This window comes from Trichosurus vulpecula, chromosome 8 (assembly GCF_011100635.1).
Source record: "Trichosurus vulpecula isolate mTriVul1 chromosome 8, mTriVul1.pri, whole genome shotgun sequence".
Lineage (NCBI taxonomy): Eukaryota > Metazoa > Chordata > Mammalia > Diprotodontia > Phalangeridae > Trichosurus > Trichosurus vulpecula.
In genome coordinates, this window is record NC_050580.1 from 33,712,572 (window position 1) to 33,782,895 (window position 70,324).

General features: G+C 47.1%; 2 protein-coding genes across 6 annotated transcripts in view; one reads left to right on the forward strand and one right to left on the reverse strand.

The window, feature by feature from the left end:
- Positions 1-7,135, forward strand: part of ADAMTS14 (ADAM metallopeptidase with thrombospondin type 1 motif 14) — a 107,399-nt gene extending 100,264 nt beyond the window's left edge. The window contains exons 18-22 of the mRNA XM_036736469.1: positions 912-1,044; positions 4,263-4,470; positions 5,432-5,561; positions 5,705-5,815; positions 6,576-7,135. Coding sequence (XP_036592364.1) covers positions 912-1,044; positions 4,263-4,470; positions 5,432-5,561; positions 5,705-5,815; positions 6,576-7,135 — 1,142 coding nt within the window. The remainder of the gene's footprint in view (positions 1-911; positions 1,045-4,262; positions 4,471-5,431; positions 5,562-5,704; positions 5,816-6,575) is intronic.
- An 11,558-nt stretch (positions 7,136-18,693) lies between these two features.
- TBATA (thymus, brain and testes associated) lies at positions 18,694-39,304 on the reverse strand. Of its 5 annotated transcripts, none has more exons than XM_036769600.1 (11): positions 39,140-39,234; positions 37,693-37,748; positions 37,512-37,590; positions 34,427-34,656; positions 31,269-31,433; positions 27,218-27,309; positions 25,477-25,635; positions 24,321-24,402; positions 22,964-23,129; positions 20,801-20,853; positions 18,719-18,934 (listed from the first exon to the last, which is right to left on the reverse strand). In XM_036769600.1, the coding sequence occupies exons 3-11, from the start codon at positions 37,559-37,561 to the stop codon at positions 18,867-18,869; spliced, it is 1,065 nt and encodes a 354-aa protein (XP_036625495.1). In that variant the 5' UTR covers positions 37,562-37,590; positions 37,693-37,748; positions 39,140-39,234; the 3' UTR covers positions 18,719-18,866. The 5 variants fall into 5 exon arrangements, with proteins under 5 accessions (XP_036625493.1, XP_036625494.1, XP_036625497.1 ...); XM_036769601.1 differs by lacking the exon at positions 39,140-39,234 and adding an exon at positions 39,243-39,267 and having other exon boundaries at positions 18,867-18,934; XM_036769599.1 differs by lacking the exons at positions 37,512-37,590; positions 39,140-39,234 and adding an exon at positions 39,243-39,304 and having other exon boundaries at positions 18,707-18,934.
- Between the last annotated feature and the right edge of the window lie 31,020 nt (positions 39,305-70,324).

Sequence of the window (70,324 nt, forward strand, 5' to 3'; positions counted from 1 at the left end):
AGGTTTGAGTGTCAGAGAATCGATGGGGATGAGAGAAATATGAGATGAGGTTGGATTCAACAATGTGCCTACTGTGTGCAAGATATGAGAGATAGAGGGCTGACTTTAAAGTCAGGAAGACCCGGGGTCAAGCCCTGCCTTGCACATATCTCATGGTGTGAGGCTGTGTGACCCTGGGCCAGTCACTTAGAGTTGAGACAGAGTTTTCTATATCAGTGGTACCACAAGTACAAGCTCCCTGCCCCACCCACCCAAAAAGGAGTCGGAGCAGGCAGCTCTACCTCAACTCCTCCCTTCCAGAGATCTTTGAGAAGCAGCCCAGGATGGTGGGAAAGAAAACAGGAAGTTAGCAGGAATGCACAAACATGCAGGATGCCGTTTTTGGCCTTCAGTGGGGCATGGTGCCTGCCCTCAAGGTTCTTACATTACAGAAAGGCAGATAAGGGAGGAATCTGTTGAGGTCTCATGTACCAGGGGGCATCTGAGCTGTACTCTGAAAGAAGCCAAGGATTCTAGGAAGGGAGGGTGAAGACAGTGCACTCCAGGCACAGGGCACAACCTGGGCAAAGACCAGGGGGATGGAATGTTGCATATAAGATTAGTCTGAGATAAGGCTAGTGGGAGAGAGGGTGGTTGGGCTTCCTGAAGGAAGTGAGCAAGGACCAAGCCTTTCAGGGAGGCAAGGCTGAGAGCAGGAAGTGCATGAATAAGGAGGGAAGGAATGGGGCAGGAATTAGTTAATTGTGCCAGGCCCTGTGCTAAGCGCTGAATTACAAGAGGCTTGTGCTCATCAGCCTGGGAATAGGGGAGAGACTGACCTGCTTCCTCCTGGACATGGCCTACCCCATGGGAACTGGCCCCTCTGTTCCATCTGAAGCCCCTTCCCCTGGCCATGTCTCTGCCTGCTCCAGGTGTCCAATACACCAAGTACGGCTGCCGGCAGCGGAGCGGCCATCGCATGGTACACCGCCACTTCTGTGACCACCAGAAGAAGCCAAAGCCCATCCGGAGACGCTGCAGCCAGCAAGGGTGTACCCAGCCCTCGTGAGTGCTAGCCCCAAGGTGGGGCTTTCCCTGTTCTGTCTCTCCTTTCCACCCAGCCTGATCCATCCACCAAGATGATGGGTTTCTAAAAAGCTGGCATGGGAGGAAGGTCTAGCTAGACTACACTTAATGTGAAAAAAGGCCTGGGGCCTTAGTGGACCACAAGCTCAGTTAAAGCCAACAATTGTAGCATCGAGATAAGGGGCTGCCTAGGCCACAGAATACTGGAGTTGGAGTCAGGAAGACTTGGGGGCAAATCCCATTGCAGACACCAGCTGCATGACCCTGGATGACATATTTAATTTCTATGGGACTCAGTTTCCTCATATGTAAAATGAGAGAGTTGGGCTAGAGAGCTCTGAAGGCCCCTTAATCTACAACCCTATGGTCTTATGAGCAGCTGGCGGGTGGAGAGATTACCCTGGAACTACAGCTGAAAGACTAGAGAGCACTTTCACACCTTGAGGAAGCAGCACAGCTTCCAGACAAAAGGCATCCTCACGCATCTGTGGGGGCTCTCCTCTCTAGGCCCGCTCAAGAAAGTCTCCGTTTTCTGTTCATTCCACTGACCAATCAATGAACGTTTGTTTAAAAACCCTTCCTCAATGCCAGGCACCGTGGTAGGCATCAGGGTTACAAAGGTCGAAATGCAAGAATCCCTCCCTTCAGAGAGTTTATGTTCTAGACAGGAAGACAAAGAGCAAAATCAAAATAGACACAGTAGACTTTTATGGAGAAGGGACAATCAACTGGGGATACTGGACAAGACCTCATGCAGGAGTTGATGTGTGGGCAGAGAGCTTCGAAGGAAGGTCAGGATTCCAAGAGGCTGAGGTGAGCTGCTTAAGGGCAGCTTTCTTTCTTTCTTTCTTTCTTTCTTTCTTTCTTTCTTTCTTTCTTTCTTTCTTTCTTTCTTTCTTTCTTTCTTTCTTTCTTTCTTTCTTTCTTTCCTTTCTTTCTTTCCTTCTTTCTTTCTTCCTTCTTTCCTTCCTTTCCTTTCTTCCTTCCTTCCTTCCTTGCTTCCTTGCTTCCTTCCTTCCTTCTTTCCTTCCTTTCCTTTCTTCCTTCCTTCCTTCCTTTCCTTTCCTATCCTTCCTTCCTTCCTTCCTTCCTTCCTTCCTTCCTTCCTTCCTTCCTTCCTTCCTTCCTTCCTTCCTTCCTTCCTTCCTTCCTTCCTTCCTCTGTTTCTTTCTTTCTGAGGTTAAGTGATTTGTCCAGGATCAAACAGCTAGGAAGTGTCAAGTGTCTGAGGCTGGATTTAAACTTAGGTCCTCCTGACTTCAGGGTCAGTGCTCCACTGGGCTACCTGCTGCCTTGCATTTGTATTTTTCACTGAGTTTTGGGGTTCCAAAAGGAACTCCTGCCCTCTTCCTGTTTCCTTTTCTATTTTTCATCTTCCTCTACAACAACTGGGCTAGGTTATTCAAATTGACTTGGGCTGTTTCTAAAAAATCTCCAAAAGGGAGGGTGGTGGTGGGGAGGGGTAGATCTCTCAGCTCCAGACACTTGAGATTTAGAGGGAGAGGGAGTAGCCCCATTTTGACACTTAGGACCAGAGGTGTTCTGGGGCAGGCTCTCACTGGCACAAGGTGATTGTTAAATTTTCAGTGTATTTACTCCTCAAAAATCAGCAAATGCCACAAAATACAGACTTGATTTATTGTTTTGTTGATTTAAGGGGTGGGAACCTGTGGCCTTGAGGCCACATGTGGCCCTCTAGGTCCTCAAGTGTGACCCTTAGACGGAATCAAGACTTCATAGAACAAAGGGTTAGGGTTACAGTTGAATTTATTCTGTGAAGTTCTCAGAGGGTTGTACTTGAGGACCAGGTTCCCCACCCTCTTCCAAGAAGGTGGTAGAGAAGATGTTGATAATGCAAATTAAGCTTGAAAGCATGTTGTTTATTTTTGGAGAGCTGGTTGTTAAATATTTACAAGCATACCCCTGCTCAAAACCTTGGATGTCAATGATAGAACATAGATCATATCATGTCAGGTCTGGACGAGACCTTAGAGGCCACCTGATCTAAATTCTCGTTTTATAGATAATGAAACTACTTCACCATCTTTCTCTTTTGGGCCTGGGCTGTGGTTCCATTGGGATGAGGAAATCCTGGTAAGGAAACTCCCTCCACCAATGCAGATAGCCACCTGCTCTTCCACCTTATAATCTTACTTACCTGGGGGCCTGTCTAGAAGACAGTGACTTGTCCAGGGTCGCACTGACAGTACATCTCAGAGGTGGAAACTTAACCTTGGCTTTTATAATTCCAAGGCTGGCACGCTCTCTCTCTCTCTCTCTCTCTCTCTCTCTCTCTCTCTCTCTCTCTCCTCTCTCCTCTCTGTCTCTGTCTCTTCTCTCTATCTCTGTCTCAGTCTCTCTCTCCGTCTCTCCTCTCTGTCTCTGTCTCTCCTTTCTCTCTCCTCTCTGTCTCTGTCTCAGTCTCTCTCTCCGTCTCTCCTCTCTGTCTCTGTCTCTCCTCTCTCACTCTGTCTCTCCTCTCTGTCTCTGTCTCTCCTCTCTCTCTGTCTCTGTCTCTGTCTCTCTCTCTCTGTCTGTCTTTCCTCTCTCCTCTCTCTCTCCTCTCTCTTTCTGTCTCTCCTCTCTCTCTCTGTCTCTCCTCTCTTTCTCTCTCTCTCTCTCTCTCTCTCTCTCTCTCTCTCTCTCTGTCTTTCCTCTCTCCTCTCTGTCTCTGTCTCTCCTCTCTCTCTCTCTCTCTCTCTCTCTCTCTGTCTCTGTCTCTCCTCTCTGTCTCTGTCTCTGTCTCTGTCTCTCTCTCCCCCCCCCTCTCTCCTCTCTCTGTCTCTCTGCATCTCTGTCTGTCTCTTTCTGTCTGTCTCTTCTGTGTCTCTGTCTCTCTGAATCTCCCATCATCTTCCAGATGAGGCCGCTTAGGCATAGAGAGACTGAACAGGGTCAGTATAGCTTCCTGTCAGTGACAAAGCGCTAAGTAGATCCCAGACCTTCAGGTATTTCTTCTGCTGTATCTTATAATTCTTTGGAATAGAAGTGAAAAGTGTGATCAGTCAGTCATTCAACCAGTCAGCATTTATGAAGCAACTACTGTGTTCCTGGTACTGCGCTAGGCCCTGGGGATATGAGGATGAAAGTTGGAATGATCTCTACTCTGGGATAAAACCTTGCACCTTGTCCCAGCACATCCCAGCTTGTGATTTCTTCCTGTCCGGGGTTATCCCACTTTGCCTCTCATCCCTCAGGTGGGTAGCCGACGAGTGGGGTCCCTGTAGCAAGAGCTGTGGAAAGCTGGGGGTGCAGACTCGGGCCGTCCAGTGCCTCCAGAACCTGCACAATGGCACCAGCCGGGTCGTGCATATCAAGTACTGCCCTGGTGATCGGCCCGAGGCCCGGAGGCCCTGCCACCGAGTGCCCTGCCCAGCCCAGTGGAGGACGGGGGCCTGGTCTCAGGTGAGTCTCTTTTCAGGGACTGGGGAAGACTTGGGTCTTCAAGGCCATGGTGAAGTGGGGGGAGGAATATTGCTGTGAAGCCCATTGTTTCCTCCTGGCTGAATCTTCCCAAGGCCAGGGCTCTTTCTCATCTTTACTCTCCCTCCACTGGACCCTGCTTCACTAACAAGAAGGAAACCCAGCCAGGGTCTCCCAATGAGCATGATCAGGATCAGAAAAAGTTCCTCTTCAGGTGGTTTTGGATGCTGTGCTTTTGCAGTCTTCTCATGTACCTGCCTTGGCTGTCATCCTTTGTATGTGTGTTTCATATTCCAAGATGGCCACCGAGGAGCACCCTGTGCAGCCACATGCTTTCTTCAGGCTGCTCCCTCTTCTCCTTCCCAAAGGAATCATTCTTCAGAATTTCTTTCTTGGGAGCTTCCTATCCCTCTTGAGCTGACTTCCTCTGAAGGGGCTCAGACTGGAGCCTGCCAGCTTTTCTCCAAACCCTTTGGAGTCTGTCCTATTAAAACCCAGGGTGCACATCATATGGTACAGGGGAAAGGGAACTGGGTCTGGAGTTAGGGGGTGAATCGGAGTCTAGAGTGAGATGTAATCAGTAAATTGGAGTCAGATTGTGGATGGTTAAATGCCAGACAGAGAAGTTGATGTGTTCCGGAAGCCATCAAGCTTTTGGAGCAAGAAAAGGCACAAGCAGTTCCTGCCCTCAAGGTGCTGACAGTCTGTTGGGGGAGACAGTATGTAAGTAACTAGCTATGCACAGGGTGGGTCTGGGGCAGATAGGAGACAGTCTGAAAGGGAAGGAAGGCACATTGTGTTCCAAAGTTACCATCATTTTTCAAACTCGGACCCTCATTGCCCTCATGGCTGGCACTTATTCTCTCACTCCTTCCCTCTCCTTCTCCTTCTCTCTTCCTTCGTTGTCCTCATGTGTGACCACTCCTTCCTGGCTTGGGGACAGTGCTCAGTCAGCTGTGGGGAAGGCATCCAGCAGCGCCAAGTGGTCTGCAAGACCAATGATAACAGCGTGGGCCAGTGTGAGGGTGACAAGCCAGAGACCGTCCAAGTCTGCAGCCTACCCGCCTGCCCTGGTAAGTCAGGGTCTGAGTCAGGGCCTGGGAGGTGGGTTGTTGGGAAAGGGTGCCTGGTCGCAGGGTCAAATCCCCTCCCCCCATGGACAGCCCCAAGAATGGCTCTTAAAGATGACCTAGTCCGTATCTCCACCTATCAATAGGGAAGCTCCCGAGCATCACGGCAAAGATGGAGACCAGTGAGCGTGTGACCCCCAAAGGCCAGTGGGCACCCCGGACTGGGCCCCCCAATCCTGTCAACAAGATTTCATCAAGTAAGCTGATGTCTTTTCCCTCGGCACAAGAGGCAGCCTGCTGTAGTGCAGCCGATATGGGTCTTTGAGCCAGGAAGAGCTTGATTTCAATCCAAACTTCTGAGGACAGCGGCTATCTTTTCCCTTTCTTTGTATCCTGGGATGAATGTAGTAGGAGCTTACTAAATTCTTGTTGACCGACTCAGCTCCTTATTAGCTAAGTGACCCTAGGCGAGTCACTTACCCTCTTCTTCATTATCTGTACAGAGTGTGTGTATGTGCATGTGTGTCTCCAGCTCAGGTCTATGAGCAGGTTTGTTGGGTTCCCAGGTTGCCATGTCTCGGGTTATTCCAAACCTGGAACTCTGGTGCCATCTAGTGGCTACTGGTCTTCATTGCTATTTGTTAACATTCACCAGATCACAGATTTTATAATCAAAAGGGATCTCGGGGTCGTCTAATCCACCGGCCCCTCGCTTTACAGATGTGGAAACTGAGGTTCTGAGAGGTCAAGTATTTTGCCCATGATAGGGCGTCTGGGATCTGGGCCCTTTAGGGAACGTCCAGGAACAGCGTGTGCCCAGCTGTGTGCCTTGAGGACATCACTTCTTCTTTATGGGTCTCAGTTTCCTCATCTGTAAAACCAGGGGCTTAGACTCGATGGCTTCTGAGGTCCCTCCCAGCTCCAGCTCTAAGAGCTTTCTGCTATCCTAGTTGTAGGCAGTGAGATCCACTGGGACCTGGGGTCTGTCATGACCCATCCTTGTGATTGTGATTTCAGAGGATCCCTGCTTGGGGGACAAGTCTATTTTCTGCCAGATGGAAGTCCTGGCTCGTTACTGCTCCATCCCTGGCTACAACAGGCTGTGCTGTGAGTCCTGCAGCAAGAAGGAGGCTGCCCCCAGCCCCAGCGCGGCCCCCAGCCCGACCTCACTGCTGCCCTTCCTCTCCACACCAGGAGCCTTCCCCCAGAGTCCTGAGACCGGTGTGGTATCTCCAGGAATGAACGAGACCCTCCTTACGGCTCCCAGCTCACCATCCCCAATGGAAGGGGCAGCCAATCAACATCCAGATGCCAGTGATCCTGCCCCTGAGCCCCCAGCTCCAACAGACACCAGCCTGTCAGTGACTCAGGACAGGCTTGCTCCACAAAAGCAAACTTGGGGTGCCCTATGGGCCAGGGCCCCAGGCCCCTGGTGGCTCCCTGCTTCTTGGATTGAGGTGCCCACCCCCTCTTCCAGTGACCACAGCACTCTGGCCTCTGCCTCTTGGCAGAAGAGGGACAGCAGAAGACCGGAACCCCAAGGCCAGGGCCTCCCAGCGACATCTCCCATCACATGAGCTCCCACATCCGGCTGTCTCTCTCACTCAACCCAGGTTTACATAGTCTTTGAGCTGCCCGTGGGAACTCAGGAGAATATGGGGGAGGGGCTGAGCGAAGGCTCTGTTTTTAATGATTTATGTAATTGTTATCATTGTCACTATTATTTGGGACTGTGGCACTTTGTAGCTCTCTGGAGTGTTGGGGGGTGGGGTCAAGAGAGAAATGCCCATTGAGTCAAAGCAGAATGGATGAAAGGGAACACAGGCCACCAGAGAAGGTGAAGGTGCATTGGTGAGTCCCCTTGGCCAGATACCTCAGAGCTCAGATGGCCCAAGTCATGGGGATTCACCCTCTCAGGTGCTAATGGGGCCTTTCTGGAAGTCGGTCCAGGGACAGACATGGTGCTGGAGACCCACAGTCCTTTCTCCTTGCTGCTGCCATTGGTCCCAAGGCAGCTCTGAAGACCCCCACCCTCCCCAGGAAGCCATGGCCATGAGCCACTTTCAGGGTCCCTGCCTGGGAAAGATGTGGAGCTGGGGGTCAGACCAAGGGGACCCTTGCCCATCAGCACTGGGGAGGACAGGGAGACAGTCGGGTTTGCTAGCAGACCCATCTCGTGGTGCTCATCATCTCTTCCTCAGTTGCCTTGGAAACCCTGAGAAGAGATGCCCCAGGGTACCATCCCAGGTATCCTGACTCCCCAGCCCCAAAGACCCAGCCTCCTCTGTTCATTGCAGTGCTATGGGTTGGTCAGTCCCTCACCAGTCCCCGAGGCTGGACTCCAGGAGATCCCTATGTGTGGCTGAGGCATGGGGGCTCACCTTGGAGTGAATGGTGCTTGAGGGTCCAAAGACCCACCTTGGGGAAGAGACCTCCCTTGGGAAAAGAAACACCTGGGGGAGTGAGATCTCCTTTGCCCTCCCTGTCCAGTCTCAGACTGAGGGTCGACCTTGAATCATTCCTGTGACATCTCCTGGCCCAGAGTTATGGTGTATAAAGTGTTGTATATAGCAGCCCCAAAGCTTTTAAATGTGATGTATTTATTAATTTTGTCCCAAGCTTGTGAATTTTCTCCCTTTTTCTTTGTTTTTTTTTTTCTTTCAGCGGCTCCAGAAATGTACCAAAGCACACATACACACAAAATTGTTCCTGTTGGTTTATTTTTGAGGAAAGGAAAACACAAAACACCATCTTTGAGGGGAGCTAGGATGGGCTTCTTTGCAGGGGATCTGCAGTCATGACTGACTGACAAGCCTCTTCCCCTCTTTGTGACTCAGTCTCCCCATCGGGAAAACAAGGGGGAGTTTTGATGCTAGGTCCCTTTCAGTTCTTACGTTCGGTGTCTAAGGTCCTCTCTGCTCTGACACTTGGTGTTCCATGTTCTCAGGTCCCTCCCAGCTCGGGCACGTTGGGATTCTCCATCCTGCCTTCTCATGGCTACCTTCCATCCCCTTGGGAAGCCTGACTCTTTTCTCCTCCAGGTGCATCAAGTTCATAGCATCATAGAGAGAATAACAGCCGGCATTTTGTAGCACTTTAGGGCTGCTAGGGGGCCCTGGAATCAGGAAGACTCATCTTACCTGAGTTCAAATCCAGCCTCAGGCACTTACTAGCTGGGTGACCTTGGCAAGTCGCTTAACTCTGTTTGCCTCAGTTTCCTCATCTGTAAAATGAGCTGGAGAAGGAAATGTCAAACTGCTCCAGTGTCTCTGCCAAGAAAACCCCAAATGGGGTCAGGAAGAGTCGGACATGACTGCAAATGACCGAACAGCAACAAAAATAGACCGCTGTAAGGTTTGCGAGGTCTGACCCTCACAACAACCCTGTGACGTAGGTGCCGGGATTTCTATTTTACAGGCGAGGAAGCGTGCCAGAGTTCAGTAACTTGTCCGGGGTCGTACAGCTAGTAAGTGTCTGGGATAGGATTTGAACTCAGTTCTTCCTGACTCCCAAGTTCAATGCTGTATCTACTGGACCATCTAGACTTCTCCATTGTTGGGGCGCCCCTCACGGATCATCTGCACCCACTTGTGTCAGTGTCGTATCTAGTCTGGGGGGGGGGGGCGGCGTGGCTGGGGATGATGGAAGGCTGGCCAGAAGGCAGCGTCATTGACAAAGGGTGGCGATTAATTCTTTGTCAATGGCCCAGTCCATTCACGGCGTAGAACAGAGACGCCATGGGCGCTTTCCTTTTAATTACTTTTTCTCGTCTTTCACGGGGAAGCTGGGATGGTATAGTGGGAAAGGTGAAGGATTATCACTCCGAAGACCTGGGTTTTTATCTGGGCTCTGCCCCTAGTGGGCTATGTGACCGTGAGTTAGTCTCTTAACCTCTCTGGGCGCCTGCTGCCTCACCGATTATAAAACAAGAGGGTTGGTCTAGGTTAACTCTCCCAGCTCTGACATTCTGTAATTCTAGACCTGCCCCCACCTCCCCAGAGGTGAAGGGCCTTGCCCAGGGTCACCTGGCCAGTTTGTAACCTGCTGGTACTTAGCCCCAGGGGGAGCCGCCTCTTCTGCCCAGGACCCATGGATGGAAGAGGGACAGGGGAGGTATGGAGCTGATTGGGAATTAGGAGGGGCGGTCAGGGATCCTGCATCTTCTGACCCCGCTCAGCATCCCTTGGCATATGTCAGTTTGGGGAGCAGGAGCAGCTGACTCTGAATCGGAGCCTTCTTCCCTTGGTGCTGAGAGGAGCCTTGCCCCCGAGAGATCTCCCCGGACCCAGAGACAAGACCAGGCTGGGCTCATGCAGACACAGGAGCGACTTTACGGGTCTTCTCATCCCACCCTTTTATCTTGTAGGAGACTGAGTCTCAGAGAGGGGACGTGACTTGGAGCTGACATCTCTATAGCACAAAGCACTTTTCCTATTTTATCTAACTGGATTTGGTCCTCCCAACAACCCTGTGAGGTTGGTGCTGTTATCATCCCGGTTTTACAGATGAGGAAACTGAGTCTGAGTGAGATTCATTGCCTTGCCCGGGGTCGCACAGCTGGTGTCTGAAATAGGATTCAAACAGGTCTTCCTCGCTCCGTTCCTTCGCTGGGAGGTAACCCGCCCGATGTCACCCAGCAAACAGTAGCACGACTGGGGTGCAAGCCCTGTGTTTTCCTTTGCTCCGTGCAAGGAGAGGAAGGAGCCGAGATCGGCATGGCCAGGGAGGGGCTGCCAACAGATCCAGGGCCCCACAGAAAGGAGGTGGAATGAAAAGACACCAGGCTTCGGGGTGACCAGGCTCCCTGCAGCATTCACAGAGCTCTTTGAGGTTTACAAGGCACTTTGCAGATACGATGTCACCGATCCCCACGACAACCCTGAGAGCAGGCGCTATCATTACCCCCATTTAACAGGTGCAGAAACTGAGGCAAACAGAGGCTAAGTGACTTGCCCAGGGTCACACAGCTAGTATCTGAGGCTGGATTTGAACTCAGCTCTTCCTCACTCTAGGCCCAGTGCTCTAACCATGGTGCCACCCAGCTGTCCCATAAGGATGACTTTGAAGGGAGAAAGCATTGAACTCGGTCTCATGAATGAGGCTGACCCTCAGTTCTACCCCTTCCTATCTGGGTGACCTTGGACAAGTCTCTTCCCTTTACTAGGCCACAGAAGGGACTAGATAGCCTCTGTGAGCATTGTATGATCCCATTTTACAGATGAGTAAATGAAACTTCAGGTTGTCAAGGCAGTGATACCATCACTAGGAAGAAGACGGATCAGGTTTTGGGAGCAGGGGCACGAGACGTCACCGGGAAGCTGTGAGTCACTTCATCTGCTCAGCTGGGCCCAAGTCTCTCCATCTGAAGCTGAGATCTGAAGGGCCTTCCACCTCTGAAAGGCTCCCAGCTCTGAGGTTCTGTGTTACATGTTCTAAGGCCTTTCCAGAGTTGACATTTTATTTTTATTTTTTTTAAGTTCAATTTACTTTTTATTTTTAGTTTACAACATTCAATTCTACAAGTTTTGGAGTTCCAGATTTTCTCTCCCTCCCTCTCCTCCTCCATAAGATGGCATGTAATCCAACGTAGGTTCTACATAGACCTTCACATTGAGCTTATCTACATAGTAATCCGGTTGTAAAGAAGAGAATGAATCATGAGAAGAAACGAAACCAAAAAAGAAAAAAGAGAGAGCAAAAAGTTTGCCTCCATCTGCATTCAGATTCCATAATTCTTTCTCTGGCTGTGTGTAGCTTTTTCCAGCGTGAGTCTTTTGGAGCGGTCTTTGAACCTTGCATTGATGAGAGGAATAAAGTCTATCAAAGTTAGTCCTTACAGATACCATGTGTCTGTCATTGTGTATAATGAGCTCCTGGTTCTTCCCCCCTTACTCAGCATCAGTTCCTGTAAACAGAGTTGACCTTTTATATCCCAAGATCCCTCCCAGGTTGGACATGGTCCGATTCTCTGATCCCCTGGCCAGGGCTCTATAGGAAACTGCGGGTTTCTCATCTTTGTCAAGGGGCGTGCCATTGTGCCCCGAGCCTCAGTTTACCCTCTGGGAAGTGGAAGAAAAGCATCTTCCTTCTGCCCACCGTCCCAGAGGACTGACTGAAGGGATAATAGAAAAATGTTCACTGACTGCCTCCAAAGGGCTCTCCTGATGAGGACAGATCAGCTTTGTTCTGTTTGGCCTCCAAGGGCAGAGTGGAGATCAGTGGGTGGGAGCGATAGAATGGAAGTCTTCAGCTTAATAGAAAGAAAACCCCCCTGCTCAGGAGATCCAAAGGTAGTGAGTTCCCCATCAGTGGAGGTCCTTCGAGCAGAGGATAGACATCTGGAGTCTTGTCAGGGGTGTTGTTAGAGGTCCAGGACCTCAGAAGGCCATTTAGTCCAAGATGAGGAAGATGAGGCTGATGGGAGAGGGCTGGCTTGTGGAAGGGAGTGACTTGTCCAAGGTCATGTGGGTCATAAATGTCAGAGTCAAGATCTGAGCCCGGGTCACAGTCTTAAGGGATCATAACTTTAAACCTGGAACCCACTCATTTTATATACATGAGTTATTGAGGCCTAGAGCTCTAAGTTAAGTGACTTGCCCAAGGTCTTACAAGTAACAGAACAGAGATTCAAACCCCACTCCTCTGACTTCAAATAGTTCTATATGTACTTGTGTCCCTTATTAGAATATCAGCTCTTTGTAAGTGGGGGTGGCTTCATTCATTCTATTAGCATTTCCAGCACCTACATGGTGCCTGGCGCATAGTAGGTGCTCAATGAATACTAGATTGATTGGTTGGTTCAAACCCAGTGTACTCTCCACCAAATCCAATGCTCTTTCTGCTGGAGGGTTCCTGTCCAGGTAAGTATTGGACTTGATGACACTTAGGTCCCTCTTCTAATTCTGAGATTCTGACTCTTGCATGTGGTAGAATTTTCTTTGGAGTTCAGGGTTAGGTACTTAGCCAGTCAAAAATCATTTATCAGGAGCTCATTATGTGCCAAGCACTGTGCTAAGAGCTGGGGATGTAATGAAATAGTCTCAGCCCCTGAGGAATTCATATTCTGATGGGGAAAGACAAAATGCAAATAATCATCTACATACAAGCTGCAGGAGGGTCTCTCAGAGGGAAGGCACCAGCACTGGCCATCCTGGTGGGGTTAAACCCCAATAGAAATGGGGGCCTCTAAACTGGACTTCAGGATTCCCAAGAGCTGCAGATTAACGTAGAAATTCATATATTAACATTACCTACATTCTATGTATCTATCTATTATATTTTTATTTATTTTGTTAAATATTTCCCAATGACATTTTAACCTGGTTTGGGCCCACTCGGGAGCAGTCCTTAGGCAGTGGGCTTGATACCTGTGCTTGGGAATTTTGAGGGTGGGAAGATAATCCTCCTCCTGCAGTGTCTCTCCAGCTCACCCTTAGCTGTCCTCTAGAAACAGAGACCCATTGTAGGTAGGAAGAGAGGCAGGAGCCCCCTTACCTGGAAAGTGTCCTTTTGGCCATGCTGTGGTTTTCCCACTGAGAAAGAAAGAGTGCTATACAACCTCTCTCTGCCTCAGTTCCTTCATCTGTAAAATGGGGGTCATAATCACACCAACCTCCCAGAGATACTTTAAGGATAAAGTAATGCAATATTTGTTAAGTGCATTGCAAACCTTAAAGCCACATATAAATGCTATCATTTGCAAGTATTCAAACATACACACAAGAACAAAACAAAACAAGAGAGAGAAAACATAACAAGCAAAGAAAAAACCAATTGTGATGATGAACAACCAACAAGGATTTCTTAAATGCTTTTTGTGTGCCTGATGCTGGGGATATGAAGACAGAAATGAGAGTCTCCGTCTTCTAGGAGGTTACAGTCAGAAGTTCAGACTTGATGGTCCTGGTTACACAGCTGGTAAATGGCAGGGGCAACCTGGAGACAGTTCCATAAACCTCAGGGTCAGATTATTCAGTTTTTAGGGTGAGCATTTACACCTTGGAAATCAGTAAACACTACAAACCAAGGCTTGATTTATTATTTTGTTGATTGTCTTGACTTGAGAAAGTGATGGAGAAAGCCTTAACAATGTAGATCAAATTGAAAAGTATGCCATGGGTACAGGATTTTTTTTGGGGGGTGGGTGGGTGGGGTTGGGGAAAGCCAGATGTTAAACATTTACCAGCACACCCTTGATTCCAACCCATGTCTTTCTCACTCCCAGCCCAGTTCTTTTTACATTGTACCACACTGTAAATAAATGTAAATCGAATTGTAAACTTTTGTTTTATAGTATAGAGATGATTTGTTTTTAAATTTATGATAGAATTTGCTTGTGAATCCTTCTAGTCCCGAGTGTTTTATTACAATGCAGCTCATTAACGGTCTTTTCAATTACTCTTTCTGATGTTCCTTTATTTAATCTATTTCTTGTTTTGTGAATTGGGGAATTTTTATAGTTTTGTGAATATTCATCCGTGTCTTTTTTAGTCTCAATTTGTTGGTATATGACGATGTGAAATAGTCACTGAGAATTTTCTTTATTTCTTCTGCATTCTTGTGATTTCTCTCATTTTGTTTTTTATTTTGGTAGTTTGTTTTTTGTTTTCATTTTAATTAAATTTGTTAATGGTTTATTAATTTTATTGGTCTTTTTAGGAACCCAACTTTGTTTTATATATGTATTAATTCCATTGTTCACTTGCTCTCAGTTTTGTTAATTTCTCCTTTAATTTGGTTGATTTTTTATTGTGTGCTTGGTATGAGGATATTAATTTGTTCATTTTCCTCATTTTAGCTGCAAAGCCAACTCACTAATCTTCCTTTTTTTGTCTTTTGCTAATATAAATGCTCAGGGATACAATTTTTCCTCTGAGAACTACTTGAGCAGCATCCCATAAAATTTGATATGTTGTATTCATATTGTCATTATCTTTACCATAGTTAAAAAATTAATTTGTTCTTGGACCCAAACATTATCTAGCAATTCATTTTTTGGTCCCAGTCTAAAAAAATTCATCTCTTAACCATAGTTTCCTTCTTGATAACTATTTTTCTTGTAATATGGTCTGTAAAAGAAGGACTTCAAATTTATGCCTTTTGGGAATAGAATTCACCCTGTCAGTCACTCATAGTAATAAAATTTTGAAGGATTTTTCTAGTTGAAGTTCTATTTCTAGGTTGATTTGCATATCAAATGTCCTGCCAAGGCTTATTTTCTTCATAAAATAAAAATAAAACCTCCTAGAATTGTTAAGGCATGCCAAACGTTCTTTTCTTATTCTCAAAAAGTATTTAACTTAGCTGAGTGAAACTCAATTTCCCTCAGTCATATTCCAACTCTTTCTATGGTTCCTGTAAAGTAAAAGTAAAGTCTTGTGCAATTCAGATTGTTTTTTTTTCCTGACAGGTAATATTTTTCTTCATGACTACCAGTAAAATAATTTGTCATTGTAGCTTTGGAATCTGGTGACAGTATGTCTGAGTGAGTTGCATCTGGGGTTTGTCGCTAATGGTGTCTTGTAGGTTCTGTCAACTACACTATTGGGTCTTTGCTCCAAAGAAGTCAAATGCAGAGGGCAAGTTCCCATGTATATTAAAAACAATTCCTCTTTTCCTTGATTTCAATAGTTCTGGGACCTTTTCTTGCATGATTCCCTGAAATATGATGGTCAGATTTTTTCTTCATTATTTTTGGATTGAAAATTTATGTTTTCATTCTAAGATCTGTCCTCAAATTCTATCACGTTTCATCCTTCCAGTTGACTAGTCCTTCGATTTTATTTTTATTTTGCTTTTCACTGTTCCTGGTTTGTCTTCTAGTAGGACAGTTTTCTCAGCGATGGCAGTTTTATTTATATTTTCCATGGCTTTTTCATGCTGTGAAGCTATCTATCATTTTGCCATGTTCCTTCTCTACTGATATCTGTTCTGTGATCTGTTATCCAAGTTGATGTTCCTTGTGAAAATTCTGGCTTTTTGTGGTCATTGTAGATTTTAATTGGTCCTCCCCCGCCCCACTCCTTCTAACGTTTTCTCTTTGACTTCTTTTGGCACATAAGATTCATTGATTATGTTGTCGTCGCCCCGCCCCCCCTTCCCCAACTTGCTCATTTCTTTTACTGATCCTCTTCCTTTTATGTGATAGCCTTTAAAAAATATTTTTGTTTACCCGTGTTCTTCTCTTTTCCCCCCTTAGGTGTTTCTTTCATTGTTCTGGAGGGAATTTGGAAAAGCTGGTCCATTTATGAACCTCCCCTCTACCATCTTGCTAGAAATATTTTTAACCTCCCCCCCTCCCATTTTCAGATGAAATTGAGGCTCATAGAAGAAAATTGCTTAAGGTAAAACAGAATTCAAACTACATCCCCTTCCTCCAACCCCTAGTCTACTGTGAGGAAAACACTTTGTAAATCTTAAAACGCTTTAGAAATGTGGGTTCTTATTTGTATTACTGGTATGAAGCAGAGCAGTATAGATAGGGCAAATATGTGAATAGTCATATTTCAGGTGAAACATGTCAAGGTCTAACCTTGTCCCAAGTTCACTCATTCCAAATGGCCTGGGATAGGAAGAATTCAGAGAAGCATTGGAGGATTTGTGTGAATTGATGAAGAGTAAAGAAAACAGAACCTGGAAGGCAGCATACACAACGTGGTGGGGGGGGGGTGGGTTTGCGGCCTTTCTAGTCAGAATTTGGACCCTGGGAGGTCTTCTCCCAGGATGTCATTGTGTGACTGAGGCTCATGGAACATTCATTTGTGATTCTGGACTGTACTTGAATATCAAGGAACACAGTTCTGTCTCTTCCATCCCCCATCCCCTCATCGAACCCCACATTTTCATCACTTTCTTTTAAGCCTTGGAGAGGCTCTAGAGAGTTCAGAAGACTATAGGAATCTTGGAAAGTTAGATCTGGTAGACACCTTGGCATCAAGGGAAAGCAGCAGAATTTAGTGCCAATGTGCAGGCCTGGTGTTGACACTAGGGCCATGACCCAGGCCATTAATTCTCCTCTTATATATAAAATGTAGAGATTAGATCCCTAATAAAAGGATACCAGACCTGGAAAGGACCTTAGAAGGCATCTAGTCGGGGGTCTGAGATGTAGAGATGGAAGCAGCCTCAGAGGGCATCTAGCCCTACACCCTCTATTGATATGTGGGGAAACTGAGGCTCAGAGAGAGTCAACCACTCAGCCAAGGACTCCCAGGTAGTAAGTGACAGAATGGAATTTGAACCCAGGTCCATTGACTACAAAACTAGTGTCCTTTGCTCTGCCTTGTGTATTTATCCCAGAGTCATTTACCAAATATGTGCCCCATCCTGTACAAGGAAAATCAGTTAAGGAAAAAAAACCAATTAAAACAGTGATTTCACCACATTCCATGCCCATAGTACCCTCCCCCTATACTTGGAGAAGGGAAGAGCCTAGGTTTGGAACTAGAAGGGATTATAGAGGTCCCCCCTGTCTGTCTCATTTTACAGGTAAGGGAACAGGATTCAAATCTAAATGCTCAGAGTCCAAATCCAGCGCCTTCAAGAACAGGGCGTGGTACATAAGAGAGGCTGAACAAATGCTTTTTGAATAAACGAATGGATGAATAAATGAATAAGTAGATGGATAAATGAATGGATGGATGGATGGATGGATGAAAAGATAAATAAATAAATGGATGATTAAATGGGTGAATGGATGAATGAATGAATGAATGGATGGATGGATGGATGGATATATTCATGAATGGATGGATGAATGAATGGGATGGATGAAAGGAATCAAATCTCTCATTACCTGTCCCCTGACTATTGCAAGAGCCTCCTAACAGGTCGTCCTTCTCTGCATCCCATTCCATCCTTTGCACCAATGCCAGAATAAACTTCTACATGTTACTCCTCTAACTCAAAAGTCTTCAGTTGCTCCCCATCAAGGCTGCTAGGGGGCACAGTGGAGTCAGGAAGACCTGAGTTCAAATCATCAGTGACCCTGGGCAAGCCCATGTCTCTTAGCCTCACAGCTCCAACCTCACAAGGTGGTTGTAAGACTCAAATGAGATAACACACTCAGAATGCTCGACAAACCTTAAAATGCCATATAAATGCTAACGATTATTACCGACCAAGTAATTATATCTTATCTCCTTTGCCTGACATTCAGAGCCCTCTGTAACCTGGTACCACCTTACATCCTGCTCCCCACTACACACTATGCTCCGGCCCTGTTCCATGACTCTCCCCCCCTCCCCCAACACACCAAATGTTCCTTCCTCTTCGTCTTTATTTAGACTGCTTCCAGCGCCTGGAATGCCCTCCCTCAACCTATTACCTTTTAACCTTCCTTTAAAGCTCCATTCAAAAGCCACTTCCTTCTGTGCCCCCTCTGAACCCTTTAGACTCCACACAGCAGTTAGTCCCTTATTAGGGACTTCTTAGTCATTTACCAAGAGCTTTACAAAGCATTCTATAAATGTGTTTCTGTTGTGGGATCAGAACATGCCTCATATCCAGACTGTCAGTGCCAGATTCTAAGCTCCGTAGAGCTAGGGGCACCATACAATTTATACTCTACACACAGGAGGGCCTTGATAAAGTCTTATTCACTTTGATTCTTTTCATGGTCATGTCCCTACCCCCGGTGGGCAGAACTAGTTCCAGGAAGAGGACAAACAGGTGACTCTTTGGATTCAGGCATGGAAACAGAGAAGCTAGGGAGCGGGTTTAAAAACTGGGGTGGTGGGAGGGGTCTACAACTCCTGTGGAGACCAGGTTTCCCCACTTCAGTGGGACCATAGGGCCCTTAGGTCCCCTTCTAGGCATGTATGCTGTGCTGCTCAGTGGCAGAGATCAGGCATCCCATGAGGAGGTGCTAGGCTAAGTTTGGTCTAGGTCAGGTGACAGCTTCCTTCTCTTCTCCCTCCTCACAATCTGTGATTAGGAAATCAGTAGAGAATCCTTAGGTTTATTGGGAGGAAAGGGGACTATTTAGCCTAGAAAAGAGGACCCTGTGGTCAGGAGGCTGAAAGAGGGGCTGGATTTGTTCTGGTTGGCTCCAGAGACATAGGTGGGAGTGAGGATGCTTCAGTGGAGATCATCCCCTCTCCTGGAAAAACCACTCAGAGCGCGTGGCCGAGGAATTGTGGGTCAGCAGTGTCATCTTGGTAAACCAAAGACAACGTATTTTATTTTACAGAGAATGTCCCAGGCAGCCACCCAGATGAAGGCCATCACTTAGGAGAACTCCCAGCATCAAGCAGGAATGGCCTCGCATGGGATGCCCATGTAGATGGGGGGAATACTTCTGGGACTCAGTTACATTTTCTTCTTTCTGTCCTCTGGATTTTCACAAAACTGTAGAACCTCAGCATCACCGATGCATTCTGGGAAAAGAGAAATCATGCCAGGAAGGGAAAGGAAAGGAAGGGGAAGGAGGAGACTGCCCAGTGTCCCCAGTCTAAATGCTTTCTTGAGTCTGAAACCAAGTTGTGGCTATGAGTGAGCAAGAGTGCCCAGCTCGGAGTCAGAGGTTCTAATCTGGGCTTGGTGGCTTACTCCCTATGTGACTGTAGCCAAGTAATTTCCCTTCTCTAGAACCTGGTTAAATAAAATGAAATAAAAAGGTTGGATTAGGCCCCTTCTAGAGCCACATCCTAGGATGGGATTGTGTGACTTTGGACCAGACACTCTCCCATGCTAGGCCTGGGCCTGACTGAGTAACTCCTCTTTCTCATGATGCCTTGGCATGTTTACCACATGACTGCCCCACTGGTCAAATCTCCGCCTGTGACAGGTTCAGGTACAAAGGAAAGTCTGTCGTGGCAGACACGGAAAGGCTAGGAGTTTGGGCTGATTGATCCAAGGAGGCCTCACAGAGGAACTCAAGCTAAAGGGAGGCTCTTCTTGCCCCAGGCATCAACCACTCCCTTTATTAATCAACCAACATTTCTTAATTACCTACTATGTGTTAGGCACTGTGCTAAGCCTTCAAGCTGATTCATTTATCTTTCCGGGGAGGCAGGGGCCCTGGCCAGCCGATCTCCAGAGTCTTAAGTCCGGTTCTTGTGCCATTTTAGAATGGACATTGACAAGCATCATTGGTAATCAAGCTTTGGTGGGAAGGGGGTTGTAGGAGGCAGTTTAAAGCATTTGTTAAGCACTTACTAGATGCCTGGAATTATTTATTCTAGTTCATTCCTGGAAACCATGCTATAAAAGGATTCAGTGAGAGAACCCAGGAGAGTTAGCTAAGTATTTGAAGGGCCGTCCTATGACTGAGGGCTAAGGCTTGTTCTGCCTTGCCCAAGAGGACAGTACTAGGGGCAATGAGGTGATTGGATGGGGTAGGTCACTGCAGAGGGGCAGATTTAGGCCCTTTCTAAGCGACAATTTTACAGATTAGAACTGTCCAAAAATGGAATGCTTTGCCTTAGGAGGTAGTGAGTTCTCCATTACTGTAGGGGAATAACTGGGTAGTCACTTATTAGGGATGGTGCAAAGAAGATTCTTGTCGAGGCATGGGGGGTGCTGCATGAAGTCCCTTCTGGGGTGCTCGCACCCTTGATTAAGTGGAGTTGGGGTGATGGATACTACTTTGCTCCTCCCACCATTTGTTCAGGTGGTCATAATGAAAATGCCTGAGATCCATCTGGGCTGAGTTGTCTGCCCTGCTAAATCTGAAGAGGGGGGTGTCTGGCCAGGCCAAGGCAGGGGGAGATTCCATAGCTAACACCCACAACTCTGAGTCTGTTCATTTTGGAAACCGATAATCTGCCATTTTAAGGCTCTTCAACAAGATTCTGAGCTTCCTGATGACAGGAACAGGAACTCTTCTCTCAAATGTAATAATGGCTAGCTTTTATGGAGTGCCTGAAGGTTTGCAAAGGGCACTATTCCGTCCATTCACTATTTGGTAACTCCTGGGGGAGAAAGGAGTGGGGCACCGGAGTTGGGGGCAGCTCTGGTTTGGGCCCAAACTGACTTCATTTTGCAGATACCAGCCCTCTAGACAGGGTGGATGGACAGTCTGAGCTTTGGCTTGGGAATGAAAAGCAGCAGAGGGAGGGGGTCCTTGGCTTGGCCAACCCCCTCAGTGTTCAGGTCCCCACTGTTGGGATGGGAGGCAGGAATGGCCACTGTCAGAGGACTTCCTAGTGTCAGACTGTTCTCCTGGCCCCCCTAATTCCATAACCACAGAACACAGCTTGAGAAACTTGAGTCTTTAGAAGTTCGAGTGGAATGGCTTTTACCTGGTTTTTCATGTGATGATACAGGTTCTGTCTTTGCTTTTGGTCCATTTTGACTATAACCAAACAGAGAGAAGTTTTTTATTGACATTTAATCAGTTAGACATGGAGTAGGAGTGTGTGTGTATTGGAGAAGGGGTGTGTGTGTGTGTGTGTGTGTGTGTGTGTGTGTGTGTGTGTATTGCTATTCTGGGCCATGGTTTCTCCCATTCCTGGTATTTTGGTGGCCAATGGATTACCCCTTCAGGAGAGGCTGCAGGAGCCAGAAGAGGACAAAGCTACTCTGGTCACTATGGATTATCTTTAGGACTGCCTAGATTTATTATCATCATCATTATTATTACTAATAATAATCATCATTATTTGTCAGAATTTGATCCTAAGAAATTGGAGGCTGATGGTAAAGAATCCTTGCATCGGAGATGCAGACAACTCTAGACTCCCTCATCTGGAGAGAGGCTATCCCCCAGATTCCCGGTAATTTAGAAGAGGCTTGGGTGGCCAGCTAGTCTCTTCTATACCTGACTAAGAATCCCCTCTGACCTCCCTGACAAGTGGCCAGCCAGCCTTTGCCTGAAGACCTTCCCCAAGAGTAGGGGCTGGGTTATTTTACTTTTGGACAGATCTTATCATTAGAAAGTTTTTCCTTACATTGAAACTAAATCTGCTACTTTTGGAACTTTGCCCCTCCACCCAAGAGCCCACAGGAATTCCAAGTGTTGGGCAGGGGTAGGACCTTGAGGATGTTATGCCAATGATATTAGAGTGAAAGTCAGCACTGATAGGGGCAGGACCCTCTGGATCTCCAGGGGAATGACATCTGTCTCAGTAAAAGTTATAGGGATGGGACAGAGGGCTTTGCCCTAGGCTGCCAACCTTCCAGGAGATGGAGCCTAAGTCCTCTTTTCTTTTACTATTGTATCACTTCCTGGTTTGTGTGTGTGTGTGTGTATATACATACATACATGCATACATACATATATATATATGCATGTGTGTGTGCATATATGTATGTATATATATGTGCATGACTACAACTTCTGTTCCATTGTGGGTATGTTGGACCAGGGGTATTGTTGCAGAGGTGGGAGGAAGACTTTCTTCTTCCAGGAGTTGGCTGTTACAACTACATTGTACCCAACCAGGGTAAATTTCCCTCTAAGTGTCAGGTCCCCACCCAGGCTCCCCACCCCCAATCTCTGCTACAGGCACTAGAATTCCTAGTTATGACTCTAGGATGGAAGATGTTAAAAATATGACTCAGTGAAGATGAAATCCTGTATTGTTTGGAGAATGCGGGAATGTTAATTTGTGCCCCAAAACAATGAGTGGTAACTGAAATTTATATAGCACTTCCAGGTTTGCAAAGGGCTTTATATACATTCTCTCCTTTGAGCCTCACAACAGCCTGCTAAGGTGGGCACTATTATAAAGCCTGTTTTATAGATGGGGAAACTGAAGCTCAGAGATGTTCAGTGAGCTGGGCGTAAACACACAGCTAGTGAATGTTAGAGGTGAGACTTGGACACGGGTCTGCCTTAGCAACTAGTTATAAGTATGTAGGCAGGTGAAATGTTTAAATAAATTTTGCTCAGTTCAGGTTCCCTACTCTGCCTGAAGACCTCCAGGTGTCCCCCTTTTGGGGAATGTCTACAGAGGATTCCTGCTCAGGAATGAGGGGTTCGGTCAGACTTTGAGGCCCCTTTACAACTGTGGCGACTTGGAACCCCAGGACTTGCTGTAGAATTCTTTTTGTTTGTTTTTTGTTTTTGTTTTTGTTTTTTGCTGTAGAATTCTGACTCTTCCCTTTGCTCCTGTTGACCTTGGACAAATCACATAACCCCTCTGGGCCTTGGTTTCCTCCTGTGTAAAATAAGGGTTTGGACTCTGATTCTCTAAGCATCTGCCTTGCCCACTTCACAAGGTTGGCTCTCCAGGAGGGTAAGGGAGTACAGGAGGACCGGCCTAAGGCAGCCGCAGAGGAGGGATCTACCCCTGGTAAGCTGCCGTACATTGGGAGGGTCTCTTCCCATCTCTGGGCCTCAGTTTCTTTGTCCGTTAAATGAAAGTCATCGGACTGGATGATTTCTAAGTTCTCACTGATTGAGACTTGAATGATTTGATCATTCTGGCACATCTATCCAGCTAGACCTGAGGTTTGCCCACCTTTGCTTCAGACTCCTCTGCGGTATCAGGCTTTTGCTGAGGAAGCCTGGATTGTTGGGGTCAGTGGAGCGAGCTGTCATGATCCTCTCCTCTGGCAAGGATATCAGGGGCTCCAGCATCAGACCGGCCACGGCTGTCTGGAGGAGGCCCAGGACTAGGTCCTTTTCTGCAATGAGGGTGCATGAGGGTGAGTAGTGGGAAAGGGGTGTGTGTTGTGTGTGTGTGTGTATGTGTGTGTGTGTGCACGTGCGCGCATGAGCAGTGGTCATCGGGCCCACCCCGTCCTGCCTCCCTGGTCCTCTGAACCCAGCTGGACAGGTGCTCAGGATCTAGGAGGTGAGTTCACCTTCTTGGCAGCTCCATCTCTGGCATGGGAGAATTTGGGGGTGACTTAAAAGAGAGAGATCTCCTTCCTTTCTTCCTTATTTTGGCTTTGTAGCAGCCCTCCTGCTCCCCCACCCTTCTCTCTCCTCTCCCTCTGCTCCCAAAGGACTAGAAGTTGAGGCAGCTGTGGCATTAGGTTATTGCTTTTCATGTCAACTCTCTGTCAAGTATTCATCTTTAGGTCTGACTCATCTACCCCCGCCCCCATTAACCCTCTACCTCCGTGGCTGAGACTGTGCCTTTGATGCCTTCATCTCTCAGCAGCTACATGTAGATGAGCCTTCAAGGCTTACTTTAAATGCTGTCTCCTACATTTTTGTCTTTATGTCTCCAATGCTTTGAGCATTACCAAATTTTTTTTTTGCCTTGGATTTGTGATTTTTTTTGGACACTGGACATATGATTCAATGTAGGAAACTCTCCCTACCAATGTAGACCCAGCACCTGCTGTATCTCAGAGTTCCCTGGGGGGCTCTGAGAAGCTGAAGAAGGCTTGCCTAGGGTTGCGCAGCCAGTGTTACTCAGAAGGAGGATTTGAACCTAGGTCTTCCTGACTTCAAGAAAGGTTCTTTATCCACCACATTACAATCAATACATAGAGAAGGTACTGAATAAATGTTTGTATAATGGAATTGAATGTGTATGACACCTGGAATGTGTCTTGAATGTCTTTCAGGAGTGAATGTCTTGTATTTCCCAGGTCACTTTGAGCTCCCTTTGTAGTCTACTCTCCCATGACAGCCCAGGGCTCTGCATCTAGTGGCCCTTTGCTCTGTGAGGGTCTGATGGTAGCACCATGAGGAAAGGAGAGGGGCCCACACTTGGAAAAATGTCTGGGCCCTGCCCAAGGGCTTCACACAGTTCTAGAACCTCAGGGTTTCAGCCCCTTAGAATGAAGGACTCTAGGAATCCCAGAATCTTAAGAGCTAGGAGGGACTTTAGAGACCAATTGACCCAATGTGTACAACCTTACCCCTGGGGCTAGCTGAGATAAGCCAGTACTGGATGGCAGTCAGAGAGTCTGTCTGTAGGATCTGACACAGCAGTTCCAAGATCTGTTGGCAGAAGAATCCGGTGGGCAGGTCAGTATGACTGAACCCATGAGCTTGCTTGATCATGGGGATCAGAGCTCACAGCTTTAGTTGGGCATTCTCCATGCTGTCCCCTCATCCCTGCCTGCCATCCCAGCTCCAGGAATACTCAGGTGCTTGATTATCCTGAGTACTAGAGATGTCCATGGCCTTTCTGTTCCCCTCTAGTAGCCCTGATTGTAACATTAGGTTCAGAACTGGACAATCAGACCTGAATGTATGTGGCTCTTGATGATAGAGGGGTAGTCAGCTGGTGCCATGTGAGAGAACAAGGAGAACTCTTGCTCGTCCCCATCCCCATCCCCAGGGATAAGGGAGAACTGCATAGGATTGACATGTTAAAGTTGCTGTTTCAGCTCCCTTCATTCTTGGGGTGACTTCATTTCTTTCACCTTTCTTGGCATCAGCTAGAAATGGGCCTGCCCCCCTAGGATGTCCTCCAGGGGCTGCACCCCCACCCCTGGGGCTCAGGTCTCACCTTCATTTCAGGGTGGGGAGGGAGAATCAGACCATATGGTAGCCCCAGCCTCAGGGCCCCAGGTAGAACCAATCTCTAATTTCAGAATCCTTGGTAGAAGGTGTTTTGTCAGAGTGGGCAAGTCAGAAGTCCATGTCCCAGAGTCAAGCTCTGTTCAGACATAGCAATGGGTCTATCTTTCTCAGTAAAATCATGAAATGGAACAAAGATGATTTTTAGGCCTCTGCCCATTATGAAAACCCACCCCCTCCCCAGCTTGGAACCTCTCTCCATTAAAATCTAGTCATTCCATTTCCCTCTCTCCCTCTTCTGGAAGGGTCCTAGGGAAGCTGTTACTGCACAGGATCTCATCAGGGATGAGTTAATACATAGCTGAGAACAAGGATAAGACACAGGATTGGGAGGATCCATTTTAAGGATGGCTAGCCCCATTTGGGACAAATGCACAGTTCTGGTTAACAGCCGTCTAGTAGATAAGGATTGGGCTTGTTGAGAGAGCCTCACTGTGAAGTTCTGGAGCTGGCCTCCCAGGGCTTCTCCTCTCCACCTCTCCAACTCACTAGTAGTTCTTGGTCTTGGACAACAGGTGTCATGTCTTTGCTCTGAAGGTTGCCTCTGGGGGAGGTTCGGGGGGCTCGGCTCATCATGGTCCGTATGTAGCCTGGGATGAGCCTCCCTGTCTGTGGGGAGTACTGGTCCAACCTCTCTGCCTCTTCCTTCTGCCAGAATTACACATGGTCAGTCCTGGAAGGGACCTCAGATCCCATCCAGGCCAACCCGTCCAATCAGAGAAGAGAATATCGAGGACCAGAGAAGGGAAAAGGGCTTGGCCAAAGTCACCCAGCTGGTGGCAAAGCTGGGACTCTTCTGGAAGAGACTTAGGACAGGAGCAAGAGGTAGAACCCAGGAGAAAGAACTAGGTTGGTCTCCTCCTTACCTTTCTTTACTCGATCAACAAACATTTATTAAGCATTTACTAGGTATCGAGCATGGCTTCTCCAGACTGAACTGTCTTTTCTGCCTCTTCTCTACTGCCTGATTCTACCCCCCTCCTCTTCAGGCTCAGCTGAAGTCCTTCCTCCTCCAAGAAAGGTCTTCATAACCTCCCTCTCCTCTGAGCATCCGCTCCCTTTAGAATCTCAGCCACACAACTTCAAAGAGATGTTTATGAAGTGCTTACTGTGTGCAGGACTTGACAGTGTTATCGCCCACAGTTTCACCTGTTTATATCTTTTCTCTCCAATATGAAATTCTAAGTTTCCTGAGAGGGAAGACTTGTGGGGTCCAATGGAAAGAGTTGGGGATTTGGAGCGGGAAGACCACGGTTTGGATCCCAACTTTAAATGCCCGTGTGACTTTGAACAAGCCACTTAATCTCTGGTTCTCTGTAAAATGAGAAGACGGGGTGAGCTTGTGGCTCCAAGAAAGGCTTGTGTTGTCAAAGGTCTTACCTAGAGAACCCCACTTCCGATGCTCTACCCTGGGCCAGCTGCTCCGGCCATCTCAGGGCATGGGAGAAGTAAGACAGCAACGGTCTCATCTCAAGCAGGGGCCAAGAAGATCATGCTTACTTAAGTGGTCTTAGGACCTTCAGAGACCTCAATTCAAGGCCCATCTCTCAGACTCGCTAGACTCCCGACCCTAGACAAACGCTTTCTCCTCCTTGGGATTTTCTTCTATAGAATTAGGGAATTGAACGATCCCTAAGGCATTTGTAATTTTTAGTTATTTCCCCTCTTATACAAATGGGGAAACTGAGGCTCAAAAAGGTGAAGTGATTTTCCCTGGGGGATTAACAGCTAATTAATAGAGGAGCAAGGACCTGAATTCACAGCTTTTGATGCCTAGTTTCAGTCAGCTAAGAGGAGGCCAAATCCAAAATCACTCTACTGATGGTCTTTACTATGTGGTGCCATCCCAGGGAAGGTGGCGTAGCAAGGGCCCAGTGCCCTCTTTTTCATTGGCCCTAAATTGCTTCCTTCAAACCCTCCCCCCACCTATGTCTTCACCTACTCCTCTCTAGCCAGCTCTGGTCTCCCTGCCTTCCTTTCCCCCAACTCTTTCTTACCTCCCTCCACCTTTCCTTTTCCCTTCCTCCCTCCCCTTCCCAGCTGTGCTTTGCTCTCTCCTCCAATTCTGTTCTCCTTTCCCCTCCCCCCAACTATGTCTTCACCTACTCCCATCCCCCAGCTCTGTTTTTCCCTCCTTCCCTTTCCACCTCCTTCCTTTCCCAAGTCAGCCCTCCCTCTCCTCTCCCTCACTCCCTCCTCACTTCCTCTGTCCAGCTCAGTTCTCACCCACCTTTTTCTTCTTCATTTCTGCTTCCTTGGAGAAGGCAGCCACCTTGGAGGCCAGCTCCTTTAGCTCCTCTTTCCAAACACTTGACAACGAACCTGAGAGAAGAGGCCAGGGCAGGGGACAGGGAGTGGGAATGCTAGGAGGAGGCTTTCATAGCCTAGGACCTGTGGGGATCTCTGGTCTCTGAAAGACTAGAGGCAGAAGCCTCATCCTCAAGCTTCTCATGCTGGGAAATAGAACTATAATGAAGGTGGAGCAGCTGGTATTTTGGACCTAAGTGTCAACATCTAGGGAATATTGCTTCTTCAGTAGGGGAGGGGAAGGGGATGGGGAAACGTTGCTTCCTCTCCCAGCCTGTGACATGTTGGGGCATGGGGAGAGTAAGGTGGCTCCAAGGAAAAGGCAGAGGAATCGGGTTAGCAAGGGCAGAAATCCAGGGAGTTGGGGGAGAGGGAGGGAAAGGGCAACTCTATTCTCTCCCCTCAACCCCCCCATGAACAAAACCATATTTGGGCTATTTCTTCCAGGACATGCTTTCTCCTGGCCTTGTTGCCTCTTCCCACCCTCTCAATGCTCTTCAGCTTAGCCTTAGCTTTGCTCGGCCCCCATCCTCCTCTGCCTTTCTTTCCCACTTCACCCTCCTCTGTAGTGAACAAACTCTTCCTCATCCTAGATCTCCTTGATTGCTCACTCCTGGCTTTCTTTTAAAGACACCACACTTCCTGGCGCCATCTCCACTGCTGGGCTGTTCCTTCTCTCATCTTCTCTAATATTCAGATCCAGAAAGAGGAGTAGGCATAGCTTTTTGGTCACCACTTTCACTTTTAGACCCTCTCTCCCCCACCTTCTCTCAGTATCCACCTTCCCTTCCTTTAAAGTTCCTGTCAGTCAATGAGCATTTATTAAGCCCTCCACGTGCCAGGTGAGAGGCACTGTGCTAAGCACTGGGGATACAAAAAGAGGCAAAAGACAGTCCCTGCCCTCAAGGTGCTCACAATCTAATGGGGGAGACAACAAACAAGCAAGTATGAACTAATTATATACAGAATAAATTGGAAATAGACAACAGAGAGAAGGCACTAGAGAAGTAAAAGGGCTTGGGGAAGGCTTCCTGTAGAGGCTGAGATTTTAGTTGGAACTTAAAGGAAGCCAGGGAAACCAGTAGGCAGAGATGAGGAGGGAGACCCTTCCATGCATGGGAGACAACAGAGAAAATGGCGTAGAGTCAAGAGATGGAGTGAAACAGTAAAGAGACCAGCGTCACTGGATCGAAGAGTACATGTTGGAAAATAAGATATAAGAAGACTGGAAAGTTAAGGGAGGAGATGGGTTACGGAGGACTTTGAATGCAAAAGAGAATTTTGTGTTTGCTCCTGGAGGGAATAGGGAATAACTGGAGTTTATTGAGTAGGAGGGTGACATGGTTTGGTCTGTGACCTAGGCTGGCTGAACGGAGGATGTTTTGGACTAGGAAGAGACTTGTGTCAGGCAGACATACCAGCAGGCTATTGCAATATTCCAAGAGTAAGATGATGAGGGCCTGTACCTAAGGTGGTGGTGGTATCAGAGGAAAGAAGGGGGCATATTTGAGAGACTTTGCAAAGGTAAAATTGGCAGACCTTGCCATAAGATCGGCTATGGGAGGGGAGGACGGGGTAAGAGATAAGTAGTAGAGGATGATACCTAGGTTGCAAGCCTGGGGGACTGGGAGCACAGTGGAGGATGGTGGTATCCTCTACAGGAAGAGGGGAGTTTGGAAGAGTGGAGGGTTTGTGGGAAAGGTAATGAGTTCTGTTCTGAATGTGGTGTTTATTTTCAACAAGTTTAATGGACATCCGGTTTGAGATGTCTAAAGGGCATTTGGAGATGTGAGATTGGAGGTCAGCAGAGAAGTTTGGGCAGGATGGGTGGATCTGAGAATTGTCAGCATAGAGATGGTCATTAAATCCATGGGAGTTGAGATCACCGAGTGAAGTAATATAGAGGGAGAGGAGAAGAGGATCAAGGACAGAGCCTTGGCGGCTATCTATTGTTAGAAGGTGTGATATGGAAGAGGATTCAGCAAAGGAGACTGGGAAGCAGTGGGCAGATAGTTAAGAGGAGAACCAAGGGAGAACAGTGTCCTGAAAACCTAGAGAGAAGAAAGTATCAAGGAAGAGAGGGTAATAAGAGTGCCAAAGAAGAATGAGTATGGAGAGGAGGCCATTGGATTTGGAAATTAGATCATTGGTAACTTTGGAGAGAGCAGGTTTGGTGGTGGTGAGGTTGGAAGCTGGATTATAAGGAGTTAAAAGAGAATGAGAGGAAAGACAGTAAAGGCTCCTATTGTTGATAGTTTACAAATGTAGTCACAAAGGGCAGAAGAGATAAAGGATGATAGCAAGGATGGAAGGATCAAGTGAGGGTTTTTTGAGGATGAGGAAGCCATGAACCTGTAGGCAGTAGGAATGGCCTTGAGAAACTGTAGGGTTCCTGGGGGATTGGAGGCTGCGGGCAAAAAGCAGGGTTTGGTATGAGAAGGTGGGAGGAGAGGTGGAAAGCCATTTGATTATGGTCAGATAAATGGTTTTCAGAATTCTTGAACATGGAGGTGGTGAATTTGTGTATGACGGCAAGACCAAGAGTGTGTGTGGCTGAGATGGGGGGCTGGGAGTAAGTCATGGGAAGTGAATAAGTCAAGGAACTGAATGGCCAGGATGTTTGAGGGAGAGTCAATATGCATGTTAAAGTCATTTTGTTTAAAGGCGGGAGTTGGAGGGGAGAGAAAGATTGTGAGCCAGATGCTGAACTTATTGAGGAAGGAAGGAGTGAATCCTGGAAATCTGTAGCAAACAACAAGCAGGATTTTGATTGAGTGGAAGATGTAGATTGTATGGACCTCAAAGGATTGTGATGGTGGTGGGGAGATACTGGAATTGGCCATGGGGACTAAGCAGTACTCCAACTCCCTTGCCTCTGCTGGTGAGCAAAGGGGAGTGAGTGAAAACGCAGCCACTACTAGAAAGGATGTCCAGGGGGCTGTGTCATCAGGGGGAATCCAGGTCTAGTGATTGCTAGAAAAGATTCAAGGCAAAGTTTGTTGCCTATGGAACAGGCATTCAAGAGGGCACAGTGCAAGAGGTAGGTTGTGTTTGGTTGGAGTTTTGGGATGTGAGAGTTAAGGGGGATGGGAATGAGAAATCGGGTGGTGGGGGCTAGGGAATGAGGTTTGAATGATGACCTACAATGGATCAGAATCACTGGGATGTTTATGTCTATGCTGTTGTCTCATCTTAACCTCTCTAGGTCTCAGTATCCTTTTCTCTCCAATAAAGGGAGGGTTGGACTACATGGTTCTAGGCCCTTCCTAGTTCTACATATGACCCTCTTGGTTGCTCTTCTTCCCTCTCCTCTGTGTTCAGTATCTGCCCCACAGTCTTTTCCACCCCAACCGCTTCCCCTTTGTGCCCCCTGGATCCCCAGTTCCTCAAACTCTTCTGCTTTTCTTTTGCAATACTGGGATTGGTTATATCACTTAGATGTATATGCTGTCCCCAGTCCCCCCAACTTCAGTGAATTTCCCCCTGGCTTCAGAATATCTATTTATGGCTCTGCTAGGAAAGACTTTTCACCGGAGGTCAAAACTTCCTTCTTTTTTTCCCTATCCCATTCACATTTTGAAAGTAAGAATAGGAGGCAGGAGGACAGGTACATCCTGCCTCTCTCTCCTTTCTATCTCAACGGGCTCTCTCTCCTTCCCTTTTAAGTGGGAAAGGCAGAAAAGGACCAGATCTTTCTGTCTTAAAGAGAGACTGAGAAAGAGGGATGAAGGGACCAGTTCTGAGGATCTTGGGTTTGTAGATGCCTAGGAACCAGTTCATGGGGGAGGGACAGAGAAATCCTTCATCCTCCCCACCCAATTATACAACTTCTCAGCTATCACCTTGTAATCTGACCTCCTCCTTTTCCTCCTGCATGAGGCAACCCTGGGGGAAAAGGGAGACCCACCACAAACCCCAGATCTGAGCAAAAAGATATCCTTCGGGTGTCTCTGAAGGGCTGCTGCTGTACCTACTCAGGGTTAAGCGGGGTTCCACAAGGGACTGTGGGTCTCCGATGGGCATCTGGATTTGAGGTGCTCCTAAAATGTTGATGGAGCAGTTAGGACTGGATACAGGTGGAGGCGGTGAGGGGTGAGTTATGTTGTCTCTTACAGTGCAAATGGGATTCCCAGAAAGATCTGCTGAGGAGAAGAGAGATGTTGGACTGGGAGGTGAACCTCAGCTGGAAAGAAGTATTCGTCCCTGCCTCCCTTTCTCTCTCCCTCTCATCCTCCTTCCCTCTTTCCCTCCGTCCCTCCCTCCCTCCCTCCCTCCTTCCTTCCTTCCTGCCTCCCTTCTTTCGTCCCGCCCTCCTTCCCTCCTTCCTTCCCTCCTTCCTTCCTTCCCTCCTTTATAGGGACAGAAACTGAACCTGTGATTTCATTGGTATAAAGAACACCTGGATAAGGAGTCCAACTTTGCCAGTACATATTGGCACTTTCACTGAGGCTTATAGGCAATTCCTAAAGTGCTGAGAAATTAGGTGGTTTGCCCAGAATCACACCACCAGTCACAACCAGTTTGTGTGAGAGATAGGACTTGAATGGACTTCTTCTTGGCTCCCAGATCAGCTCTCCATGCAGCTACCTCTCAAATTGGCAAATAAGGTTAGGGTTTGGGTTATTCACTCCCTTATTGAATGTCTATTCAATTCAACAAGATTTATTAAGTGCCTACTATGTGCCAAATACTGTGCTAGGCACTGGAGATACACAAACGAAAATGAAAATATCATAGATTGTCATAGGAGGAAAGGGTCGTGGCTACCAAGAATCGTAGCAGCCTACCTCAGCCCTGTCATTTTACAGAAATTAAGACTTCATTCCAGGGAGGCTGGCCAGGTGGATGGCCTTAGGTCACACAGGCACCAGAAAATGAATGAAAAATGCACTAAGCACAGAGCCCTAGGCTGAGCTGTGGGTATACAAGTGGAAAAGCTAGGAAATACTCATCTAGGGATTCACATTCAAATAGGAGGAGGAAATAAGTAGGAGTAAGCAACAGAGGCTGCCTGGATCTCCCCTTTGCCCTCATCAATCAATCAACAAGGGGGGAGACCTAGGGCAGGGCAGACTTAAAGACAGGCACAGCTGTTTTTAGGTATTTAAAGGGCTGCCATTTTTAAAGTTGGACATGAGGGTATGGATCACATCCTGTGGGAGGAGGGGGGAACAACCTGTGCACATGTAAGAGTAAGGGTGAGCCAGCCCCGCCCCTGGCCTCAAAAAGACCAACATTGGGTCAGATCCTAGAAAAGGTCAGTGCCTCTCTCTGGCTCTTGGCTCAGCCTTGCGTGGCTTTAGGAAAATCTCCTCCTGTGCTCATTTAATGGCTTCCCTTTCCAGGCTTTCTTTGGAAAGGGGGTCCCTGATGCTCAAGGGCTAATGTGGGTCTTGGGCATGCAGCAATGTTTCTTCTGCCCTGCTGGAAATGGAGATGGTGCCAATGACTCCCAGGAGCCTATGAACAAGTACAGAAACACAGAGGGCGGCCAAAAAAATAAGCCATCAGTTTCCCTCCTTGAATTGAACCTGAAAGTTGTTATGGACTTAGCCCCAACATTCCGGTGAAATGTCCTTCTCCCAGAGTCCTTTTTAAATATCCCCAGTGACAACCTAAGGTTTAGAATTCCCTCCTTAGATCAATGGACCTGACTGTCTGCCTCCACCTGGTGGCAACATGTGCAAATGTCAAGGGCCACCATTGAGGAAAGGGAGGAGAGAGGTCATGGGTTCAAAACCCACCTCTGGCAAACACTCTCCATGGGACTGTGGGAAAGTCATTTGCCCTCTCTGGGATTCTCATCTGTAAAATGAGAAGGAGCTGAATTAGAGGGTCTTTAAGGTCTTTTCCAGCTTTAATTCAATTATTCTATCTTCTAATTATCTTTAAACCGGGGGTGGAGGTAAGGTGGGAGGGGGTGGATGGGTCTAGATGTCCTGTTAGTTCCCTTCTATCTCTGAATCTGTGATCTCTAGGGACGAAGGAATGGAGATTCAGGGAGCTCCAATGCAGGGCGTTTCCTCCTCTGCAAATATACTCTATGCCAAAGAAGCCCCACGTCCAGTCTCGTCCCTGAGAGTAAAGGCGTAAAAGGCAATTTTTAAGGTACTTTCTGAAGATCATCTATTTTTACAATGCTATTTGGATGCAGAAAGGCAGAGGAGCATCTGAGGACTCTTCTAGCCAGAGAAAACCTCCTTGAATGTTATTAACAAATAAAAGCTGGCATTTATAGAGAGATTTAAGGTTTATCTAGTACTTGGCAGCCACCAACTCATGGGATCCTCACAATTCTTTGAGGTAGGCAGTAAACGTGTTTGCAGTTCCATTTGACAGATGATGAAACTGAGGCACAGAGGGGTTGGGAAAAAAAAAACACCTTATTCACATTCAGGCAGGATTGTAGGTCTAAGTCTCCTGGTTTCCAGTTCAGGGGTCTTTTCAGGAGTTCTCCAAAGCTGGCCCAGAGAACAGAGTCCTGTCTGACCTAGGACTCAGGATTTTTTGTCTTCTATTCCTGGTTCCCCATCCCTTCTCTCAACTTCCGTGCCTTAATTTCTCAATATTTGTATAAAAAATGGAAGTGAATCTAATGGCTGGAGGATTATGCTGCTGAGGCTTATGCTTGGGTTGCAGAGAGAGGGCCAGCAGGACTTTTGGATTTCTCCTTCAACAGGGATTTGGTGGAGGGGATGGGGAAGGGAACAGCCATGGCCTGAATCTGCTTGGTGGCCTGAACTTCTGGCTGTGGGGAGCTCCCTCTAGGCAAGTAGGCAGTGAAGTGGACAGAATGCTTGGACCTGAAGTCAGGGAGATCTGAGTTCAAATCCTGCTTCAGACACTTACTAACGGTGCAACTCTAGTCAAGTCACTTGGTCTCTGCCTGTCTCAGTTTCCCCATCTGTAAAATGGGGATAATAATGATATCTACCTCCCTGAGTTGTTGAGAGGATTACATATTTGTAAAGTACTTTGTAAACCTTAAAGAGCTATATAAATCTTAATAGCTGTTATTATTAATTTATTTTTATGATTATTACTTCCAGTTTGGAGAGAATGGTGCTTCCTCCATGCCCCTATCCCAGACATGCTGACATTTGCTCCCTCCCGCACCTGCTCCCGCACTTACCTTGAATGTGAGACACTCGGTTGGGATGAGGATTGTGTCTGGAGAAGAAAGAGTTGTGGCTGAGCTGACCAAAGCGAGGGGTGCTCTGGGAACGGGACCGGTTGATCTTGGGCACTTCCTGGAGGCAGATCTCTGCCTTCTTGGGAGTCAACATGATTTCTTTTGGTCTGGAGGTGCTCCGGCTCCTAGACTTCCTCACTAAGTCCTTCCTCAGCGTGCTGGTCTTGTCCCTGAGATGGAAGGAGTGGCAGAAGGGGAAGGTGGTTCAGTGCCCCCCACCCCCACCCTCTACAGCCATGATGAGACTCAGGATCACGGGCTGTCAGAGCTGGAAGGGGCTTTTGAGACCACCTAGTCTGATCTCCCAGGAAGGTAGGTGAGAGCCTTGCCCAAGGTCGCACAGGTAATGCCAGGACCAGCCCTCCTCTGGCTCCAACATTCTTCCTCTCCCACACGCAATCATTCCCTAACAGGACGTTAGCTCTGGAGGGGACCCCAGAGCTCTTCTAATCCTGACCCCATTATTCTGCATGGGAGGAGACTGAGCCCCAGAATGAGGAAGGGACTGGCCCAGAGTCACACGGCTAGGATTTGAACCCAGGTCTCCCACCTCCAAATCCCAGGTTATTGTGAGAGGGTTCCCATTTGACTAAACCCAGGGATCATCTCCAAGTTCCAGAAAGTGAACGTTGTTAGCACTTACCTGCTCATCCAAATGGCCAGGGATGGAGTGATGGATCATTTAAAGGGGAGGTGGAAGGGGCTGGCGGTCTGAGGGACAGGAGGAGGGGGACTTCCCATGAGTCTAGGCTGTGCAGACAACAAGCTGCCGCTACAAGCAGAAGCCTGGAAGCGTGTGTAAGACCATCCCCCAGAGACAGAACTGGGCAGGGACCCAGCATCCTCCCCCGGGCCAGCGAAGTCCTGGCCTTAGTTTCTCTAGTGAAAGCCCGGCTTTCTATACCCCCTAAAGGCTTGCAAGGTCTTTTCCCTGCAGTAAAGCTGTCAGCTGGGTGGGGGTGGGGCACACTAATTACTATCCCTGGGAAAACAGAGTGAACTCAGAGTGGGGAAAGTAATGTAGGAGCAAAGCTCTAAGGCTGGAAAGAACCTTAGGAGGCCATGTGGTGCAGTCCCCTCACTTTACAGGTGAGGAAGGTGAGGCCAGTGACTGGCCCAAGGTCACCTAGGAAACAATTCTGGTGCTTGAAGCAAATTCAGTTGGCTGGGGGTGGGGAGTAGTGTTACAGGGGGGACGGTCGGCCCTGATTAGGAACAGGGGTGTGTGTGTGTGTGTGTGTGTGTGTGTGTGTGTGTGTGTGTGTATGTGCGCTCTCGCGCACGATGAGGTGGTCTGGGCAGTGGTTAAATTTGTGTGTGGTACAGTGGAAAAAGCTTTAGATTTGGAGTCCTAGAACTTGATTTTGAATCCCTACTCTATTACTTCTTACCTCTGTGACCTTACTGAAGTCACTTTACTCCCCTGGGTCTCAGTTTCCCCATTTGTAAAATGAGGGGCTCGGCCTTGATGGGCCCCCAGGGCTCTTCTAGCTCTAGAGTTTCAACCATCTGGCCACAGATGACTCGGAACAGAGCAGGCGGTGACGTCAGGAGGATAGAGCTTGTGAAAGACTGAGTCGGAGCTTTATGTTGGTCCCCTTCCCAGCTGGCTTCCCAGTTTCTCTGAGTGGGGAAGCCTTGTACATCACCTGGGCAGGAAGCTTCCCCTCCCCCCTTCTCTTGAGAAGATGCTTGCAGCTCCGATGGAAGCTCCCAGCTGGAGTTGGCTCCAGGCAGGCCTCCCCAGGGCACTGGGCTTCTTGAGCCTCATTGGTAGCTTTCAGATCTGGTCTAGCTTCAGTCCGGGCCCTAAGATGCCCCAAATTTTCCTGCTTCTGGGCAGTTGCTTCCAGTCTCCCCCATGCCTAGAATGCCCTCCTTCTTCACCCTTGCTGGTAGAATTCCTGCCCATCCCTTAAAACTCGCCTCAGGTGCTTCTTTCTCCTTCAGGTTTTGCCAGATTGTTCCTTTCTATCAATAATGGGCTTTCCCACACAGTGCTTTGTTTACCACCCACCCCAAAGGCCTTATGGTGGGGGGGTGGGGTGGGGGGTGGAGGGGTGGGGGGGCAGCATGGCCATAGTGGAGAGAAGGCTGGCCTTGGAGACAGAAGGACCTGGGTTCAAGTCCTGCCTCTGAACATGCAAGCTTCTCTTTTCTTTTCAGTGATTCCGGGCCACTCTCGAGATTAGATGCCGCTAATGGGTATCGATAGAGGGAGTTTCCCCAATGGAAGTGCTTTACGCTCATCTAATCATGGTTCCAGAACATGCCCTTCCCCTGGATTATTACGCGTCACAGTCATATTGATAAACAACCAACATGCAACAATTCACAGGACCACCACCAGAATGTCAAAGAAAACAGCTCAGAAAAACTTTGAAACTCTTTAAGACTGGTCACCATTGCTCTGGAGCTGGAAGGGACCTTCGAGTCCAACCCCCAGGTGTGTCTTTAGATTATAGAATCATTCAGCTAGGGCTAGGAGCAATGTCGGAGGCCTCATTTTACAAACATGGAAACTGTGGTCTGTAAAGATAAAGTGACTCACCCAAGGCCATGCAAGTGTCAGAAGTAGGATTTGAACCTGGGCTATCTGACGTGAATGGAGGAGTCTTTTCTCTGCACCACTTGGCTTTCTCAACAGCAAAGCATGTTGCTAACCTCTTGATAAAGAGAGGTGGACTACAGGTGAGGAAAGGGACATGTATTGTGAGACAACGTGTGGATTCACTTAACCATATTTATTTGTGATGGGGGTGGGGAGCTTTTGGTAATGATAGGGAATGGTCACTGGGAGGTGAGCACCAATAGATATGTCTTTAAAAACCCATCCACAAATATTCAAGAAATGAGCATAAAACGTACCTACTGGACCAGATCCAGAGGAGGTTCAAAGCTTAGGTAAAACCCAATGTCTGCCCTCACCAAGTTTACAGTCTAATATCTCATCTAAACTGTGTGCCTCCTCCCACAGCCAGTCCAAGGACGCAGCAGGCATGGAATACCCTCTAGTTAAACTGACCTGAACTGAAGGGTTCTCATCCTTGTCTCTAGTGGACAGTTGCGCCCCATTTGGGTGAAGAATCACGAAGGAAACCTGGCTTCAATCGGAATCTCTTTTTGTCTTTAGCTGCTCCCCTCTCCCCATCCCTCCTCATCTCCCACTGCCTGCCCTGATCATTTGTAGTGGGGGGTCAACTTACTGTATTTGAGAATGATCCGACATGTTGGTCTTAACTTCTGTGGTTATTTCAGGATTCTAAAACAAGACCAAGTGGTTGTTGGTACCAGTGTCTGAATGAGACTGAGACACAGACATATAGAGAGGTGGAGAGACAGATAGACAGAGATAGAGGCATATAGGGATGGAGGGAGATAGAGAGAGAGAGAGAGAGAGAGAGAGAGAGAGAGAGAGAGAGAGAGAAAGAGAGAGAGAGAGAGAGACAGAGAGACAGAGAGACACAGAGACACAGAGACAGAGAGACACAGAGACAGAGACAGAGTCAGAGAGACAGAGACAGAGACAGACCGACAGAGAGACAGAGACAGAGAGAGACAGACTGACAGAGAGAGAGACAGAGAGAGACAGAGAGACAGAGACAGACAGACAGACAGAGAGGGACAGAGACAGAAAGAGACAGAGAGATAGTGATAGAGGCATACAGGGAAGGAGGGGGAGAGATAGAGACAGAAAAACAGAGAAATCCAGGGAAACAGAAAGACAGAGAGACAAAAAGAGAGATAGAGACATATAGTGATCAAGGGTGAGAGAGAGATAGAGAGACAGAAAGACAAGAGAGAGACAGAGACAGAGATTGGAATTGGGGAGGCCTCTGGGGGATAGCTTGAAGCTCAATCTACTTCTTGAGGTTCCTCCTTGAGGCCAGACACTAAGGCTTGGGGGGCCTCAGATAGCTTCAGGACTGACCTCCAGCCTCAGAAGTGAACTCCCTGGACATGGCCTGCCCAAACTTCTAGCCTACTAGCTGGCGTGACTAGCCTACAAAGCCAGGGACTTCCCAGGGAAAGTCCCAGAAGGGCCAGGACCTCCTCTACCAAGACAGGCAGATTTTCCCTGCTCTCCCAGAATCCCCTTCCTGCCAAACACGCCCACCTCCCTATTCTCTCCCTGGTGGTTTTCTACACTCGGGGAGGGCTCCTCTCCTGACTGAGCTCCATTTAGCCCAATTGACTCTCTGCTGAATAGGGGCCCCAGTAACTGCTCTGGGACATCAGGAAAGGACCGACAGGGAAGGTGGGACCTTCTGGCTCAAACCCCCCAAGGAGAAAGAGCTGAACGCTGGTCTGAGATCTGGAGGGAAGGGGGTACATGCTTCAGGGTTGATTGGTAATCTATTTCTGTCACCATACTTCTTTAGTTTCAAAATTCCTCTCAGTCCCACTCCCTTCTTCCTTAGCACCAAATCTGGGTAAAAAAAGGGAGTCCCAGGTTTTAGACCTGGAAGGGGACCTTAGAGGGCATCTGGTCTACCTCCTTCATTTGATAGAAAAAGAAACGGGGGCTCAGAGAGGGTGAGGGCCTTCCCCAAGGTCACATGGTTAGTGAGCAGTGTGGCTGAGGTTCCACCCAGGAACCAGCCTAGGGTTCTGGGTCTCATTGGGTGGCCAGGTTCCTGCCTCCCCCCTCACCCCATTGCTTAGATCTGCTGCAGCTCCCTCTCCAGAGGGGCAGACGGCAGCCCCCCCAAGCCTGCCTATGGACTCGGCTCCCCGAGCAGATCTCCAGACTTACGGCTTCGGCTGTCAGCTCTACCATTGTGGCAACATTCCCTTGGAGGGCTGGAGCTGAGGGAGAACTCTGAAGTCTCCAGAGTTCTGTCCGGCCAGAGCCTTTGCATTGTGACTTTCTCTTTTGGTTGCTGGGTTACTGCTCTTCTCCTCCGTAATCTGCTCTCCCTCATCAGTCCCTGGGGCTCCTTCACCTCCCCGGCTCTCCTTTCCCCACACCTGGACGCCGGAGATTCACTCTCTGCTGGGGGTTCTTCAGAGCCGTCTCGACTTCCTGGTTACCAGATCAGTGGGAAGAAACAGAGGCAGGAGACAGACGGGAGTCCTAGGAGAGATGCAAGGCTGAGATCACTCGGGTAGCAGAGAGGGCTCTGGGAACACCGTCCTTCTGTCTCTAGGCTCTGTTTCCACCTGTCTGTCCCTGTTTCAAAGGATAGTGTTGGACCTGGAGCCAAGAAGACCCGAGTTCGAATCTGGATGACACTGGGCAACTCATCTAACTACACTCAGCCTCAATTTTCCTCCTCTGTAAAATGGGGATAATAACAGTGCCCACCTCCCGGGAATGTTGTGAGGATTAAATGAAATAACACGTATTATTGATAACTCTTAAAGGACGCATTAAATGCTGGCTTTAGTATTATTTGGGCTGGAAGAGTTCTCCTGGCCCAGTCTCTGCATTTTACAGATGAGGAATCCTGGGCCCAGGGAAGTTAAGGGACTTGTCCAAGGTCATATGGGTAATATGGTTTAAAGACAGGATTTGAACCCAGGGCCTCTGACTCCAGGGCCAGGGGTCTTAAAAAAACACTCAAAACAAAATGGTTATCCCTTCTTAAGAACTCTCCCTCTTCCCCGCTTCAGATAAAACCTTGTAACAAAGAAATACAGTGAGGCAAAAGTAATCAGTACATTGGCCATGTTGGAAGATGTATGCCTCGTTCCTCACCCGGGGTCCACCACCTTTCTGCCAAGAGGCAGCGGGTGTCAGGCATTGATTAAATACCTACCACATGCTAGGAGACCTAAATGGAATATGGGTCTCTTCCAATAACACACAAGCCTCTGGGAGGTGGGAAGTTTCATATTAGTCTCAGCGCTCTCTGTTGCATAGCCAGCCCACCTTGAAGAAGCTGCCTTAGAGTCTTCCATACTGTCAGAGAAGCCTTTTCAGTGAGAAAATGTGCTGCAATGTGGTCTTTTAATCGGTTTTGGAATCACAAGACCTGGGTTCAAGTCTCAGTGCTGATGCTTAATTACCCATGTGACCCTGAGACATCGCTGGCCCTCAGTTTGTTCGTCTGTAAAAGGGGTACAAGGACACTTAGTATGGCCAACCTTCCAACATTGTTCTGAGAAAAACACTGTAGATATCAAGGCTGGAAAGAAGCGCGAGCTCTCATTACCCTCGATCCTCACCAGCATCACTACTGTTTCTATTTTTTAACGTGCTAATTCCCCCTGCCCCACCCCCACCAGCTTGCAGATCCAGTGTTTCCAGGGAGCCAGCATAGCTGCTCTGTCTCTCCCATGCCCACCCCTTCTTCTCCACACGGTTTATTGGGCTTTTGGCCAGACTTGACAGGCTACCCCGGACTGGCTCAGGTAACCGAATCCTTTCTGGTGGGGAAAAGTGAGTGGCACAAGGCTGGCAAGGCTGCCTTTCGTGTCCTAGGCTCAGGGACAGCAGGGTCCTTACATGAGCTCGGGCTCATCCAGGAGATCCAGGCAGCAAGCCTTGTCTATGTTGAGCTCCCTGAGGGCAGGCCCCTTTGTCACTGAGCAGGAACTTAATGAAAATTTGTTGAATTGAAGTCCAGAAAGCTCCCACTTCACCGACATGCAGAGGAGGCTTTCTAAACGCTTGTTGAATGGCTGTGGGATCTGGGGAGCTCCCTCCCCTGCGCCCGACTGAATCACAGACTCTGAAGGGACTGGCTGGTCTCTAAGCCTATTCCTTTGACTGTAAAATGGGACCAAAGAAACCCAAGGAAGTCATCCAGCTTTTAGCACCATGGAGGTGCGGGGTAGGTTCTTCCTGTTGGATAATAGCATTTTTGCTTTGGATTGGCTCCCTTGGCTTTTGTCCTTAGGGTACGACAGGCATGCACTGGCTGGCTGCTCCAGGCAGCTGAGAGCATTACTTTGTCCCCTCCTCTGAGAAAAGCCCAGAAACTGTCACGAATAAACAAAGCCTTGCTCAGGACCCCCCCCCCCCCGCCCAGTTATTTTTATTGCAAAGAGGACAATCCCTTCATTTTACAGGTGAGTAAACTGAGGCCCAGGAGGCCAAGTGACTCGTCTGAAGTCACACAGGTAACATGCTTCAGAGATGAGATCATCTTGGAGTCAGGAAGACCTGAGTTCAAATCCAGCCTCAGACACCTACTAGCTGTGTGGCCCTGGGCAAGTCACTCAATCTCTGTTTGCCTCAGTCTGCCCATCTGAGGGTTATTGTAAACCTTAAAGAACTATATAAATGCTGGCCATTACTATTGCAAAGAGATAGTTTGTCACAAGGTTTTGCCAAGAGAGGTTCTGAAAAGAAAAAAAAGGATTGAGGATTGGACCGCCACCTCTGCAAATTTCTAGTTTCCTTTAAAACACATCTCAGGTGCTACCGTCTACAAAGAGCCTCTAAGGAGCCCCCCTATCCCACCTGCAAAGTTGTTGTTGTCCGGTTGTTTCAGTCACGTCTGACTCTTCGTCATCCCATTGGGGGTTTCTTGGCAGGGATGCTGGAGAGATTTGCCATTTCCTTCTCCAGCTCATTTTACAGGTGAGGAAACTGAGGCAAACGGCGTGAAGTGACTTGTAAGTAAGTGTCAGAGGTCAGATTGGAACTCATGAAGATGAGTCGTCCTGACCCCAGCCCAGGTGCTCTATGAGCTGTGGTGCCAACAAGTGGAACAATATGGCTTATAAGCTCATGGAGCCATTGGCCACGGTTGTGTCCAACCCCTTTAATTTATAGGTCACGCAGGATTGAAGCTCAGGTCCAGTTCTCTCTCCAAAGGCACCACACTGTAGTGTTTCTGGAAGATGCGGGATCAAATCCTGCCTCTGATGAAGCTATATGAGCCCGGGGTTAGTTATTTACACCTCACTGCCTCAGGACAAGTATCCGTTGGTATAGGGAACTTCTTCAATCAGAGTTTCTTCCATTAGTGAAATCGCTGGTCAAAATCAAAACATCCCTCTCTCCCCCATTCCTCACCCCCCACCCTACACCTTACCTTCCCCCCTACCCTTTTGAATTTACTTCTCAGTGTTCATACTGTGTCTTCTCAGCAGAATGTAAAGCCTATTTCATCTTTCCCCGCTTCGGATTTCCAGTATCTGGCATAATGCCCTGCCCATAGTTAATGCTTAATAAGTGTTGAGTTAAAATAGAATTGAGTGGAGGGCAAAGAGAATTTTGCTTCTGCCAGTACCAAGTAACCCCATGTATATGCCCTGAAGGGACAGGTTGGTTTCCATCCTGGAGGAGAAGGTGAAGGGCATTAGAAATACCTCCCTGATCTTTAGGTTAAGAGAAGAAAATGCTTCTTGAAAAAAAAAGTAGAAATAATTTAATAAGGAAAAAAGGAGGAAAAAAGATGTGCAGAGACAGAGGAGAAACCAGGAGGTTGGGGAGATGAAGAATGGGATGCAGAGAAGGAAAGGAATAAGGTTCTCTGATCATCCTCAGCAGAGAGGTCATCTAGTGATGGATAGATGAAGGACAGGTGAGTGGTGGGGGGTTGGGACTCTTTGCCAAGGGGCACGAAGGTGCCTATTTGCCAACACAACATAAACAAGTCAGAAGTCTGCTAAATTCCTGGGGCGTGCATTCAGGACTTGACAGAAAGCCTCCTGAGACATGTCAGAACTGACAGCCACTGCCCAGGCCTGGTTACTCATGTGGGGACAAATGATGCCCCCAGAAGGAACCTAAAATGCATCACAAAGGTTTTGTGAAGTCTTTGGGGAAAAAAAACACAAACTAAACCCCTGAAGAGCGTAGGTGTTATTCCCATACTACCTGGGTGGAGGCAAGGGATTCAGAAGAGAAAGGCAGATTTGAGAAGCGAATAGAAAGCTGGGAACATGGTGTGTGAGGGCTAGATTTGGATTTCTGAGCCGTATTTTAGAATTGATCCTTGTACTCCTGGCCAGGAACGGGGTGGCCCTACCAAGGACTGGGCAGAACATTTGCTGGGAGTCTTGAGTATCTCATCCAGAGTTGGAATGTGGAAAAGGAAGGGGCTGGAGAAAGCTGCCCACATCAGTTGGCTAAGCCTTATACCACAGAGTAACAAGGGCAGCAAATAAAGAGTGGCAGATAAAAGCACCCATAATTCATGAGGGACACCATCCAAGAGGAGAGCCAGTGATGAAGCCTATGGCCTGAGAGATTTATCTACCACTGCGCCAAGTGTGGGGAATAAGAAGGGTGAGTGAGAGATCTTAACACAAAGTGAGCTGTGGAATGTATTTGGATTTAGAGACAGAGGAGCAGGGTCCCCATTCCTGCTCTGCCATTTTACTTCTGTGAGACCTTAGCAAAATAATTTTCTCTCTCTGAGGCTTAGTTTTCTCATCTATGAAATGGAGTGGTATTGGTTGAAATGCCCTTTAAGGGTCCTTTTTGGCTCTAAATCTATGATCCTATCAATAGGCATTTATGAAGCACGTGCCACCATTGGGATAGGGCCTGGAGACACAGGACATAAAAAAGTGAAACAATATATACTCTGCCATAGTATACATTCTATTGGTGGATATCACACACACACACACACACACACACACACACACACACACACACACACCCCTATGAATAGAATAAGTAGAAAATAAATACAAGGTATCTAGAGAGAAAGGGCACTGGTAACTGGTGAGAGTGGTGGTAGGGAATCACAAAAGTCTTCCTGGAAAAGGTGGTGCTTATCTTGAAGGAGTGAGGCTCACTATGAGACAAGGGAAGAGGGAGCCTCCTTCTTGGGATGGATATGTGAACTGGCTTTGGAAGGGCGTATGTCATTGAAAACTGTCAGAGGAGATAGGATGGGTGGTATTAGTAGCATTGTATTTTCTTAGGAAGGTTAACTCATGCTGCTACTCATGAGATGAGGGGTTATATGTGAGGAACAGAGAGAAGGTCAGTTTGTCTGAACTGGAGAATGTGGGAAGAAGAGGGATGTCCAATGAGGTCATAAAGAGAGGTCGTTCTTGGGATGCCTCTGAGACTTCCAGTTTAAAATGTCCAATAGGCAGCTGGAGACTAGGGCTGTGGGGAGAAACTGGGCCTGGATGTAGATGTGTTTGAGTCATCTGCATAAGGATAATTAAACCCATGGGAGTTGATGTGAGAGTATCAGGAGAGAAGAGAAGGAACAGGAGAGAGTCTTGGAGTATTTTCGCAGTTAAGGGGCAGAGTATAGATGATGAGCCAGCAAAGGATCTCTGGGGATGCATTCTGCTGTCATAGATTACACTGAGATTTTGTGGACAGGGGTTTACAATTAGAATGTGGCCCTGGAAAGGTATATCTCATTGAAAAGCAACAGAGTGAACAAAAGGGGTGGTGTAGAAGCATTGTACATTGCTAGGAAAGTCCATTCATGCTTGCGTCCCATAAACTGAGGTCAGAAGTGCAGTGGAGAGCATTGGGACAAAAATACACAGAAGAAGAAATAGAAGTGATATTGGGGTGGGAATATACTACAGACCACTTGGTCAGAAGGAAGAATTAGAGAAGGAGGTTGGGAAACAGATCAGAAACATGATGTTGAAGTGATGGATGACTTCAGTTATCTGAATGTATGCTGGAGTTTGGTCTCTGCAAAAAGCTGGGAATGTGGGGATTCGCCACGAAGAGCAGCTTCAGGGTGGTCTAGGCAGGATCCACCAGGATGTTTCAGTGGGAGAAAGGCAAAATCCAGCCTGTATAGTGCCTGAAGTCCATGGCAGGAACCCAGCATGGGAGTGGCTGGCCTCTGAGCCCAGCAGTAGGGGAGAAGGACGGATGACAGGGAGAGGGCCTGAGCCCGGTGCCAAGAGGGGACCCCGAAGGCCATGCCTAGCACCATAGCCCTAGAGTCTTCCAAAGGGTGGTCCTGGACTGGCTCACTGTGCTCGGAACCAGCCAGGCCTTGTTTACATCATTCATCTGCAGAGCTTGAACTAACTCCACCTACCCCATCCTTCCCCAAAAAACTAGAGAAAACTCTGAACATCATGTGGAAGTAACTTGGTTTGAGAGACACCCAGAGATAAACCTGTCAGAGGTAGTGACCTCACAATAAGTCCTTGTAAAGTTTTAGAGAAAAAGATCTCCTGGCCACAGGGACTACAGAAGTACCTGGAGGAAATGGAACAAGAAATACCAGGAAGGACAATCTAAGGGAGAATGAATGTCAAGGAGAATTGACACCTTAGAACAGATGGTGGAAAACCTCACTCGAGAGATGGATGACCTGAATGGGCCAGACAGAAGACCACGATGCCGTCAGCCAAGAGCAAGGGATCACACCAGACCTTGCGATTTAAGGGTGGAAATGCACACCTCTCCTGATGCGTCAAAGAGGGCTGGGAAACCCTCAGTGATGGAACTCTGAAGACAAAAGCAGAAGTTATCCTGATGGGGAGACATCTAAAGAGACTGATGTGGTCACACAGGGGACTCACCAAGCAGCTCAGATGGGAGCAACAGCAGGTGATGGAGGAAGTGAGCTCTATGGCATTGGTCATGCCAATTCTCAGAATCTCTTTTTTCCTTTCCTGTGAAATGGGCTAATAACATAAGCACTGCCTACTTCACAGAGTTGTTAGGGAACATAGTGACAGAGTTATTCTTGCCATGGTGTTGCTTAGAGGCAAGACCAGGGGTTAGATGAGTCCTTTCCATTTGCAAGATCTTTTTTCTCTTTCTCCGCCTCAGCCTTGCAGAAGGATTCCTGATTTGCTCTGGTAGCCCTGCCTGTGAGGGCCCCACCTGGGAGCTCAGGTTTCTCCCACTCAGTTCTAGCCAAGCCCTCTCTGCAGCATATACAGCCCCGTGTTTGTCTAAGAAAACCCTGGCTGAATAGTAGCCTTGCCAGAGAATCTGAGCACACATGCCGAATGCATCCCTACCAGTGCCCTTCTGTATCATGTTTCTGAGACATTCAGCATGTTGGCAAAGACCAGCCGACCCCTCCAATGGCAGCCGCTGCCTCACTGGTCGGCCATCCGTGCGGCAGTGTGGTGTGGGCCTTTAGGTGATTTTCACTTGAGTGGATTATCTCATGGTCTTTGTGATGCTGAGGCTTTGTAGACCCAGCCTGGTGAAGAGAAGGCTGCACTTAGAATTAGGAAGACCTTGGTTCAAATCCCATGACTGACCCCAATTAACTGCACTACCCCAGACACTACCCCACTTGAGTTCCCTGGGCCAAGGTTTCCTCCTCCATGAAGTGCTGATGTTCTTTGAGATCCCTTCCAGCTCTGCGATTATGATTCTATGATCTGTAAAAGCAAAGCCTTGGACTAGATGGTCTCTAAGAGGGACTTTCCCATCACCAGAGGTCTTTAAGCAAAGGCCAAGTCACCATTGGTGGGGGTGTTGAAGGAGGCACAAATTGGTCTAGTCCAGGATCCTGGGTCCTTTGTGTCCTGGGTCTCTTTGGCTGACTGGTGAAGCCTAAGAACCTCTCTCAGAATAATATTTGCACAATATTATGCAGAAATGCATAATGTAAAATATATAGGATTGCAAAGGAAACCGACTGTACCTAAGTAGAGTTATTCAAATAATAAAAAAATTCTAGGACTCCAAGTTTAAAATGCCTGGACTAAAAGATCCCTGAGGTCTCTTCCAACTCTCGAATTCTAGAATTCTAGCATTTTACCCACTGACCAAGGCTGAGGTAGACTAGAGGAAGCAACACCACCTTCTGCTTTCCTTTCTTCCTTTCTTCCTTCCTTCCTTCCTTCCTTCCTTCCTTCCTTCCTTCCTTCCTTCCTTCCTTCCTAGACCCCGTTAGCTCTAGGTTAGGGACTTGAGATGGATGACAGGAAAGAGAAAACACAGTCCTTGCTCTCAGGAGCCTGACAGTCTAGTTGGACTTAGTCCATCTTTCCCTCATGCCCTGTGTTCCTTGATTGATTGATTTGTTTGCTCATCCATTTATTTTTCTTTATTTCTTTATTGGTTCATTTATTTGACCTTGGGTCAGGGGACCTGAGCTCCAATTCTGACCCTGCATATGTCACTTTGGTAAGTCACTTCATCCCTCTCTGACTGTGAGGTCTCTGAGGTCCCTTCCGTTTCTAGATGTGCATAGGACGCTGGGTTTTCTCTGTGTGGATCTAGTGAGATGAGTGATGTATGTCAAGAGTGCTGTAAATTGTAACGCACTGTATGAATGGGTGCTAGTATTATTATTGCCACGATCTGTCCCTCCAATTGATTTTTAAGGCATTGTTATGTATTGGATAGAGTGTGGGGCCTGGAGTCAGGAAGACCTGAATTCAAATCCTGCCTCAGGCTGTGTGACTCTGGCTAAGTCCTTTAATGTCTTTCAGCCTCAGTTTCCACATCTGTAAGTGCTTTGCAAACCTTAGAATGTGATATTTTATTGTCATTTATTATAGTCCATTGGCAGAAATGTCAGGGAAGTCATTTGAGCATTGGGAATTCTCAATACTTAATTGTTAGATGAATGCTGAAAGAAGTAAATGAGAGAATGGAGTGAGAATGATTTAACTTTTTTAATGAACAAAGATCTATTTTCTGTTCTTCCCACCTACCCACCCCCGCTGGAAATAACAAAAGGGAAAGGCAAACAAGACTCTTGTAACATAAGCGTAGTCAAGTAAAACAAACTCCCACATTGGCCTCATCCAAAAAACATTGGAATGAGGACCAATGACAAATTGACCAGATTGTGAGTGTAGACCAGGATTTTGAGCAGGCCCAGGGATGAATGCCCCTGTCTCTGGGATGGCTCTGTGATGTGGCTACTCTGGCTAGAGGCTGTAACCGCTGACCGATTCGGGGAAGTGGGGGTCCAGAAAAGATGGGGTTTTGCTCATGAGTGAGCTGACTGGTTACTGTGGCTGCTCCCTACAGGAGAGGATTAGGGGTGGGGGTCCCTACATCCCTTAGGCAGCCTCTTCCACGTAAGTCTGGGTCTACTTGACTTGTGTGTCAGTCCTGTGTGTCACACGAGTGTCATGTCCGTGATTTACATACATGTGTGGGCTCTGCAGATTGTGTCCACCTAGATGTCCCCCTGGGAACTGCCTGTTCTACCGATGGGCGGGCATTGAAGCTTCGATTCTCACCAGGAGGTGGCAGCAACACACTGTGCTGGGCCCAACTGCAGGGACCCCTGAGCCTGGGCCCTCCCCATCCTTCCCTTGACTCTCTGTCTAGTAGGCTTCCCATTGCTGCCTCTCACGCCCCCTCTGTCACTTGCTGTCTTTGTCTTCTCATCTCTTGCTAAGATCATGGGATTTTGAGTTGGAAGGGATCACAGAGACCACAAAGTTCAAAGCCCTCAGTTTTACAGATGGGGCCCAGAGATATGTTAGGTGACTTTGTCCAAGGTCACAAAAGTAGTGAGTAGAGGAGCTGGGATTTGAACTTGGCTCTTCTGTCCCCAAACTGAGTTGCTCTTCTTACAGCAGGCTGCCACACCAGACTGCTGCGATCATGCAGTGAGATCGAGCATCCAAAGAGGTCCATAGACTCCAGTGTACTTTGTAATATATCTACATGTTTACTGTCATCATTGTGGGCCCTGGGCAGGTGTCTGCCTTGCCTGTCCCTCATCCTAGCTTCACCATGATCTCCTTTCACTTGTAATACTTACTTCCTACTCATCTTTGGTCCCCACCTTTTCCCATCCCTAGTATTAAATCTTTCTATTCCTAATCCTCATTACCATCCATGGCACTCGGCTTCCATCTGTAACCGCCAAATCCCTGATATTGACTTCCCTATTCCTGACACCCAGTATCACCTCCATTTACTAGCTGAGACTTGCCCCAGAATGATTCTTAAAACCTTTTCATTGGCTGCCCTTAACATTGCCCATAGATTGATCTCTAAACAGAGATAGAGACAGAGAGGAGAGAGAGAAGAGGGAGAGACAGGGATAGAAGGAAAAATGAGACAAGGAAAGAGGGAGAAATAAAGAAAATACAGAGGAATAGAGAGCAAGGAAGAGAGTTAGGAGAGGCAGTGGAGACAAAGAGGGAAAGGGAGAGAGAAATACAGACAAAGAAAAAGGAGGAGAGATGGGGAAGAAGTGGGGAAGACATAGGAAAGGAGTGAGAGGCAGGGGAAAGACCCAATCAGAAAATACATAGAAAGAAGTATTCATCTTGGATGGTTTGGATGGCCTTTCAGAGGCAGGAAGCTGGTCTTTCTGAACTCTGCAGAGCCTTCCTAGGCCTCAGACATCTTGGGAAAATGAGAGAAACAGAAAGAGAGGGTGAGAAATGAATTCTAAGTCCCTTCATAATGTAGTCACTTAAAAAAATCCCAGTAACATTCAAGTTTTAATTGAAAGAGAAAATTGAATTAAAAACCTACTCCTCTCCCCTGCCCTCCCAGACTCCTGCTCATTGTGTCTTGGCTGCCCAGACTGTGCCAATGAGTTCTCCCTCCTCGGAGGGACCAGGCTGTCTCTCGGCAGATTAGAAAGATGTCATTTTGCCGACAAAGCCATTTATCATGGCAGCTGGAGAAATTAGTGGTAACTGGGTGGTGTGTATGAATGTGTGTGTGTGGTGCAGCCAGCAGGGGAGATGTGGAAGGCCGTGGTCCTGCCAGGGAGCGCCACCTGGGACTGCTGGGTGAGGGGGAGGGAGGAGAAGTGCTTCATCCAAGGAAGAATTTTCTACCTTATTATCATGGAACCTAGAACTTTCTAGTAGGGGGGAGCTGGGAAACTTTGAGGTAATCTAATCCAACCCATTTTAAAAGGGACAAAATTGATGCCCAGAGTGGGCATATGATTTGCCCATGGTTACTGTGTTGGCAGTTGGGACTAGGACCCAGGATTCCTAACTCTTGGTCAAGTGCTATTATATAAGGCTCTGAGAAGACCCTCCTCCCCCTGCACAGAAATCCCTCCCTCACCTGACAGCTACCATATCTAAAATTAAATCTACAGGTCTTAAAAGATCTTATATGTCCTAAGATAGACCAATAGACCTTTTGAGGATCTTGAGAGATCTTAAATACTCTGAGAATCCTTTACGTCAATACAGAGCCCCTTGAGAAGGGGGATAACCGAAGACACCAGCCTTAAGCCACCATCCCCTCTAAGAGGGAGTTAGTTGGCAGACAGTCCCGTGTGATGCTCTAAGGATTAAGAAGTGAGACAGGCTCTCAGGGAGATGTCAACTTGGATGGTGGCCTCTAGTGGCTATGCCCCAGGGGTCTACACTAGGACTTCTTCCTTTAAACTATTTTATCAATGGCATGCTTACCAGATTCATAGATAATAGAGATCTGGGCAACACGTATTGGTGTAGATAATAGAAAGCTGGTCCCAGAATCAACAAGGCCTGGGTTCAAGTTTTGACTGTGACCTACACTGGATATGTGACTTTGGGCAAAACACAACATTTCAATGCCCAGGCAACTCTGGAAGACCCAATGGGCAGAGCAGCTGCCAATCTACATTGGTAGTAGATTAGAACTCCTCAACAAAATTTCCGAATACTGATGAAATTAAAGTCTAGGTCCCTGGATGCGGGAGAGATAGCCACGAGACAAGGTTAAAAAATATCCCATTAAGCCGGCATCCTGGGCTGAAATGCTAATGGAAATAAATGTAAAGACTGACACTGTGGGTTCAAAAAATCACACTCTAATAAGACCAGCCTACGTCTAGGGCTTTAAGATTTACACAGTGCTGCACACGTCTCATTTGAGCCTCATGACAACTCTGAAGTTAGTGCTGTTATATCCATTTTTCAGATAGGGAAATAGATGCTCAGAGAGATTAGTGACGCCCATTGATTCCCATTTGGTAAGTCTCCATAGTAGGCTTTAAACTTGGGTCCTCATGAGCATTTTTTTTTTACTATACCACACCATTGGGGATAGACCATAGTTTGAAAAAAATCTGGGTGTCTTAGTGTACTGCAAATTCAATATGAGTCAATTGGGTGGTGTGACAGTTAAAAAAATCTGATGTGCTTTTGAGTTGCCTTGAGAGGCATAGTGGCCGGCAATAGGGAGGTGATGGCCCTGAGGCACTCTGTCCCATTGAGATCATGTCAGGAGTATTCTGTTCAGTTCTGGGTGCCACGTTTCAACAAGGACATTAATTAGCTAGAGAACGTGCAGAGGAATCTAGGATGGGGGAGTACCTTGACATCATTCCATCTTGAAGGAAGGAGAGACATCTGTCCTGGAGAAGACAAGGTTCAGGGTCGGGGGTAGAGAGAGCCATCTCACAATAGCCATCCTCAAATATTTGGAGGGCTAGTATCTGGAGGAAGGGATAGCCTTTTCTGCTTGGCCTTTCTGAGGTCCCATTCCAGCCCTGAGATTCTGTCATTCTGGGCTGTAGTGTGGGAAACTGCTGAGCATGGGTAGGAAGGTCTAGAAAAGAAGGTCTTTAAAGGACTAATTTTGTGGTTGGGGAAGGGAATTTGCCTTAGAGACAGAGGACCTGGGTTCAAATCCTGGTTCTGGTGATTATTCCTTATACAACTTTGGGCAAGTTTCTTTAACCTGCTTGAGCCTCATTTCCTCACCTGTAAAATGAAGGAGTTGGATTAGATAGTCTCTGAGGTCTCTTTCCACTCTGTGTCTGTGACCATAAATGAGACTTTGGCTAGGTCAGATAGCCTCCCTCAGCCTCAGTTTCTTTGTTTGTAAAATGAGAGAGCTGGACCAGAGGATCTCTGTCATCTCTATATCCCAAGTGTGACTTCTGTTGGGTCAGGTAATGAGCCTCAGTTTCCTCACCTGAAAGATGAGGGGGCTGGACTAGCCAACCTCTGAGGTGCCTTCTAGCTCTAGGTCTATGAGCCTGTGGAGAGAAACTCTTTTAACTTTGCATTGTTTCTGTGGGTTTAGCCTCTTCTGTATCATCCAGATGCAGCCACATCTGGATGCTCTGGGCTATCCCCTCCTTGGGGAGTCAGGGCCAAATAGGCTGCCATTTCCCCAAAGGCTAAAGTAGGAGAGAGCTGTTGTATTAATTTTCAGTGAAACTCTACAGACTTAGATGTCCTCTGGGGGTGTAGGAGCACCCAAAGACCTATTGGTGAAGCCACAAACCCTACCTCCCTAATGGGTCCTGGCCAGAGTAGGATGGGGACCTCTAAGCTGGGGATTACACACAGCAGACAGTAAAAGCCCCAATGAAGGCCATAAAGAGGGCTTGACAGCATCCCTTTAGGCTCCATATATTTTTATTTTGTTTTGTTTTGCTTTATTCCCTGGGGATAAAAAGGAGAGGGAGAGACTTTCAATCCAGCCCAGCCAGGAAGAGAGCTGACCCTGGGTCCTCGAATCCCTTTGCTACAAGACAGAAGAGATGGATGGGAGATTGTCGAGCTGGAGTTTGTTGGCAGGCAGCACTGATATTATCAAAGAATCCTCGATTTTGAGCTGAAACAGTTGCGTGATCCTAGATCTAGAGCTCCAAGAGCCCTCAGAGGCCATCTAGTCCAAAGCCCACACTTTATGCATGGGGAAACTGAGGCACAGAGAAATGAAGTAATTTGTTCAAGGTAGCATGTGGAAGAGGCAGGATTTGAACCCAGCTCCTCTGACATCAAATCTAGTGCACTTTCCACCACATCATGTTGCTGGAAGCAGTGCATCTGTCTTCTGATCCTACCAAGGTATCTTTGTCCTCAGTTTCCCCAGCTCTAAAATGGGAACAAGGGACTGGTGATTTCCAAGGTCCCTAACAGCTTTGATGGTTGTTTGAGTCCATGCTTCTCCAGGTGTAGTTTGGTGTCATTGACATTCTCCATCCAGGAGAGAAGATTGCTAGTCATTGGTTCCCAGAGTATTAAGGTAGAACCAGAGTATTAAGGCTAGTGAGGGTGGGAAGGAGGCTCAGGTGTGTTTCTCACTCACAACACTCCATATCCCATCTCTGTGGTTTTTCACTACCTGTCTCTCACATTGGAACTTTTTTTTTCCTCACTTCTGCCTCCTGGCTTCCCTAGCCTCCTTAAGGACTCAGCTTAAATCTCACCTTCTGTAAGAAGCCTCTCCCAATTCCCCCACTGCTAGTGCCTTCCATCAACCATGAATAAATCTTTGTGCTTTCTGTAAAATGGGGATTTTTAGAGCACTCACCTCCCAACATTGTTGGGAAGATCAAATGACAATATTTGTGAAGCACTTTGCAAGCCTTAAAACACCATATAAGTGGTAACTATCATTATTATGATATATCATTACGATGGTGCAGATTGAAGTAGGCTTTTTTCATTTAAAAATATGAGCCTTGTCACAGAACAGATTAGAAATCACCCTTCCCTCTGGGACAGAAAGGTTCAGTGATGCTGACTGAGTGACATTGTGGGGTGGACCTCGATAAAAGGAATGGGGCTCAGTGAGGAAAGTGAGGAGGGAGGGAGGGAGGGAGGGAGAGAGAGAGAGAGAGAGAGAGAGAGAGAGAGAGAGAGAGAGAGAGAGAGAGAGAAACAGAGACAGAGACAGAGAGAGAGAGACAGAGACAGAGAGGATGAGGATGAGAATGTTGAATGAAATGTCTGGGCTCAGTTATGAGGATAGGGCCTCAGAAGAAGAGATGGAAGCTCAGTGTGAGGGATAGGAGGGTCAGTAAGGGATGAGGAGAAATAAGGATTTGGTGGGGGGTAGTAGTGGGGGGATGAGGACTCAATGAAGGGACAAGTTTTCAGTGAAGCAGATGGGAACACAGTGAGGAAGGTGGAGATCCAGTAAGGAGGACAGGGGATTTGGAAAAAAGGGTCAGGGAAGAGACCCAATGAGGCAACTGGAGCCCAGTGAGGGAGATGGATGTTCAGAGGGTTGGAACTCAGTGAGGGCCTAGGGGGCTTGGAAAGGAGAGAGAAATTCAGTGGGGATGGGGGAGAGCTCAGTTAAAGGGATGGTAGCTTAGTCAGGAGAAGGGCACTCAGGGAGAGGATGGAGGAATAGCAAATAGAATGAGAACTTGGTGAGGGAGGGGATGGGGCTTAGTCAGTTGAATCTAGGCACGTACTGGCCAGGCTGCCTCACTGGAAATTTAGGACTTTCCTACTCACCTGTAAGCTCTTGAAATTCTGCCCCATTCCTGGCCTCTCAGCTTCAGAGAGCAGGGATCTTTGGGGTGGGAAGAACTCAGAGGACTCACCATTTCCCCATAACCCCTTTTGCTTCCCCCACATTCTGATTTTCTGGACTTTGTCTCATTTTTATGAGGGTCTAGAACAGCTAAACTGTCCAATGGTTCTTCAGTTCCCATTGGACAAATTTCAGGCACAGCCTGGTGTCTGAGGCCACCTAGGACCTGGTCATACCTGCCTCTGCTCCATCCAGGCCTGTCTCCTAACTGTCCCTTTTTCTACTCCTTCCATAGTTCATTCATTTCACCTTCCTTCTAGCCCTAACTCTGTGACCCTTTTGCAACTGGGGTTGGGGGGAGGAGCAATCAAAGGAGGCCCTTGATATGTTAGACTGGGGGACTTACCATGGAACCCAGGCTGTGCCCTGGCTACAAAACGTTCATACCACTGACAAATACATAAAACATGGAATAATAACGCATTGCTCCTGTTATATTCTCCTGGGTATTGACACTATTTGACAATTGGGAAAACTGGAAAGCAATGTGGAAAAAATTAGGTTTAGACCAATAACACATCATATAAGCACCGAATGGATATATGATATAAATATAAAAGATGACCTCATAAACAAATTAGGGGAGCAAGAGAGTAAATATTTTGATTTGCCATCTCCTCAACATGCATGCACTCTGGTATTCACCCTCGTCTCCCTCCCACCAGGACCTTGTACTATGCTTCTGGAAAGCCAGGTGAGGGTAGCCTCATCGTGTTCTGAACCAGGCTACTCCACCCCCTCTCCAGCTTCCATCTGGCTCAGTAACACTCATTTTTGGTACAGTCTCCAACTCCCTCCAGTCACGGGGCCAAGGGGCCAAGCAAGGGTGCTGTGCCTTCAAAAAGCCCAAATCCTTTAAGGCTCATCCAGAGCTTTTGTCACCAGAAACTTGCTGAGGAGCAGGCACAGCTCCATGGGAAGTGTCCCAGTCCAAACTATCAGAGGACTGGGGCAGTGAGATGGTATAGTGGATAGATGGCTGGGACTGGAGCAAGGAAGATCTGAGTTCAAATCCAGCCTTAGACACCTATGTGACCCTGGGCAAGTCACTCAACCCTGTTTCCTCAGTTCCTCATCTGTAAAATGAGCTGGAGAAGGAAATAGCAAACCACTCCACTATCATTGCCAAGAAAGCTCCAAATGGAGACATGAAGAGTTGGACACAATGGAAAAAACTAAGCCAAAACAAAAACCCCTACAAAGCATCAGAGGACTTTTATGTTTAACCCCACTACAATGTAATCAAGGCCTTCGCTCCCCCTACTCTCTCCACTTTCCTTTATCACTCCAAATCTGTCTTATTCTTCAAAGCCTCTTCTAGGAAGCTCTTCTTGACTACTGTAGCCCGAAGTTAGAGCTTTCTTCTCTGGGTTCCTACAGACTTCAACATTTTTGCCTCTTGTCTTGGCACCTAACCCCATTCTATGTGCATTTAAAAATAAATTTTATTTTATTTCAATGAACAAAAATGGATTTTTTTCCTCATTTTCTCCCTACCTTCCACTATAGGAAAAAAAGGAAAAGAAAAATAAAACCCTTGTAACAAGTATGCACAGTCAGGCAAAACAAAATCTCCCACTGGCCATGTCCAAAAAAAATTTGTTTCATTATGCACTGAATCCATCACCTTATCTGTCAGGAACAGATGATCCATCATATGGAATCATTGCTGGTCATCGAATTGATCAGAGTTCTTATGGCTTTCAGAGTTGTTTATTTTTACAGTGTTTTTCTCTTGGTTCTGCCCACTTTACTGTGCATCAGTTTGTACAAGTCTTCCTGGATTTCTCTGAAGCCTTTGTCATTACTTATGGCACAATACCCTATTATATTAATAGTTTGTTTATCCATTTCCCAGCTGATTAGGCTCCCTTTAGTTTCCAGTTCTTTATAGTTACAAAAAGAGAAGTTATAAACATTTTTGTACAGTTGAGTCATTTTCCTCTTTCTTTGATCTCTTCGGAGGTATAGACCTAGCAGTGGTGTTACTAGGTCAAATGGTATGCGCAATTGTGTAACTTTTTGGGCATAGTTCCATTTATTTTCCACAATGGCTGAGCCAATTTGCAACTCCTCCAATATCTATCATTTTCTTTTTTCTTTTGTCTCCTCTTCCAATCTGATGAGTGTAAGATGGAATCTCAGAATTGCTTTAATTTATGTTTCCCTAATTATTAGTGACTTGAGACATTTTTTTCTTATGGATATTGATAACTTAGATTTCTTCCTTTAAAAAAACTGCCTGTTTTGGCAGTCCTTTGTCCATCTATCAATTGGGGAAATGGCTCTTATTCTTGTATATTCAAATCGGTTCTTTACGTATCTTAGAAAAGACTCTTAACAGTGAGACTTACTGAAGATTTTCCTTCCAATTTTAGATGCACTGATTTTGTTTATGTAAAAACTTTCATTTTATATAATCAAAATTGTCCATTTTATCTTATGTGTTTTTCTTGATCCCTTGTTTGTGCATGAATGCTTCCCCTATTCACAGATCAGAAAAGTGCTTTCTTCCTTCCTCTTCTACTTTGTTTATGATGTCATTATTGCTATGTATGTCATATCTACATAATTTTCAGCTCATCTTGGTATATGGTGTGATATGTTGGTCTTTGTCCAATTTCTACTGGATTGCTTTTTTTTTGTCAGATGAGTACTTACCCCGGTAGCTGGTGTCTTTCAGTTTATCAAGCAATGGGCTACATTTTTTGCTTCTGTATGTTGTGTATTTAATCTATTCTACCAGTATCAAACTGTTTTGATGATTGATGCTTCATAGTATAGTTTGAGATCTGGTCCTACTAGATCCCCTTCCACCTTACTTTTTCTGTTATTTCCCTTGAGATTCTTCATCTTTGTTCCTCTAGATGAATTTCATTATTCTTTTTCTGGCTCTATAGGTTAATCCTTTGGTAGTTTGCCTGGCATGGCATTGAATAAGTAAATAAATTATAGTTTTTATTATATTGGCTGAGCCTACACATGAGTAACTAATATTACCCCAATTTTTTAGGTCTGTAAACAATATTTTGTTTTACTAGTATTTCTAGAGTTCCTGAATGTGTCTTGGTAGGTAGATTCCCAAATATTTTATATATTCTGTAGTTATTTTAAATGGGACTTTTCTTTCCATCTTTTCTTGCTGAGTTTTGCATATGTTGTTCTCTAAATGTTTTTTTGCATAGGAGTTTGGTCTCTCTAAGTAGATACTTGAGCTTCCTGAGGGGAAGGATGGTGATTAAGAAACAGTTTTTCCTTATGGGAAACCACCTAGTGCAAAAGTACACCAAGCCCTAGAAATTCTATTATCTCTAGACTCTAACAACTGACCTAACCTGTCACCGATAAGTTATTAATTGATGATAGGTAGTGAAGACTAGTTTTGGGTGGGAGGACCAGTGATGGAGTGGTGGAGTGTGGGTGACTTTCAGAAATGGTGCAGAAGAACCAGCAGTGGTACTACATAGGAGCCATTGTTTGGGGGCAGAGAGGAAGGACTGAGTATAGGGAAGATGGAGATAATTGAGGACTAGAGATGGTTTATGAGCACAGGAAATGGCAGGGGGCGAGTAATCAGGGATAGGGCAATAAGTACCTGAAATGAGAGCTGGGTGCTAGCTAGGAGTAAAGTTGAAGATTGAAGACCAGAGATAGATAGGTGAGTGAAAGGAAAGGGGAATTGGGAGCAGTGAGGAGGATTAAGTACCAGGGACTGGAGAGGTTGAGTGCCAGGGATAAGGGCTGAGGATCAGGGATGGGAGGCTGGGATGTCTAGGTGGGGACAAGGGATGAGAGCGGGATGTGAGGATTAAGAGTAGCAAGGTTCACTACGTAGGATGGGAAATGAAGATTGGGGATGGGGAGAGAAACGACCAGACATGGAAAGGGGGGAATAGTGGGGATGAGAAGGCCTGAGTCCCTAGAGGGAAGGGTGGAGATGAGGACCAGAGATGGGGTAAGTGCTAGGGATGGGGCTGAATATCAAGTATGGGAAAACCTCAGTCCCTGAAGGGAGGGCTAAGCATCAAGAATGGGGATGAGCACTACAGTCTCAGGAAGGCCCATAAATATGTAGGTTCCAGCCTGGCTTTTGTAATTTCTCAAGAAGATGAAAGAGAGAAGGAGGTGGGGGAAGGATGGCTGTGTGTTTAGAACATGTTTAGAATGGGGATACTTAGGATGAAGCTGCTTTGTCTCCTAACGATGACCTGGTTTTCAAGGAAAATGGACAAGGATGCTCCCTCTAGCTGCCCAGTGAGAATGAGTAGGCAGTGGCCAATGTCCTGCGGCTTTGTGTCACCCACAATGCCCAGCACATAGTGGGCACACAATCAATATTTGCTGAAGGTGAATGAATCGCCTTCAGGAGGCACTCACTTAGCAGGTGGGCTGCCCTTTGGCAAAGCAATTTCCATTTTCTTTGACAGCCTGGCCTCCCAGCCACCCCCTGGGAAATGGAGCTCAGGGCCATGGGCAGGAATTCAGAGAGTCTGAGTGATTTGCAGAGGGTCACCCGGTGGACTGAGCTCGAAATGAGAGTCCCTGCCTTGGAGCCTGGATGTGTGAGCCACTCTTCTCCCCTCTGCTCCCATCTGATGCCTGACCCCACTCTTCCCCCACCCCTGCCTCATTGACTCCATCCTTCCAACTTTCCAAGGGCAGAAATGACTCCACAAAAGGCAGAAATAATAGTCTAAGGAGAGAATGAGAGCTCCCTGGTCCTGACACTGGCTGCTGGCAGGGCCTTTTCCTCTGAGGTTGACTTCCTTTATCCTACATATATCTGGTATTTTCTTATTTCCCATTAGGATGGAAGCTCCTTGAGGGCATAGTCTGACATAGAATCTCCAATTCAGAGACTCATTGAAAGGATGTTGTGGTGGAGAGAACCCTGGCTCTGTCATCACAGGACCCAGGCTCAAACCCTGTCTCTGATGCCACCATCCTCTGGACACCAAAAGGCTACATGGCCTCTGAGGTCTCTTCCAGCTCTAAATCTGGAATCTATGAGTCCGAGGTGACAATTGGAGGCCAGCTCTCAGACAAGGAGTTCATGTGGCAGACTAGAAAGCTCTTGGAGACCCTGGGTTCAAATCTTACCTTTGACATTTAATATCTACATGGCCATGGGCAGTCAGTTCTCTTCTCCCAGATCTCCATAATATTGACAGACCTAAGGACACAGTGACAGATGGACAGATTCTCTGAGTGCCCATTCAGAGAGTCTCAGGGAGAGGGAGCAAACAACCCCTTCTGTTCTGTATCCAAGGTCCTCTTTGGTCCTAGCTGACAGCCTGCTCACTCCCATTATGTGCGTCTCCAGTGTTCTCTATGTCTTACCCATGTCCAGTCCTTCAAAGACCGTTGTACTCCATGACTGACAGCCATATGCCAATACTGGTACAATATTACAGAATGTCTCTGAAGTGAGTAGTGGGATGGCCTTGTGGAAACAGAACCAAACTCAGAGCCAGGAAGCCTGGAGTCTACATCCTTCCTCTGACACACACTGACTGTGTTACCCCAGACAAGTCACTTGGCAGAGAAGGTACCAACCTGTACCAGTGGAGGGAGTTTCCTCACCTGGAAGCTCTCTATACCAACAAAATCACAGGCCCAACTCCCGTCCCTCTGTAACATGGAGACAATAATCCTCTAGCAGCTCTCTCACTAGGCTACTGTAGGGCTCAAATGAGGTAATATCTATAAGTGCTTTGGAAACCTTAAAATGCTATGTCAATGCCAGCCATCATTACTAACTGCTGCTTCCTTTGTTGCTTTCCTCTGCCACCCTAAACTCCAGCACACCCACCCTGTCCAGAGCCAACTGGCCCTGGCTCCTTGCCCTCCTCCCCAATATTCTCCCCCTCCCCCAGCGACCATTCCATAAAACAGACAGGAATGCATTAGCTGGAATGATTCTGAAGAGTCCACACATCATTACATTCACCCATCACATTTCATTATGACTAGGATAAAAATCTGGGGTTTTGGCAGGAATGGGTAATCCTGATGTGCTCACTCATTTAGTCTCCCAAGGCATGTCCAAAGGCCTCAGTGAGATTGGAGAGTGAGGGCAAAGGCCTGGGAAGGTCTGATGGCCCAAAGCACTGAGGTATAAAGAACAGTAGTAGGTAGAAGTGGGAGTTGGGTTGCCCTGGGAGTGTGTCAGAAAATTTTAAGGGTGTCCTGGAGACCCAAAACTACAGAGACCCAAACAGTTGTTTGATAAATGAATGAATGAATGGAATAGCACTTATTAAGAACATACCATATGACAGACACTATGCTAAGCACTAGGTACATACAAATGAAAAGCAAGATGGCTCCTGTCCTCAGGGAGCTTACTTTCTAACAAAGGAAGACAACACATGGGGGAGTGGTGGTGGCCAGCAATGGGTACTTTGTTCTGAGAAGTCACAGGAATGGTAAATAGAACCATCAGATGGAGAGGCCACTTTAAGGGGGAAGTCAGGAAGCTAGAGGCCATAGGAATGGGAGGAGCTGGCTTCTTCTGAGTCATCTCACGCCTCTCCTGCCCTTCTGGCTGCAGGGCAGAGAGAAGTACCAAAGACATTCTGTCCAACCCAACCTTCTGTGTTCATTGGAGGTGCCATCTCCTGCCTCCATGAGCTCACACCCACAATTCCTTGTGCACTCCGTTTTCATCTTTGAATGTCAGAATCCTTCTCTCCCTCTGAGGCTCATCCTAGGTGAACTGATAATCTACAAATTGTTGCCATTCTATCCCTCCTCCAAAATTCCTAGAGCTCTTTGCCAAAATCCCAGACTTCCTTCAAAGGCCAGCTCAAATGTCACATCCTGAGGGAGTGTCTGAACTGGTGGAGAGACAATCCCAGATTCCAGGAAGTGCTGGTACAATCAAACTGAACTCTTGTACAATTTTCTACAGTGTATGGACTTTTTTGTTTGGTTTTTGCCCTGATCCGTAGCAGGAAAGTACAGTGGAAAGAGCTCTGGCCCCAGAGGTAGAGGGGCCAGGTTCAAATCTTGCTATTTCATGGTTACTACCTGTGTGACCTTGAGCAAATTAATTTCCTTTTCAGGATCAAAGTTTCCTCTGTAAAAGGAGAGAGTTGGATTAGATGGCCTCTGAGGCCACTCTAAATTATGTACCTATGATTGGGGTCCTATAATTTTATTAGTCTAGGGAATACCCAGTGAGGAAGCTCTCTCTACCAATGCAGATTCGCCTTTTCTTGGCAGCTTGTCATCTTAGACAATTATTTGAGAGCCATGAGAGGTTAAGTGACTTGCCTAAAGTCACACAGCCTGTGAGTGTGAGAAGCTGGGGCCATCACTTTCTCAACTGCTCCATAGTGCCCATCCATGCAACTGATGCGCACCAGGTCCAGGTCCTTTTCCAGCTCTGACGTTGCCTTCTGGTTCCAGATGTTCACACCTAACGCATGCAGGTGTATTGTGGGTATAAAGATGCGTATGCATATGCCTTTGATTCCACACATCTCAATGAAGCACTCACTGTATTCAGGAGCCTGTGCTGGTGGCCACTGGCCCCACCTTCAGAGGGTTCATAGTCTAATAAAGGGATAAGACATGCCAGGCAGAAGGAACTCTGGGGAGTGCTCAAAGGAAGGAGGGATCATTGAGGGAGGGGCAGGAAGAAGAAAAAGCTTCCCAGAGGAGATGTTGTTTGAGCTGGTCTCTGAAGAATGGGTAGGATTTTAACAAGCAAAGGAAGAGAAGGAAATAGTACTTATTCCCCTCAGAAGGGGCATCACAAGAAAAGGCAGTTAAGAACAGACCGTATTGTGTACCAAGAGTAGGTTATAGAATGTCACACTGCGAAAGGTCTTTGGAGAATAGATCTTAGAATGCATAGTGTCAGAGGTGAGAAAAATCTTGGAATGCCACATTATGGGTGGAAGGGTCCTTAGGACATAGAACATGGATTGTCAGCTCAGTTCTTCACTCTTCACCTAGATCAGCTCCTGACTTTCCGGATTTCTATCTCTACCATATTCTAGCAGCACTCTCACCCTGGAAGCTCTCTCCTCTGATTGGTCAGTTCCTCTTGGAACCTCCATTCTGAGGAAGTGCCCAGGTCAGTTGTGTTCTCTCTGCTCCTGAATATCCATCCAGACTTCTTTCTTCACCATCCTCCACTTCCTCCTACCCCCCCTCCCGCAACTGCTTCCCTTATTAGAAAGTAAGCTCCTTGAGGGCAGGGACTGTCTTTTCTTCTTGCTTGTATTTGTAATCCCAATGTTTAGCACTCTGCCTAGACCATAGCAAGTGCTTAAAAGCTTCTTGACCCAATTTGGAAAAGACCTCAGAAAACAGATCATAGAATGTCAGGTCTGGGAAATGCATTAGAACATTAGAGACAAATGTGGACTTAGAATAAATAATATAACATATCAGAGTTAGAAGGGCCCTATTAGAGCTGGAAGAGATTTGAGGGACCATCTGGTCTAATTCTTTCTTTTTACAGCTGGAGTTCAGAGAAGGAAGATGTCTCAGCCAGGGTCCCATACCTAGTCAGTGCCGGAGCTGGGGGTCAAGGGTAGGTGTTCGTATTCTTCATCCCAATGTTTTTTTCATGTACCTCAATTTGTAATCTATAAAGGTTGGCCTGGATGGCCCTAAGTTCCCTTCCAGATCCGACACTATGATCCTATGACCAATAGGTGGGAAAGGCTAGTTGGTTGGAGTCAGGTTGAGGAGGGGCCAAGCTAAGGGGTCTGCGTTTTATTTCAAACATATTTTCACATTTACAAACACACATACACACAAGACATGCATAGGCTCACATAGGAAACATTTAGACACATGCTTTTCCAATTGTCCTACCCCCACCCCCAACCCCATGTACCTATGGCATCTGTGATCTCAGAAGCCCTATGGTCTTTGGTTCCACTATCATCTCCTCCAATCCCAGACCATTCTTCTCACCCCACTGGGGAGCTTCTGGGTTAGGACAGTCATTTGTGTTGCTGGGAGATGGATATGATCTCCTGTTATTGTGGTACCTTCTGGGAGGGGAAAAAAGCAATCGGGGTATAGTAGAACAAACCCCAAAGCCTGGTTGGAGTCCTAATTCAGATACTTACTAGCTGTGTGTAAAAGAAAAGCCACTTAAACTCTCAAATCCTGTGCCCTCATCTGTAAAAGCATTTCAAGTCACCTCCCTCCCTCCCTCACTGGGAAATTGTGGGGGAATTGCTTTTTAAATGATGCAAATATTTCTCTCTCATCTCTGTCTTTCTCTGCCTAATTCTATCTCTTTCTAACCATGTGTCTTTCCTTCTATTTTTTCTCCGTCTCTTTTCTTTCTTCTCCTTCTTTAGTCTGTCTCTCTCTATCTCTCTCTCAATATGTTTCTGTATGTCTATCTTTCTTCCTCTCTGTCTCTCTCCTTTATTTATCCCTCCCTCCCAATCCCCCTCTTCCCTTGCACTGTTTATTCTTGAGAATAAAGATCGACATTTTCAATTACCCCAAATATAACAGTGGGGCTCTAACCAGCAAGCTGGCTGCAGAGGGTTTGTGTGGTAAATGTGGGGGGCTTCTCTGTATATATGTGTGTAAGCTTGGAGTGGCCCAATTCCCTCCATCTCTGCTTATTTTTTCCTCTTTATGAGAGGATTTCTTCCTGGGAGATTGTGATGTGAGCACGTTTACCTCTAGGGAAGAAAGGAAGACAAAAGAGAGAAACAAAAATCTGCCCTCCTCTTCTTGTAAACACAGTGTGCCTTATAGAGCCAAGCTTGGTAGGAGAAAGGGAGGGGGAGTAAGGAAGGGGGAAGGGGGGGAAGGAAGAGAGAGGGAGGGAGAGGGAGAGAAGGAGAAAATAGATGGGGGAGGGAGGAGAGAGCAGGAGGGAGGAGAGAGGGAGAGACAGAGACATACATCAAGAAACATAGAGGCAGTGAGAGACAGAGACAAAAAGACAGCCAAAGATATAAAGATACAGAGGCAGAGACATAGAGACAAAGGGACATAGAGACAAAGAGGATAAAGAAGGGATAAGAAAGATAGGGAAAGAGAAAGAGGAAAAAGGAGACAAAAGGACAAAAAATTGGAAAAGAGGAAAGAGAAAAAGAAAGGAGAGAAGAAAGAAATGTAGAGGAAAGAGAGAACAGAAGAGGAGAGGGATAGAGGAAAGGAGAAATAAGGCAAGGGGGAGAGAAAACGAGGTAAGAGAAAGAACAGAGAAAAGAGAGAAAATGATAAAGAAAAAGGGAGAGAAGGAGAAGAGGGAAAGAGAAAAGAGAAAAGACAAAGAGGGAGCTGAGAGATTAGGAAGAGACAGAGGAAAAGAAGAGAAAGGAAAGAGAATGAGAGGGGAGAGATAGGAAAGGGGAAAGAGAAACAAAGGAGAGAGGAGGGAGACAGAGACAGACAGAAGAGACAGAGGGGCGAAAGAGAGAGAGAGAGAGAGAGAGAGAGAGAGAGAGAGAGAGAGAGAGAAGAGGGGAGGGAAGGGGAGGAAAGGGAGGGGAGGGAGGAAGGGAGAAGGATGTCAAAGCATATGTCCCCACTGCCTTGGGCCCCCAAATCAGGCAGTTCTTGTTATATCTTAATCAGAAAGGAGTTAGAGCCCCATAGCTAGGAGGGAGACAATGCAATCAGGGAGCTGAAGGAACCTCCTTGTGTCCAGTTATGAATGGTGGAGGCTGAGGGTGAGGCCAGCCGAGCTCTCCAGGCCCAGAGTCATCTATTCTGGGAGTCCACCAGGAGGCCCATTACGGCTCGGTGTGGATCCAAGGGCCAGAGCAATGAAGCTAGCAGGGTAGGGAGGGAGAGAGAGGGAATGAAACAGGAGAAGGAGGGCTTGGCAATGTGAAAAACCTGCTGAAAGTCTCTTCTCTGGGAGGAAAGTCAGACCCAGACTGGTCCTGGAATAGGCAGCTCCAGAGAAAGTGCTTATTTCGCATGCTTTGTCTGTATTGCAGCTTTTCCAGGGCAGGGATCTAAGCTGCCGCCTCTTAACATTTGCCCCTCAAATTTCTCCTCAGCTTGGGAAACTGCATTGCCACTATGACCTCCTATTTCTTGTCCTATTATCGAACCTTAGAAACAGAAAATTTTAGAATCTGTGAATCACAACAACAGGATCATAGACTTTAGAAGTGGAAGGAGTCTGAGAGACCACCTAATTCATCCTCCTCATTTTACAGAGGAGGAAAGGGAAACCCAGAGAGGAGGTGGGACTTGTCCAAGGTCATATAGCAAGTTAGGGACAGAGCCAGGATCACATTGGGCTTTCTCCGCCTGGGTTTTAAGGTCCTTCCATAACTGTATCCCTTCCCTACCCTTCTACCTTTTGGCTGCCCCCAACTCCACTGACCTCTCCAAGCTCATGACCTATCCCCCTGGGTAATCCACATCCATCTTTCCTTGAAGTCCCAATTCCTCTGTGAAGCCCCCAGTGACCTCCCACCTTTGAGATCCTAAGCATTTTCAGTTATAATATGGTTTCTTTTTTTAAACTAAAAAATCTTTTGTGGATGTGTTCTGCTTTTACATTCCCTACCTTTCTCGACATATCCTTCCCCATCTATTCCAGAGAACTAGCCTTTATAGCAAAAATTTTTTAAACGAGGAAAAGAAAAGCGGGTCAGCAAAACTAACCAACCAATCATCCACGTGTCCCATTTGATGTGTTCTCTAGCCAGAGTTTCCTATCTCTATTATCTCCCCACCCCCGTCCTGGGCTACTACTACAACATGAACTGGCAGGTGGGGCCTGGTTGCTGCTTTAGAGTCTAAAGGGAGCCCTGGGGCTACCTACTCTCACTCCTGAGTTAGGGAGCCATCAAACCTGCACTAATCACTCACTGGATGCATTTGGCTTAAAGCAAAGGCATCTAGTATGATGGTTTGGTAAAAGCAAGGTGCAAAACTTCCACCCAAAACTGGGGCATGCATTCGCACCAATACACAGTGTCAGTCACTCAGTCAATAAATATTTATTAAGCATCTACTGTGTGCTAGGCATTGTGTTAAGTGCTGGGGATATACATATGAAAAAAAAAACCACACACCTAGTCCCTGCTCTCAGGGAGTTTACAATCTAACGGGGGGAAGACAACAAAAAGAAACCAAAAAGTAGAAATGGGTGGGGGAAGGGAAAGTGCCCGGCAAGGGGCATGATGGAGGTGTCCAGAGGACTGTGTCTTAGAGTAATCTGTGTTGGTGTCTTACCCTATGACTAGACTGTGAGTGAGTTTCATTAAGGCAGGGACTGTGGGTTTTCTTCAGACTTTCTATTTCACTTAGAACCCAGCACAGTGCTTGGCACACAATATGAGTTTATTAAATGTTTATTGATTTTATTTGAATTGAATTGAAGTGGATATGTTTGGGGAATTTTAGAACTGGGATCATAAAGTAGTTGTGTCTCTAAGCATTATACAAGATACCCTTGTCAGGGAAGGAGGCTGCCTGAAGGTGGAGAGGGTCCATTTGCGTAAGGGAAACTGGGGAAGTGCCCCTCTCTGGGTTAAGGTGATGTTTCTGCTTTCTTCTGTGAGAGCGAGGGGAGAAATCCGTAGGGGTCCCCAGTGACCTCCTTCTGAGTCCCGAGAATTGAATATAGGGTTGGGAACCACCAGAGGGCAGCGTGGGATAGTGGAAAGAGCCCTGATTTAGGAGTAAGAGGACCCGGGTTTGAATTTGACACAGCTGTAGTCTTCGGAAAGTCCCTTTCCGGCTTCAACTTCTTCACTGATAATGGTGGAGTTAAACTAGATATTTTTTAAAGTCCTTTAAGTTCCATGTCCTATGAGGCCCGAGTCATAGAATTTCGGAGCTGGAAGGAGCCTTGGAAGTGAGCTAGTTAAGTTGCCAAATCAAGTATTTTGGCACCTACTGTATGCCAGGCATTCTGCTAGGACACAGAGAAAAGTGAAAGACAGTCGCTGCCCTCAAGAAGCTCACAGTCTAATGGGGGACAGCGTGCCAAGAGGGAAGGCACTCACATTAAGGGATATTGGAAAAGGTTTCTTACAGAAAGTGAGATTTTAGCTGGGACTAGAAAGGAAGCCGAGGAAGCCAGGAGGCAAAGGCAAGGAGGGCGAGCATTCCAGGCATGGAGGATAGCTGGGGAAGGTGCACTGTCCTCTGTATCTGAAAAAGAATCCTCTCTCCCTTCTGGTACAAAGGGACAAGGCCCTCAGACTTTTCCTGAAGACCTCCAGGGAGGAGGAGCCCCCCCCCCCCCGTAATAACTGATACTTAAAGTTTGAGGAGCACTTCACATTTCAGAAGTCTCATTTCTTACTGATAGACCGTACGCTCCTGGAGGGCAGGACCGTTTCGTTTTTGCTTTTGTTGCATTAAGCATGAAATATTTGTTGGCTGAATGATTGGTTTGGGTCTTGCAACAGCCCTGTGAGGTAGAACTTGACTGTGAGGATTTTTATTCTCATTTTACAGGTGAGTAAATCAAGAGAGTGCACTGAGCTTGCTGGGGCTAAGTGACTGGCCTGTGGCTGTGTAGTTGAAAGTGTCCATGGTGGGATTTGAATCCAGGTCTGTTCCGGCCCTAAGTCCAATGCCCTATCCATTATACCAGAGGTGTTCAAGGTGGGCTCTATGGCAGGACCCCGTGTGGTGTGTGATCAACCAATAGAAGTGTGAGAATGTGGGGCACATCTTGCCCACCCAGTGATAGCCAATCACTGGGCTTATCCCATCCCATGATACACAAACCTCTCCATCTCTTAACCAATTATTGTCAGCGCTACCCCCACTCACACCCATCCCAGATGCTGGCTCTCTGTGGCCCTGTAAGTTCACAGCCTCTTCCCTTTCTTCACAATGCAGCAGCCCCTTGGGCCAATTATAATGTCACTGGGAATGTCATACCTGCTCCTGCCTCTCCCCTCACTCCCACTCCACCTCATCATTACAGATTGATATAGGAAGTCCGGGGGGTATGCCCCTTGGTGTGCTCCAAGGCCCTGTGATGGGCAAGGACAAATTCTATTCTTTGCACAGTGGATTCTCAATCCTTTTTTGTGTTTTGGCAGGAAAGAGAGAGCACATAGGATGAGCAGGCTTGGATGAGTTGTGATCTTCATTGTTGATCTTATTGCATTATCTTTCCTCCCAAATGAATCTCTTTTTTTTCATCCCAATTAATTAATTAATTCATTTTCATTTTTCAACATTCACTTCCATAAGTTTTAATCTCTCTTCTAAACTTCTCTATTTCTGTTAAGGGAAGGTAGGTATCACAGTGGATAGAGTGCTAGCTTTGGAGTCAAGAGGACTTGAGTTTAAATCCAGCTCAGACACTTACTAGCTGTGGTGACCCTGGGCAAGTCACTTAACCCTGTTGCCTCAGTTTTCTCATCAAAGGAAATGACAAACCACTCCAGTGTCTTTGCCAAGAAAACCCCAAATGGGGTTACAAGGAGTTGGATAGGATTGAACAACAACAAACATTTATTAAGCGTTTATTATGTGCCGGACACTGTGCTAAGCCCTAGGGAGAAGATAATGCGATGGAGGTGGGGGGGGGTGAGGGTGAGGAAAGAAAGCACCTCCATAGGGACACAGTGGGGACAAAAATCTACAGAGTCAGAACTATGAGCCAGAAGAATAATGAAGGAATGAACATAGCTAGTCTGGATACTTCCTTAAAAAGAGGGTTCCAGGAGGAATGGGGGAGAGGAAGTGGTAGGATTGATGGGTCAATCAAGGAAGACTTCCTGTAGGAGGTGGAGAGTGGGACTGCTTGGACAAAAGGAGGCATGGGTCAGCATTGGGAACAAGGCTGTCTGATGCCTGAGCACACTGATGGCCCTCTATGTTCCATTTATTTATCTTGTTAAGTCTGGGAATGATTTTTCACCTACAGAATGAGTCCTGGGGCAAAGAAAGGAGGAGGGGGGTTGCCTTTATTCTCTCCAACTACCCAGAAAAAGGGGGGGCTGTTTCTCTTGGCAGGAAGGCTCCTCTGTAAATAACTGGGCCCAGGGGCCTGATGGATGGCTACTCCCTTCTAGCATGTCTCCGGGCAGATTTATAGGTTTCTTTCCCAAGGCTCCTCTGTAAATCTTGGATGATTCACATCAGACCCTTTGGCCAGATACATTTTGTGCCCTCCTGGGCCAGCCTTCAGTGTAGCCCGAGTAGGTGGCTGCCTACATATTTTGATCTGAGAGCTTTCCAGGAATGGTCCCTATGCCCCTTTGTATCTCTTTTGGTCCATCCTGGGTCCAGAACACCATTAGAGCTTGTGAGAGGGCAGCTGAGGAAGCAAGGACTCAACCATTTGAGGATCATTTTGAGAAACTGGTCATTTTATTCTGGAAAAGAGCAGACTTTGGGAGCTCATTGAGACTTCCAAGTATTTGAAAGGCTGTCACGTGGAAAAGACTTGTCCTGAGTGGAAGCCACAGAGTGGAAGACTTTGGCGCCATCTTCTTAAGATTTAAAGCTATCCAAAATTGGATGGGCTGCCTCAATTTCTCTTCCTGGAGGTCATTAAATTGAGTTTTCTGACCATTTTGAGCTCCAAGGTGTTGCAGTGAACAGAGCACTAGGCCTGGAGTTAGGGTGGCCTCAGTCCAATCCTACCTTAGACACTTACTAGCTGTAACGTAAGGCGAGTCACCCACTTCTCAGTCTCAGTGTCTTCATCTGTAAAATAAAGGACTCAATGTCCTCTTAGCTCCCTTCCAGCTCTAAATCCATGATTCAGCGATATTGCTGAGGGGATTTCTGCTCAGGGATGGGTTGGCCTTGATCACATCTGAGGTCCC

What these genes read in the sequence shown, in the direction of transcription:
- TBATA (XM_036769598.1), bottom strand. Translation starts at nt 39,266, where the DNA reads ATGGTAGAGCTGACAGCCGAAGCC. An exon ending in TCGGATCATTCTCAAATACA is followed by an intron (nt 34,657 to 37,692) that starts GTAAGTTGACCC and finishes CTTCCATCTCAG; the next exon opens with GGACAAGACCAGCACGCTGA. An exon ending in TATCTCAGCTAGCCCCAGGG is followed by an intron (nt 23,130 to 24,320) that starts GTAAGGTTGTAC and finishes CCCTCATTGCAG; the next exon opens with AAAAGGACCTAGTCCTGGGC.